The sequence below is a fragment of the Herpailurus yagouaroundi genome, unplaced genomic scaffold (assembly GCF_014898765.1).
Source record: "Herpailurus yagouaroundi ecotype Mexico unplaced genomic scaffold, PumYag 160, whole genome shotgun sequence".
Classification (NCBI taxonomy): Eukaryota; Metazoa; Chordata; class Mammalia; order Carnivora; family Felidae; genus Herpailurus; species Herpailurus yagouaroundi.
In genome coordinates this window covers 38,309,294-38,381,382 of record NW_024412401.1, presented here as the reverse complement: position 1 = coordinate 38,381,382, position 72,089 = coordinate 38,309,294, and the positions used below count along the sequence as shown (strand labels likewise).

General features: G+C 43.9%; 1 protein-coding gene across 1 annotated transcript; it reads left to right on the top strand.

Annotated features, from left to right (window-relative positions):
* The first annotated feature begins 27,612 nt into the window (after positions 1–27,612).
* On the top strand, positions 27,613–45,170 carry TNFSF15 (TNF superfamily member 15). Its single transcript, XM_040482101.1, has 4 exons — positions 27,613–28,471; positions 40,121–40,163; positions 40,885–40,932; positions 44,188–45,170. The coding sequence occupies exons 1-4, from the start codon at positions 28,250–28,252 to the stop codon at positions 44,640–44,642; spliced, it is 768 nt and encodes a 255-aa protein (XP_040338035.1). The 5' UTR covers positions 27,613–28,249; the 3' UTR covers positions 44,643–45,170.
* Positions 45,171–72,089: the final 26,919 nt, after the last annotated feature.

Sequence of the window (72,089 nt, the reverse complement as noted above, 5' to 3'; positions counted from 1 at the left end):
TTTTGATTTGTACTTCCCTGATGAGGAGCGATGTTGAGCATTTAGTCATTGAGTGAATTTTAAAAGACAATGAATATAAAATGCTTAGCATAGAACCTGGCATACAATAGGTGCTCAATAAACGGTACCTGTCAAGTCATGTTTGGGTAAAATTCATTTGTTAGGAGTGGGTGGGTGAGAGGCAGGAAGATGATTACAATATATAGGAAGTTTTGGATAATGGCTTGGAATCTTATAAAATTTGGTGATTAAGAAGACAAGACAGAAGATAGATTAAAGATGACCATCTAAACAGTGAATGTTAGTGTCTTCCAGAAGGAATGTTGGGACTGAGGGAGAAAAAAGGATAAAAGCACTAACGATGACCCAAGATAGCCCAGTTAAAGAGCTAAGCAAGTGAACTTTGGCACTATTCCAAAGGAATGTCAGAACAGGGAGAAGAAAAGGATAAACTTGCTTTTAGACACATTGAGTTTAAAATGATCTTGGTACAGCTGGGGCATGTTCACTAGGAAGTTGAAAACATGAAACTCTCAAGAGATAAGTCACAGTAAGAGAAACTTTGGAAAGGCTTCTATTGTCCACAAAGTGGGGAAAACCTGAACCTCGTGGAGTCCATGGAAAAGGCACTCTTACACACTTGATTTTATTCTGATTTTATTTCCTTCCCTGATCAACTCAAAGCTCCAAGAGAACAGAAGACCTGTGAACAGGAATGCTTAGCACAGAATCTCCAAAGCCAAGCTCTGGGTCAAGCACAGACTAGACTCTCCTGGAACATGTTCTTCTATTTATTTATTTTTTATTTGTGCTTCCTTGGCTTCTTTATTTTTTTTAATATGAAATTTATTGTCAAACTGGTTTCCATACAACACCCAGTGCTCATCCCAACAGGTGCCCTCCTCAATGCCCATCACCAATTTCCCCTTCTATCATGTATGAGACAATGAGAGACCACAGCCAAGTTCAGGTTTGATACTAAGAATTTTATACTCATTGTCTTTTAAATCCATTCAACAACTCTTTGAGCTGTATATCATTATGTTGTCATTACGTTTGCCTGAAAAACCGCAGCTTACATGGAATGAGATGCCCAAGATTTTGTACTTGTTAAGTAATGAACTTGCTGTGGTCAATCTGATTATCTCATCTCATGCACCTTGGAAGCTCTAATCATCTCCTCCCACATCTTTGGTTTGTACAAACTAGGAACATAAATTACTAGTAGAAAACATCTTTCAAAACAGAGTTTTGTTGGTCAGCAGAATTATAGAATGGTAAGACCACCTCTGTTGGGGAAGAGATGGGAGATGCTTGTGGGCAGAGCTTTCAAAGGAGAGGGGGTGGATGCAGTCAAAAGCAATGCAAAAGTCAAGAACTCTGGAGGACAGAAAGGTGTGTGATTCCAACTTGGGAAAACAGCACCATTTACCTGGATTACCAAAACAGGACCTTCTTTGGAGGGCTCTGTCAAAGAGGATCTAGACGCATCCCTGATGGAAGAGAGAAGAAGGCAGCCAGAGTTGGAAGACCAGTTTGGCTCAGACTGCACCTGCTTGTGCAGCCCCTCCCTGCCAGGTTGGGACTCTCATTGCTCACACCTCACCAGCTTTGCAGGGTGCTTTCCTCTGTTTCATTTCCACACTATGAGCCTGCTGTGTCCCAGTGCCCGTGCCACTTTCATCATCCAACTGGAATGAATGCCATCTTCAGGTGTTCTTTTCCAGTAGAATCAATACTCATCTCTTTTTACAAATGGCAAGAGAGAGAGAGAGAAGGCAGCCATGGAAAGTCCAAAATTCAGATAACTGAAAGCCAACCACATTTGAACAAGCCTATGGTCAGACAGGCTTTTCAAGACATTTCTACCACCATCATGATAGAGGGAATAAATAACTCTACCTGGCCTAAGAAAATCACACTACATAGATCAAAATGACTGAACCTCTTCTACCTGCCAAAAGAGTCTATTGTCTATTTCCAAGGCAAAGTACGGCTTCAGGAAATATCCCCCCTTAGGCAACCTGAGTGTGGCTATAGTAAAGCATTCAGAATGGCCTGACCTTTCCCTTGAGGAAGAAAAAAGAAAAATCCCCAACTACTAGCCCTTGTGATTGGCTGGTCTATAGCAGAGGTGACTGCCAAAAATAGGGATTTAAACCACAAACCAAAATAGGAAACCACAATTTGAGGGAACCATGTACATACCTCTCTCCTAATCCTCTTGCCCCGGAAGGGGAAACTATCTAACAATCTGTGGACAGGGTCCAGGACTACTTTTCCTTCTTTGCAGCAATAATGAGTTTGACAGTTGGTGACCAACCTTGTTTTGCAAGAAGGAAGAGGAAATTCTTGCTAACCTCAGAGGCAGAGAATGCCAGGCCTGGGCAAGGCCTGATGATGCAGGAGAATGCATGATTATCACCCAGTTTTCTGAGTGTAATAACCTCAGAGTATGCTCTGAGGATGCACTGGAAAGGCGCCATCTCACTGTCTCACCAGGCCTAACGTTGATCCCTTGCTGGTCCATAAGCTCCTCAAAAGCAGGGATTTTACCTGTCTTGTCCACAGGCCTTGATCTGCAGCTTTTGCCAATTTCCATTGCATAAATATTCTCCCTATGGTCAATTTCAAGCTGCCAATGTGATGTCACTGAACACAGAGTAAGAGACAAGCAATAACACATCATTACATGGTATTTTCACCATTCCGATACAATAGCTGTAAATAATCTCAATATAATAGATATAAATAGTAAGGAAATTATAGTAATAGCAAAAAGTAATAAAATAATTAAAATATGATGTCTTGGAGCACCTGGGTGGCTTAGTCAGTTTAGCATCCAACTTCAGCTCAGGTCATGATCTCACAGCTCGTGGGTTTGAGCCCCATGTTGGGCTCTGTGCTGACAGCTCAGAGCCTGGAGCCTGCTTCCGAATCTGTGTCTCCCTCTCTCTCTGCCCCCCCTCATGTGTTCTCTGTCTCTCTCTCTCTCTTTCTCTCTCTCTCTCAAAAGTAAATAAACATTAAAAAAAAAAGATTTGAGGGGCACCTTGGTGGCCCAGCTGGGTAAGTATCTGATTTCGGGTCAGGTCATGATCTCACAGTTGGTGAGTTCAAGCCCCACATCGGGCTCTGTGCTGACCGCTCAGAGCCTGGAGCGTATTTTGGATTCTGTGTCTCCCTCTCTCTTTCTGTCCTTTCCCTGCTCACACTGCCTCTCTTTCTCAAAAAAAGAATAAATATTAAAAAAAAAAAGATTTGATGTTTTGAATATTCCTTGCCTTTGCTTTCATCATAATTCACTTGACTAGAAGTTTATATAATTTCCAATAATGGCTATATTTCACAACCTGCCACAAAATTCTTGAAATTTTAACAAATGAGCTGATATGAGCAGGTTCCAGCACACCGCTGGTTCTAGTTACCTCTGCCCACAGTGTCAGTATCATCAGAATGGAGTGGGGCAATGCAGTATGCTTGGACATTAAAAGACTCCAATGTCTTAGAATTCAAGAAAACTTTCAGGAAGATAAATTCTCCTTTGAACTTCTCTAAAAACACCTCCAGGAGAAAAAAAAAAAAAAAAAAAAAAAAACACCTCCAGGAGAAAGTAACCCTCCTTGGGGATGCTTCAACTAGGAGATCATTCAGTTCCCCACATTCCACACAAGTCAGCATACAGGCATACCAGACGCCTAACTTGTGAAGTTGGAATGATGGCATGACGTTTGGAGAAAAGAGCACAAACCATCACCTGTCTCTGATACCACATGACTGTGTGGCTTTGAGCAAGTGACTTCATCTCCCATAGCCTTTTTTTCATCATCTGCAGAATGGGGACAACACCTACCTGTATGTGTGGTTGGGAGGTTGATGAGATCACATTTTCCCACTGGCTTTGTGAACTGCGAAGCATCATAAAAATGTAAGGCATTGCTTCTATGTGGGGGATGATAGAGAAACCTACAGTCAGAAAGAGATAGGTGGGGAAGAAAGGAGGAAGGAGGTATTCAGTTTCTAAGAGGACAATGGAAGAAACCAGGAAGAAGAGGTTTGGAGTAGGAGGAGGTTAAGGGAAGTGGGCGAAGAGGGCAGTGAGCAGCCCATTGCATTTGTAGGCATTGCCTCAATGTCCAGCCCTCTAGCCACACTGCAGCCAGCTCTTCCTTATTTCTTAACACTTCCTGTGTTCATCCTAGGACAAGGGCTTTACACCATCCCCACCACCAAGAATAGATTCTGACTTTCTCAGCCTACACCCTATACTCTTTTGCCTGTAGGGACTCCTAGTCACAACAGAACCATCTCAACTGCACTGTTGGTGTTAGAATTATCTGGCACCCAGAGCTCTGTTTTGAAAAAAAATCCTTTTTGAATTCAACTATCTTTCTGTCTCTGTCTGGCATGGAGCCTGAAATACTGCCAAGCCTCAAATGAGAAAAAAAATGAAAATCAATTTTAATCAAAACAATGATTTGCCTCTGTAATACCTGCATTAATCAGGCTTTTTAAATTTTTATTTATTTATTTATTTATTTATTTGTTTGTTTGTTTAGTGCAAGGATTCTTATGAAGCTCTCTTTCAAAAGCCACCTTCTCTGGCTAAGAAGGGATAGAAATGGAACAGATGGGATAATGTTCAGTGCTGAGATTTTGTAGCAATGGGGCAGGCTATTGAGGAAGTGAATGTCTTCTCTTTACAAGAAAGACCCAGAAGAGACTGAACAATCTGTTGCAGGGGTGTCAAAAGCCCCCAAAACATTGGCTTCTCAAGGTTCTTCCAACCTTGAGACTGTCTTGCCACCATTCACGTACACCCTTCCTCAGGTCCCAGCCTTCAGACTTAATAGCAGAGTAATTTCACCCTTTGACAAGGCTGTTGTTAACACTCCCCCCTGCACCCAACACACCCAGACAATAAAGTTATAGGGAGTCCATAAAATGGTATTCCTCACGAGGCCACTAATTTCCCAGAGTGTCCCCAAATCTCAGCCATAGTTACACTCCATAATAATCTTTGAGACCATCATAGAAACTTGGGTTCGGAAATATTTAACTTTATAGATGGGAGAATCTGAGGCCCTGAGGATCACCTCTTAGTGTTATTTGTATCTGTCCCTCTATCCTATCTTGCTGGCCCCTGCCTTAATCATCTCTTAGATGGATAAATGCACTAAGCTACCACTGGAGACCCTACTACCAGCCTCTCTCACCTCCAATTCATCCCCTGCACAGCACTGGAATGATTGTTCTGGAATGCAAATGTGACCATGTTTTTCCTCTGCCTATAATTTTTCCATGGCTTATCACTGTCCGCAGATATAAAAGTCTTGGTAAACTTGGTTTACTGAGCCTTTGGGATATGTGCCTTCCCTTCCTCCCTGCTTTCTTCTCCATACAGCCTATGCTAGAGCTGTGCAAATCACAATTCGTTGTCCAAAGACAACATGCTACCTCATGCCTCCATGCTTTGTGCAAGTTATTCTCTCCTTTGAGAACAGTGCCACCTGACCCAAATCACTCCTACTCTACCCAGTAAAAAACCTCTTCTCTTAATGCCCATTTCAAACACCACGTCCCCTTGAATACCTTCCCAGAGCCACTAGAGCAGATTCAAACCCCTCCCCTTTTGCACTCCCCTAGAATCTGGTGTACCCTCCAACTCAGCAACCATCACACTCATCTTCATTTTACCTGTCTTCTTCTCCCAGAGCTGTGGGGGCTGAGTTAAATTCATCACTATGCCCCAGGAACATGAAACAATGCATAGATCTTTTAGAAACGACTTGTCCAAGGTCACACAACTAGAAGAGGTCAAGTGTGAACCAGCTCCTAATAAACTAATTTCCTTGCTTGCTTTCTCTCAGTCCCTCAGACCTGATTTTTTGTTGTACCTTTCCTCATTTTCCTTTCCACCCTTTTGTGAACACCCTAAAAAGAGCTGACCTGAAAACCCTGAATTTTTGCCTTTAAGCTTTACTGATTAGGTCATCCAAAGCAGCACAGCTAACATCCATGATGCTCTCCCTGTCTCTCCATCTGGTTGTCAGCTATGATCCAAAACCAAACATATCTGGAGATTTTCCCATAGAGAGATTTCAAAAAATGAAATGATGATGAAAGCTTTTTTTTTTCCAAAATACTTTCATATTCATTCTTGAACTCAACCTTCTTCACATCCACTCATCCCACTTCATTTTACAGATGAGCCAGCAATTCAGAGAGGATGGGGAAGTTGCCCAGAGTTGCACAGTTGGTCATAAGCAAGACTGCACATGGCTTCAGGGTCCAGCACCAGTCCACAAAGTTCTTGTCCATTCTCTAAGAATAGTGAATTCATTAATTTATTCTTTCATTCATTTGTTGAGTCCCTACCATAAACAGGGCACTATCCTAGGCACTGAGGAGACAGCAGTGACAAAACAAAGTCTCTGCCCTCATAAGGCTTCCATTCTAGTTCTTAGTCTTACTTTTTATGAATCCATTCTGAATCACAGGAAAGATTTAGTTTTCAAAGAAGCCAAGAGCACAATGAGTTTATAATCAGGAAACCAAAAGAGAACTTGACTCCAACTATTGTTTTAGGTCACACAATATACCTTGGTGCTTTATAAGTCAAGACTCTGATTCCCAAGGAGAATTTCTCCAAGGGAGACAGTTAGGAGGATGACCTAACTGGTTTGGCACAACTTTGGGGTAAAAAGAGACAGAACCCGGCTGTACAACTCCATGTAGTAAAAGTCAAGGTATGCAATGTAAAAATAACCAAGACTCTTCTTCCTCCCAAGCCACACAGCCTGATTTAGGAATGCACTATATTTCACCCCCAAAGAATCCAAATATGAATGGGTTACTGTGCAGGTGCTTATTCCCCTTGAATGTTTTAGTCCTTCTTATTCTCTGATTGTTTCAGCTCATGCCAACCACTGAGGGGCAAGAGAACAGGGCTAGATTCAGTTGTAAGGAACCACACCAAGTCAGTCTTGGTAAACCGAAAGCTATGGTTGTACCAGGTTAAAGAAAATCTTATACTAGATGATGTAAAATACTGCTGAGCCCGTGTGTCAAAATGGGAAGTCCTTCCCTTTCCCACGGCCTCAGTTTCTCTTGCTGAGACTAGGTGGATATCAGTCCAAGTGGGCTCTGTGGACTCTGATAAGTTAAATATTCCTGGACTCCACATTCACTTATTCAATAGGCATTTGTTATACACTGGCTATCACTTGTCGCTGTGACTGAAGCAGACCCAATCCTTACCTACACAGGCTGACTCTTACACATTTCTCTTCAAAACACACATTTCTCTCTTATGCATTTGTTCATTCTTCCTGTACCTTAATGCATCAACTGTTTACTAGTCCCTTCTGTACAAAATCCCAGTGTACTGGGAATTCAAAACTGTCTTTTGACAGAGTCTTTTATGAGGACTCTTTCCAAGATGCTCAGAGTAACAGGAGAATATATGCACACACCCAGCTCAACAGAACCAGGGTAAAAAGTGACAAGTGTCTCACAAAGATACAGTGAAAATGTCGTGAGAGACCATATCAGAGGAGAGCAACTTATGGTTCCACCACGATTTAGCAAACATCTACTTAGCCCAAACTCAGAAGTGCTAAGTGCTTTTATAAACATGGCCTGTTTGGGTCTTTACAAACAACTACATTGCTGTACCCAGGTTACTGATAAGGACACTGAGGCTCAGAGAACTTGGGCTCTGCCCAAGACCAGAGAGCTACTAAGTGCTGGGATTCACACCCAGGTCTGTCTGCCTCCATCAACCCTGCTTTTTTGCCCGTGAAGTTTTCCATTTTACCACCAGGTGCTTAGTAGGGCCTATAGTTTGGGCATTACATTGATCTCTTACAGATAAGGAATGAAAAGGAAATTGTCTTCTAGTCTCATCAGTTCAGTATGAAAAAAAATGTGATTCTGACCTAGCCAATTTTTTTCACACTTGCAGGCATGGTTTTGGAGAGACAAAATTCAAATCAGATGAAGATAAGTTTGTGCCAAGTGGAGGGACAAGGACTCAGAGGGTCCAGGAAACTAATTCTCAGGGGTGCAAAAGGAAGAGAGGCTGGCTGGGTGCTTTGGGAGCAGGCCATGCACAGCTTTAATTAGATCTCACTGAAATTTGGCTGAAGACTAATCTCAAGTCCCTGAGGCCATATTGGGCAACAAGGAAGAGGGATGAATACAAGTCTGAATTAGGAATCCACCAGGGATAAATCACGAATTGACTCCAGTATCCTCAAGGCTGACTTGAATTCAGATGGTCCTCAAGGCACCAACCTCCAGGACAAGAAGAGATCTACTCATTAAGATGAAAATTTGGTTTATTTTAGTCTCAAAAGGTGAAAAGCATGCCACGGGTATGACTCTCACCTGAGAGTTTCTGAAGCTCATCCTTGGCTTGGAGTAACAGAGGGGTGAGCAGGGCCAAGGGAGCAAGAGCTCTGCCAAGTCAAGAATGCAAATCTTGACACTGCCTTTCTTCACTCTCAAGCCCCACAGAGTCCTTCGTCTCTCTGTGCCTCGATTTCTTTGGTGAAAATAGAGGGGAAATAATATTGACCTCCTTCACATGGTTTTTACAAAATTAAGTGAAATTATGTATGCAAACTGACCTAGCAGATTGCCAACACCCCGTTAGCACTTAGTAAATCGTAGTTGACATTCAGCTAGCTAGAGCAACTTGTACAAAGGGGGAGACTGAGCAACTATTAGATACTCAGGGAGCACTGGGTGCTGCGCAAACATTATTTTGTTTAATCCTCACTATGGTTCTTCTAAGGAGGTATTAACATCCTAATTTAGCATCCTGAGAAACTGAAGTTTAGGGAGGTTATGTTATGCCTAATCTTTTTTTTTTTCCAGTGTCAGTTTTATCATACATAATCTGGAGCCCAATTGCCTTGGGTTCAACTCCTAGCTCCACTACCTTACCCTTTGTTACTTAATGTAACTGAATGTAACTGAAACTCAGTTTTCTCTTATAAACTGTAAACCTTTCTTCCCATAGTTGTGTTAAGAATGAATGAGATAGCATATGTAACATGACCATCCCCCAGTGACCATTCAGAAATGATGTTATCCTGGTGCTAAATTTGCATAGATATGAAGTGGTAGGGCTAGAATTTGAACCTATGTCCAAAGCCCAGGTTCTTTCCTCTAAATCACATGATGGGAAACAACCCCAGTGTGCAACTCTGTACACAATGATAGACTACATGACCTCCAAAGGTGGGGAATTTCCCAAAAGAATCTAGCTGCTCCAAAAGGCTTTCTAAACCTACCTCAGTGCTTCAAATTCCTACCGTTAGTTTCATTTCATTGAGGTCAAGCTCAGTTAAAAGCCAAATATTTCCCTTGAGAGATAAAGTAAGCACATTAGTTGTTGCTAACGTGTTATGGACCTACATTTGCATTACATGGCTATCACCAGGCTGAAAGCAGGATATAGGAAGTAGAAACCCAAAGATGTACATTTCAACAAAATAGAAACATCGGGAAAAGCCTATGATAAAGACTTCCACCAAGGGTTGAACAGACATGGAGGTAGGATCCTAGAGTGAGGCAGCACAGAGCAGGAGAAAGAATACCAGACTCCTCATGAAGAGACTTGGGTTATAACTGAAACCAATAAATAAGCTCTGGAGATATACTATACAGCGTAGTGCCTATAGCTAATGACACTGTGCTGTATACCTAAAATATGCTAAGAGGGTAGATCTTATGTTAAGTGTTCTTAGCATTATTATTACAATGATGATTATACTTATAATAATAAAGGGGACGAAGGAAACTTTGGGAAGTGATGGACATTTTTATGGCCTTCATGGTAGTGGTGGTTTCACAGGTGTATGCTCAAGCCCTCACTCATTGAGCTGATACATGAATATGTACAGTTTTTTACATGTCAATCATATCTCAATAAACCAGTTTTTAAAAGGAAAGAAAGAAACTTGGGTCAATAAAGTCTTTTACTCTAACCAACTGGGTGATCTTAGCTAAGTCTGTTCCCTCTTCCAGACCTTAGTTTCCTCCTCTGTAACAAAGCACTCAGATCAAATATTTCTATGCACTTTCCCGCTCTGGCAGTCTAAGCTGCTAGAGAGCAGCCAAGAGGTGGCTGAATGAGTTATGTCCTCCTTGGGGCATCTTGAGAAGCTCCAAGGAGAGAGCTGAGTTGGCCTGTAGAGACAAGTCTCCCTGAGCAAGCAGGGGCCTGAATCTCATTGCCTGACTGTAGATGCCAGGTTATCAATCCCCATCCCAAGGCCTGAGCTCACCCCATTTTCTGGACCACTCCTAAGACCAAAACTGAACTTAGAAGTATCCAAAACATTTTGGACTTGCATTATTCAATGACTTTGGATGAGAATAGAGGTCAAAGTGATTCCCCAAACTCAAACATCCTCAACTTGATTTCATAGAGAACTTATAAAAAAACATCTTCTGTCAATGGCAGTCCTGGAAATGAACTTCAAATCCTCACTTCATCCAGTGATTTCTGGCTTTACCAGATGGATGCCAATTCTAATTCTTCTGAAGAAGTAGTTCTCCACCTAGGCCAATTTTGTCCCCACAGGGGACATCTGGCAAAGTCTGGAGACATTTTTGGTTGTCCCAGTTGAGGTGAGAGGACCACTATTGGCATCAAGTGAGTAGAAAGAAGCAGGAAGGCTTCCAAACACCCACAATGCACAGGGCAATTCCCCACAACAAAGATTCATCTGGCCCAAAATGTCAATAATGCCACGATTGAGAAATCCTGCTCTAAAGCATACAAAAACTAATCTGGCTTTTCAAATTACATAATCAGGGAGGCTCCTTAATAAATTCTCCTAAATGCCTAAGCTAAAAGTGATGTGCAGGTCATATGGCTCCTAGGTCTTTGGCTCTCTCCACCCAACATTTATATCACAAACAGCAACATAGGCTTCTTTGTCAGGTACAAAGATGGTCTCTTCTCTGTCTTAATGTCACAGATAAAGTTACCTTGAGTCACATTTCCACTGAATTGGATAATATTTCTATTGAATTCCTAGAGATTCAAGATGGAAAGAGGAGCCCCGGGGCCAGTTTCAGGACTGGTCATAGACTGTTCATATGTCAGTTTCTCTAACTCACTGCCTCAATTTCTTTACTGTTTCTCACTCCTACTCTAATTTATGCAACATGGTGGATCACTCATTTATGCTACAAATATATATTGTAACAAGGTCCACACTAGACACTGGAGATTGCAGAAAAGGGTGCACCTGCTACCCTAAAAAAAGTCACATTGTGGTGGGAGAGGCAGACCTGTTCACAGATGGTCACAGCCTTAGTGGGGAAGCCCCAGAAGGTGCTTGACTAGGGTTAGGAATGAGAGAAGACTTCCAGTGGAGAATGAGCCCTAATCCAAGGCTTTCTGGAGTTATCTAGACCAAAGCAAAAGTGGCAGTGTTCTAGACTAGGTGAAAACATATTCAGATGGCCAAGAGAAGGGAGAGCATGGTGAGTGCCTTCCAGAAGTTCTAAGTGGTTCAGTATGGCTGAAAGTGAGAAAAATAAAGGAAGAGAGGCCCAAGGTGAGAATGAAGAGAAGATGAAGCCCAGATAAGAAATGCTCCATTGCCAGTTAAGGAACTGGGCTTTCTCCAGGAAACAAGGAGGTAGAGACCTGGTCAGATGTACACCTGGCAAGGATCATTCTGGCTGCACTGTCTAGATGGATTGTGAAGGCAAGAGTGGAAGCAGAGAGCATCTTTCAGCATCCAGGGGAGAAGTATGGTGGCCTGGCCCAGGGAAAGATAGAAAGGAGAAGAAATATAAGCAAATGCATGGCAAGTGTAATGTATGGTGCCTGGTTACTGCTTAGCCACAGGAAGTGAGAAGGTAGAAGAAGTCAAGAATGACTCCCAAAGACCTGGCTTAGGAGACAGGGGTCACTGAGAAAAGGGACACAATTTGGAACAGATTGGGGGCAACATGACTGTTTTCATTCTGGTTATATTGACCATGGATTTTCCTACAAACCACTCTCTCTGCTGGTCTGAACCTTATTAGAAAGTCGTAGACACCCAGGACAGGGTGGGACAGGGATGAGGTGATACGATACACTATGGCATGAGGTTTTCATATGCCCCAGGAGCACTAAGGCTATGGGGAAGGAATGAAAGAAATGTCAACAGTGTTCTTGACTGTTGTCCAGTGCATTATTTGGCTGGAGAAGGACCAGGTATACTAGGTATCTCTCTGCCTCATTTTGTCCTCTAACAATTTACAAAGTTCATCTTTACCCTCAATTTAATAATGCGGAAATGATGGTCAAGAGGAGATGGTGACCAGTTCATCAATGTAGAGTTAGTATTCCATACAGGCTCACCTGTTTCCAAGTCCTGCATTCTTATTGAATAAACCATATTGCTTACTCTTCAATAGATCAATAGATCACTCTTGTATGTATAAACTTTTAAGGTGGTGAAACATCACAGGGTCTGATGGTGGGAAAACATGGGTTCGAATCCCAGCTCCATCATTTCTTAGTAGCTCAAAAGCCTCCTTTGCAAAGCAGAAGGTATTAATAACCATTTCAACAAGGATATCAGGAGGACTCAATAAGATTCGGACATGGAACTCTCTTAGCACTGTGGCTGGCATTATTTTTTTTTCAATATATGAAATTTATTGTAAAATTGGTTTCCATACAACACCCAGTGCTCATCCCAAAAGGTGCCCTCCTCAGTACCCATCACCCACCCTCCCCGCCCTCCCACCCCCCATCAACCCTCAGTTTGTTCTCAGTTTTTAAGAGTCTCTTATGCTTTGGCTCTCTCCCACTCTAACCTCTTTTTTTTTTTTTCTTCCCCTCCCCCATGGGTTTCTGTTAAGTTTCTCAGGATCCACATAAGAGTGAACACATATGGTATCTGTCTTTCTCTGTATGGCTTATTTCACTTAGCATCACACTCTCCAGTTCCATCCACGTTGCTACAAAGGGCCATATTTCATTCTTTCTCATTGCCATGTAGTACTCCATTGTGTATATAAACCACAATTTCTTTACCCATTCATCAGTTGATGGACATTTAGGCTCTTTCCATAATTTGGCTATTGTTGAGAGTGTGAGCAGCATTATTATGTTTAAGCACTCTTAAGTCAAAGGTTCTCAGCTAGGGCAATTTTGCTGCCCCACCCCCAGGACATCTGGCAATGTCTGTAAGCATTTTAGGTTGTCCAAACTTGGGGGAGAGGTGCTGCTAGCATCTAGTGGGTACAGGTCAGGGCTACTCCTACACATTCTACAAGGCACAGGATAAGGAAGAATTACCTGCCTATAATGCCAATAATGCTAAGGTTGAGAAATCCTGCTGTAATGTAATACAAATTGTCTAAACTGGGGTAGGATGAAATACATTAGATTTTAAATGATGGAATCTAATTTATGCACCTCACAGAAGAAAAAATGGAAACCGGAAGGGGAATGGAACTAAAGTCCTGAAGAGGGATTGGATAGAGAAGCAGAAGGCACTGGAGATCGAGAGCTGAGTATCTAGAAGCTTCACTATGAGAATGCTTTCATACCTTTCCTTCCATCCCATTTTGGGAGCGTGTCTGGGACAATTGCTTTCTGACCTCTTCAAAAGAAGAAAGGGTGGTCTAGTGAGGCCTTGGTTGAGAGTATCCTGGCTCAGTCAACCTGGTGGCCACACCCCAATCCAGCAGTGTCTGGCCCAATTAAAGGGAGAAAAAGTGCCCAGCACTTTGTGAGCCTTAGGTCATTTACTCTGCACAACACATGGTCCTATTGTTATCATCTCGTTATGGCTGAGGAGGACACAGAGGCTTAAGGAGGCAACCTGGTTTGGCCAAGGATACACAACTGAGGGATGCTATGGGGACTGACAGCTGGGCAGTGAGGCTCCCAGGTCCACACTGACACATCTCTCAAACTGTCACCAGTGAGACCCCAGCCTAGGCCTCCACACCCACCATCTCCTCTATATTTATGGGAAGCAGAGCTAGCTTCTTCCAAATACATGATTTGAGTGTCACTAAAATCACTCACTCAACCAGAATCACCAGAAAGCACATCTCACTGGAATAGCGTCCTCTTTTGATACCCAGACAAGATCCATGGATGTGGATGGGTTCTCAGACTACTTTGTTTTTTTATTGGAGATCAGAGAGGGGGTGAAAAGAGCCTAAGATCACACAGCAAGGTTGTGGCTGGTCTCCTGACTTCTGCCTATTTCACATTTGGAAACAGAAAAGCAAAAGGAAAAACACCAACTCTGGATGTTGCCTTCTCAGGAGTGGGCAGAGGCCTAACCTCTGGGCAGTTTCCTTCTGAGACAAAGACATTTGCATGAAGTAATTCCCCAAAAGACCTTGGAAAACAAATTTTCTTGTCTCCTTCCTCTGCCAGCTGAAGCAAATGAGACTTTGGATTGTTAAAATAGCAACTTAAAAGGGGTAAGTAAAACTGCAGAATGAAAAAGAAAAAGCTTGCAGATTCCAAGCCCAAACATCAGTTTCAATTCTGCAAATTTTCAAACCAGAACCTAAAGATCCACTTTCCTTTTTAAAGAAGGAAGGGACACTTACTGGTTCCCCAATGTCCCTTTCATAGCAGGCATCTCTCAGTGAGAATGATTCATTCATTTATTTATCCATAGTTCCCTTCATCCCCAAAGACATTTTGAGGCAACAAACAAAAATACAATAATATGGGAGGGTCGGGGGAGGAAGGGATCAAAGTCATGGGTATATGAGAGTCAAACAGGAAGATGACCCAGGGAACGTCAGTAAGCAGCAATGAACAGTTATAATGAGCTTCCTAGTAGCCAAGCCAAAAATGAAAATCGATCCATTACCAGACTCACAATGCCCAAGAGAAAAATGATATTAGTTGTTCAGGAGAAAAAAAAAAACAGATTTTTCCTAACATGATGAAAAAATAGTTTTATTGTTTCAGACTCTGAAATTTGGGGAGGCTGTCTGGTGCAGCAACCAGCATTAATTACTGACAAATCCCCATCCCACCACCACCACCCCCAGCCACCCATGACCCTTTTCAAGCATTCATTTAAGTGTTGAATGAAGGAATGAGCACCACCTCCGTGTCGGGCTCTATGATTCCCAGGTGATGTCCTGTAATCTTCCTATTAGTTTGGGATGTCACACCATTTATTCCTTAGACACGTTTCTCGACCTTGGTCATACTGACATTTGAGACCGGACAATTCTTACAGGGAGCTGTCCTGTGCATTGTAGGATGTGTAGCAACCTCTCTGGCCTCTACCCACAAGATGCCTAATTAGCACCACCAACCCCGGTTGTGACAACCAAAACTGCCTCCAGCTGTTGCCAAGTGTCCCCCAGTTTGAGAATCACTACCTTAGACCCTATGATCTAAAAGGACAAATTCCATATCCCTCTCTCCCAGCAATCCCTACCCCCCAACACACACACACAACACACATCCAAGAGACAGTGGAGAAATAGGGACAGGGTAGCCTCAATCAACACACCTGCTTAGAAAGAAGGGGGCACACTCAGGATCTGTGTGGCAGAAGTCTGTGAAGGCAGACTTCAGGAAGGCTCCTGCTCTGGGTGAGGGACAGTGAGTCTCCTCTCAGGGCAGCTCATGCTTGTCCATTGTTATGACCCCTGCATCCACTCTTTTGGAGCCATGACCTTCCTTGGACATATATAAAGTGCGTGTTTGATATTATGCACTTCCCTTGGGAATAGTTTCCTTAGACTACTTTCTATTCATGGAACGTTGGTATGCCAAGAGTTGTTTTGAGCCTCTAAGATTCCCTAGACCAGACTCATGGTGTCTTTGACATTGTATTTCACTCAATAACATAACAGGTTTCTAATCTATTTGTAGTGACTATGGCCAAAATTCTTTTTAAGATATAGTTCTTAGGGTTGCCTGGGTGGCTCAGTCAGTTAAGCGTCCAGCTTTGGATCAGGTCATGATTCTCATGGTTCGTGAGTTTGAGCCCCATATCGGGCTCTGTGCTGTCAGCCCAGAGCCTGGATCCTGCTTCAGATTCTGTGTTTCCCTCTTTCTGCACCTCCTCTCTCGCTCTCTCTCAAAAATAAACATTAAAAAAAAAGATTAAAAACTTTAAAAAAATTTAGTTCTTAAATATTTTTCCTTGATTTTTCACCTCTTTACTTTTCAATCTCTTAAGCTAATGACACCTAACGAGAGACTATATGGAAAAATCAGTGAAGAGGCTGCTTTTATCATCTGATCTGTACCCTGAGTCATTTTTCCAACTGATAGGGTCTACTAGGCTTTTGCCACTTAAATCCTTTGTGAATCCTATCCCTTATTGTGTGGTCTTTAAAACAGTATGCTATTTCAAATTCAAAGCCTCACATCTATGGACTATCTCTATTCTTCTTCATGTCTGCTCACCATCCACCTAACAATTTCCTGAGCTCATCTCACTCCTGTAATGCCTTGCCAAATGCAGTCATGCTATTTGAATACACCATTCTCCTATTTTCCCACCTCTTGCCAGTGGGATAGTGAGTTCCATGAGGACAGGGTATACCTTTCAGGCCGTCCCAGGCAGAGACTTTGCAAATATCTTGCCACTGCATGCCCCGGCCTCCATCTTTTCAGTGCCAGGTTTAGTTTCCCATTACTTGTTCCCTGAACACTCAGCTAACGTCATATATTTGATGTTTTGGTTTGGAGTACTTCTTGTCCTGATATCTGCATCAAAATAACTAACAGCAGCTACCAAAACCGACAAATCCTAAAATTTCAGTAGATCAGCACCATCAAGGTTTATTTCTCGCTTATTCAAGTCCAATGAAAATAGCCTTCCCTTTTCCCTTTTGGAGCTACAGAAGAGCTGATTGCTTCTAGATCTCAAGCAATAAAAGACACGATTTTTAAAAGGCATTGGGGGATAAAGACCCAGTAAAACCCTGGTCGAAAGACCAAATTGAAAATGTGTTTCCTCTCCCTCTCTCTTTTTTGTGGCGTTTGCAAACTTGGTGAACACATGTTTTATGTGGTGGAGCTGTGAGATGGAGAAGGACCATTCGTGGGTACAATTACCTGGTGCCCCCAGGAGCATCACCTCCCTCAACTTCCTTTCCAGTACTGACTCTCAAACATCCAAAGGTGTATCAATAAACTTGGGAGCCTCCACAAACAAGGGACTAGCTTAGTGAGAGAACTGGAGACAGCAGTGTGTGAGAAACCAGTTCTGGGAGACTGTGTCACTGTTCACAAATATTTGCCGCCCCTTCTTGGGTATAGAGTTCCCTTCCCCACCTCTGGACATAAGGCTCTGGCCAGTGCAACATGACTGAAGGTGACACATGTTACTTCTGGTAGAAGCTTCCAAGACCAGTACATGGAGACTCGCACTCTCTTTCTTCAACCACCACGATCAGCCATGTTTTACACAGAGGCTGCTTGCTCAGCCTGGGTCCCGGGGTGAATGGAAATCAGAGTAGTGGTCCCAAACTGCAGTAAATATACAGAGTGAGTGAGTGACAAAGAGTCTGTCTTTGGCCAAAATCTACTCAGGCTTCTGTGAATTCTCTTCTGAACTAGGCTCAGCAAGCTTTGGTGTTCTTTTCTACACTATCCCGTCTTAGTAAGGAACCTGCCAAGTCAGTGTAACCAGAATCCTGCACTCTCCATATCTGATCACTCTTGACATCCAGTCAGGCTCTTTATCCTCCAACATCTCCCAGGTCACATCTGCTCACCCTGGCCTGTCTTCTGTAAGAATCCTGTTGGTTCAGTCTAGCCAGAATCCCCTTTATTCCTGATATTTCTTCTTGGTAATTTTCCATCCACTGATCCCCACCCTGCTCCTCAGCTATAGATTTTTCCACTTGCCCATGTTGTCCTCAGAGCCAATGTAATGTCTGTGAGGCCCCACCAAAGTGGTCCCTACATCCACAGACTGAATAAAGTCTGCCTTCCTGTTCTTTAGCAAGTGTCCTGAATAATTTTCCCTTAAACAGTTAGAATATTATTTTTTTCCCCTTAATGTAAGAACTAAACTTTGGTTCCTGAGAGCCCCTGAGATCCTGGGATCATCTGTTACTGGGAAAGAACTTAGCCTGTGTTGCCACTAATGCCTGTGAAGGAACCACAGATGATTGCAAAGAAGAGAGAACACAGTGGGAACACAGTCATTGTCATCAACCACCCGAAGCCCTGAGTGGAAAAGCAGCACTAGATTTGCTCATGTGTCACTCCCAAACCGGAAGTCACAGGGACGTAGCTCAGCCCAAGGAAGAATGTTCTGAGGGTCTGTATTGAGCAGTTGGTCATTGGCTGTAACTGCAGAGGTGCAAGTGGGGGTCTGAGAGGGGAGAGGATGGGATGATGGCTGAGATGCTGTGATTACAGAGAAAGTCCATACTGTAGGTGAACTTTCACCCCAGGATTTCCATCTGTTAGGAAAACACAGAAACTTAGGACCTGCCAGCACCTCAGCCAAGCCAAAGAACAAATCTTCCCAAGGAGGCCCACAGGGCCCATATGTAGTTCTTCTCAGGGGTTTCATATATATTTTCTCCATTAGACACAGACATCCATTGGGTGTTTGTGTCATTGCCCTCCTTCCTCTCTCTGTGTCTCTGATTTTCTCTCACTGTCCTGGTTTCCATGAGCCCCTGGATCTCCAGGATGTTCTCTCTCTGTATTTCTGTGTCTTTGTGTTTTTCCTTTACCTTTGTGTATTTCTGCCTCCGTTTCTGTCTCTGTATGTCTATATATCTCTTTTCCCCTTTGCCAGCCTCCTCTCTTTCCCTCCTCTGCATGCATTGCCTCCATCAAGGTACCCCTCAGATGTTTTTTTGATGACAAACAGCCCCCTTGAAACCAGTCCTCACCACAGCTGGTACTAAAAGCATCTACCTGCTCAGCCATATCTTTAGTCTCTGATTCTTTATTACCACTTCCTTCTCATCTCTACAGTGGAGCTCCTCCCCTAACCAGACATTACTCATCTCCAGCCTCAAGGTCTCCAGCTGAAACTTTGTGCTCAACTTCTTCCTTCTAAATTCCAAAATCTTCATCTCTGGCCCTGGTTCCGGGACAGTGCCTTGCCCTCCTTCTCTGTCTGAGCCCTCTGTCCAGCTCCATAAACATTCCCCATAAACATTCATGACAAGGGTGTGTCCACTATGAACTTTATTGGGTACAAAGGGTGGAAGTTTAAAGACTCCAAATAGAATGTCCCTGGCCAAGGACACCCACCCTGGCCTAAGGAGCTGCCCAGCCCTCTGCCTCTCCCTCATTCCTGCTCCTCCCAAACCAAGTCCTCTGGATGCTTTTGAGGCCTCCTGCCTCATGGCTTGGCTCTTGCCCTGACCTCTACTGGCCACACCCTCTATGCACGGCAGCGTGACAGGATGGCAGAGGAAACGAGTACAGGCTCAGGAATGTGGGAGTCTGGGTTCAACTTCAGATCCAGCTCTACTACTCACTTTTTTGGGTAGTTTGTGTCACCCACCCCCCACCAGATGTCTATTTCTTACTCTTAGGAATTGGAGTCATAAATGCCTACCTGCCACAGTTACATAAGAATCAAGTAAGAGCATCTATAGAAAGCTCCTGATGCAGAGCTGGAATAGAGATGGTGACCATGTAACATTTATTCCATTCTCTCTTCATCCAGACCCCAGGCCCCTCCTCGTCTTCCAGTCTGACCTGCAGCTAATAGGCACAGGGACAGCAATACTGATCACTTGCCACCAGTCTACTCTGATAGGTCAACAGACATGCCATTGGTTGCTATTTACTTTGAATATCCCCACCCCTCCACCACCATCCTTCCCACTCTCCCCCTCCCTTCTCCATCCATGAAGCCCACTCAGACCCCAAATGTAAGCACCCCCTTGTCTCTGGGCTCACCACCCCCGCCAACAGTGATAATCTGTCTCCACTTTGAGTCTCACTCACTGGGCACTGACAACAAGGTGTAAAGCATAGTTCTGCCCCAAACATTTATTTAGCATCTGCTCTATGCCCTGAATTTGAGAGATCTGGCAATGAAAACAACATAGTCTCCACACTTGAGGTGTTCACAGGATAGTGGGCGGGAGAGCTATACAAATAAATCACGACAATGCAATGTGATAAGACTTCAGTAATTGAGGTGTGGGCTGGACATACTGAGACGAGAGAGCTCTACATTTGCCTGGGGCTGCTACTTCATAGCTTAGCCCTCTACTTTATTTTAAGAACCACTTGACTCAATTCAGCACTAAGAGCCAATAGTGTTTATGTTGAGAGGTATTGACTACAACCATGGACAAAATAATAGAGGTCTTCAATCTCTGATCTGGGTCACATCTGTCTCTCCAGTTTCTGGTTGAGTCTGGGCCACAGAGTAGGTACCTGAGGAATGAGGGGATGCCCACACTCACACCCAGGCCTCCCAACCTAGCAGCATTCTTGGTTGAAACTGAGTAATAATGTGAAGGCCAGAGAAGGGAGACAGAGGAAAAAGAAACAGCCTGGTTGTTTGGCCAAACTTCTCGGGCTCCATTTTGCTTGCTCTGAACCTGCAAGCACTGGCTGGTTACTGCCTGGTATAACCTTTCTGCTTTTGCACTCCCTTGTTTCACTCCTGGACCTTGGCTAACCCTCTGTCCATCGGAGCACTCCTCCAAGCTGCAGTGTGCCATTGATCCAGAGACAGGCCTCTCCCTATATTCTTACCATAACCAAAAGATCAACAAGTATACAAACATAACTCCAGGGCCTTTTTAAGGGAACGCTTTATGAGCTCTAACAGTGGGGCCTGGTTCAAGACCTTATTTACGTGGCAACAACAGCTGCCTGGACCAGAATCAAGAACTAAGAAAAAATAAATAAAAACTTCCTTCTGTGAAGCCAAAACAGATACCAAGGAATCTATGTACTAACACTCACCCACATGATTCACGAGAACGTTTTGTCAGGACCACACAAAGCCCCCGCTGACTCTTATTTCTTGTCTGGTTTCATATCTCAGGTCAGAACTGGAACTGTCATAATCCCTGCATTCTGTCACACTGTCATTGTGTCCCATGCTTGGACTGCTTTTTATTTATTCGGTTGGTTATAACATTATAAGTATTATAAGTATATAACATTATAAGTATGGATCCATGACATAAAATGAAAGCCAGGATCTTGAGGGGTATCATACAACACCCCTAGAAACCCCTCACAACCACCCTAAACTGCCCAGGGTATCCATCATCCTGAGTCCAGTGTTTATCATTGCTTTACTCCCCTTTGTCATTAGTTGTATCTGTATGTATTTGTGTGTATGCACATGCAAAGGCACATGCATGCATGACTTTTAACTTTGTATAACCTTTGCTGTATATAACTCTTTTCCACTTTATACTATTTTGCTAAGACTCATCCTTTTTGAGGCATATTGTATTTTTCCTTCATTTGGCCGACTGCACAATGCTGACTTTATTCACCACCTTCCCTGGCGAAAGGAATCTGGTGTGCATGAAAGGCATCTGATGTAGGAGCCATGTTGCTCTTTGTGATGCAATGGCTACAGAGGACCCAGACTCAAACTTAGTGATGTTCACAGTAGAAACCGGAATTCTCCAGACAAGGTTAAATCTGCTTTCACACCCCACTAAATAATGTGGACGATGTTGTTGTTTTGGGGAAATACCCAATCCTGGCAGAGATGGAGTGATAGGTGGTCCCACCTCTACAGAGGCAAAGCCTCAACTGTGTTCTTATCCTCTGTCCTAGAGATGCTCCTCCCGGGACTCCATGCAAGACCCAAAATATAACAACAACAACAACAACAACAACAACAACAACAAAAGAACTATGTTTTATTTATAAATTAATAAGAAACAATCCAAATGCACTTGAAGTGGGAGTTGTTCAAATGAACTATAGTACTTCCATTTGAGAGAAGGTCTATGCAGCCCTGAACAATTTTCTTTCTGGAATGCTGCTCTTCAGTGAGATGCACAAAAATCAAAATATAAAGTAATGTCTTGCTTAAAAGCTAGAAAGAAAAGAAATAAAAGCATAACAAAATTAATTTGGAAAAAAAATCCTCTTGTTAAAGGTCCAGTTTCGAGACAGTTTAGACCAGGGGTCAGAAAACTACGGCCCACAGTCTAAATCCAGCCAGCCCTGCTTTCGTATGGCCTGCACACTAAGAATGGTTTCCTATTTTGGGGCACCTGGGTGGCTCAGTCAGTTGAGCATCCAACCTTGCCTCAGGTCATGATCTCACAGTTCGGGCTCTGTGCTGACAGCTCAGAGCCTGGAGCCTGCTTTAGATTCTGTCTCCCTCTCTCTGACCCTCCCCCACTCATTCTCTCTCTCTCTCTCTCTCTGTCAAGAATAAATAAACATTAAAAGGAAAAAAAAGAATGGTTTCCTATTTTCAAATGGTTGTATAAACATCTATATGATATAAACATCTATATGATAACTTCAATTTTGCTCTTCGGTTCATAAATTCTAAATTAATCACCATCTGACCCTTTAGAGAAAAGGTCTGCCAACCCCCAGTTTAGGAAGTGTGGATGATTGTTTTCCTCCCTTTTTTCTCTTTTGTTCCTAGAGCCAAAATATGTTACTTTTATAATCAGAAAAAAAAAAAACTGTTTTATAGCTGTAAATTATATTAGAAAGGTTTCCATTCAAAACAGTTGCATTTTTTTTAGGTTGTCCCTTAGAAGGCTGTGTGTCAGTCACTGAAAATTTCTTTCATCAAAGAGCTCATCTCCCAAGAGAACCAGAAAGGGGAGGCCATGCCACCATCGACATCATGGGTGTTGCATAAGTCAAAACATGCTTACATGTCAAGAAGTAATCCCCCCAAAAAATAACCATTTTTCCCAATTTGGGAAGCGACAGGGAAAACGTCTGCCTCCCCATCCAGCTGCCCATGCTAATTATTCACTGCACATCCTGGTAAAGTTGCTATGGCTCGGTCTGGAAAGAGGGTTACTCTACAAACAAGGGAACAACCAGTGACAAAGAGAAGAGGCAGAGAAGCATCGAAACCTTAAAACAACACCAGAAGCATCCTCGGCAATCACGAAGTTCAGCTCCGTGGTCCCATCCCATTTCACAGATGGGAAGAATGAGGCATGAAGCTAGAAATGATTTATAGTCATTTTCCTCTCAGTGAGACCAAGAGCTGTAAAAGACACCAGCTCTAACAATCTCTCTAGTAATTGAATTTCCTCTAAAGTATCCCCAATAAGTGGTTGTTCAGGTCCCGTGTGCACTCATGGGACAGACAGCTCCCACTTTTAGAAACATGTGTGATTAGTCATGGAATAGCATTGATATAGTCATTAGGTTGAGTTGAAATATCCCTCTCAGTATCTTTTGCTCATTGGCCTGTTTCAACTCGGCATACTGCACAGTCCAAAATCCAAAAAGTTCTAAAAATGTGAAAGCTGTTATAATGCACTTGGCAACAAAAGCTGAATTGGAAGGGCGTGTGTGTGTGTGTGTGTGTGTGTGTGTGTGTGTGTGTTGTCCTTACCTATTCCACTCAGCATGAGTGTACTGGGCTACAGAAATGTTTCTGTTTGATTATAGGACACTGTTTCAAACCCCACTGAGAATGTTATGTAATATAAGGCATGTGGAGGGTATTATTCAGGTGAACCATATGAAATTATTATTATTGTAGGTCAAAGCTGTCAGATAATGGTGATTTCATATCGCTAAACTTAATGCTTTTCCAAAACCTGGCACCAAAGATTTTAAATTAAGAAATTAAGGACCTGTAATCAAGAGGAATCTCCAATATAGAGTAATATGTCAGAGTTGCTCTGTCAAGAAAGATTCTCAAATTAATTTTCCACCCAAGCCTCTGACTGGGACCTCAGACTTATCATCCACTGCCTTCTCATAATTTCACCTTTGCTTGGTTGTCTAAAAGTCACCTTAAATGGTGCACATCTTGATCTGAGCTCTCAAGCTTCCTTTCCTGTCTCCACTAATAGCATCTCAATTCTTCCAATGCTCCAACCAAGAACCTTGGACCCAGACTTTTCTCTTTCTCTCTCACCCTACATCCAACTGGGTGAGAAGTTATGTCCTCCCTACTTCAAAATACTTATGGAACCCATGATTTCTTGTTACCCTCTCTGTCACCACCTTTTCCAATCCACCATCTTGCTTCGCCTGGATTATTGCAATAGTTTCCAAACTGGTCTCCCTGATTCCACCCTTCCTTTGGGCTATTCTTGACACAGCAGCCAGGAAGATTTTTATGAAATGAAATCCTGCCACTCCTCTGCCCTACATATCCCAGAGCTTCCCCACCACACTGAATGAGAGCCAACTCCTACCCATGCTCAGAGCCCCGCATGGCCAGCCTCCTCTGATACTGCTCTGACCTCATTGCCCCTGGTCTCCTCCTCACTCACAACTCCAGTCTTCCTGGCCACACTGATGCTCCTGACACACAGCTTTTTCAAGGCCAGGAGCATGGGTTTTTCTCGCCACCCTACATTAAACTGTAACTAAAGTAACTGCCTATCTCCCTTTCTGTTTTGTTTTGTTTTGTTTTTTTTCCTAAAGCTCCAAGAGCATCTAATACGCTTAACTCATTTCTTTTATTTACTGGCCATCTCACTCCACTAGAACATAAGCTCCATGACAACAGGGATTGTTCTCTGTTCTTGTTACTGCTTTATTCCCAGTACCAAGAACACTATCTTGCACGTAGCTGGCACTCAAGTGCAATAGCTCATTATTTATCTAAAAGTGATTTACCTTCTGCCTTGGAATCCACTGAGAGAGAATCAAGAAGGAAATGATAAGTAATTTCAGCATCCAAAACAGATGTCTGTATCACCAAACAGGCTTCAGAAGGCAAATGAGTTCGACATTGTTAGCCGTCAGGGAAATGCAAAGTAAAACCACAGTGAGATATCGCCAGACACCTACAAGAATGGCTAAGAGGAGAAATAGTGATAACACCGAATGCTGGAGAGAGAATGCAGAGAAGGTTGTTGGTTCTTTCACACATTGCTGGTGGAAAGCAAAATGATACCAACACTCTAGAAAAGAGGGTTCCTTACAAAATGAAACAAGTGCCTACCGTTATGACCCAGCAATTTCACTCTGGGCATTTATACCAGAAATGAAATTAAGCCATGTTCACACAAAAACCTGTATACCAATATTCATATCAGCTTTGTTAATAAATAAGTCAATCCTGGAAATAACCCAAAATTCCTTCAGTGGGTGACTGGCTAAACAAACCATGCTACATTCGTACCATGGAATACCACACAGCCATCAAAAGAAATGAACCATTGATCATGCAATGATTTGGATGGGCCTCAAGGAAATGGTGCTGAGCGGGAAAAAAAAAAAAAAAGCCAATCTCAGAAGTATACAGACCACACAATTCCATTTATATAATATTTGTGAAAGAACATGATTACTGAGTTGGAGGGCAGAGGTTAAAAGAGGAGGGTAGTAGCAGAGGCTATACATTGTAGCATGGGGGATCCTAGAGACAGAGCTTTTCTATGCCTTGACTGTGGTGACTGTCACACACATCTGCACATATGGCACACTACACAGAAACTAAATAAGTCTACACAAATGAATAAAAACACATATCTACACATAAAAAACTGGTAAAGCCTGAATATCAATGTCAACGTCAATTTCTTGGTAGTGATGTTATGCTCTCGTTATGCAAGATGTTGCCTTTGGGGAAAACTGAGTCCAGGGCATGCAGGATCTCTCTGTTTTGTTTCTTGCAACTACATGTAAATCTACATCTACAACAGCCTCAAACAAATGTCCATAGGTCCAGGCCCTAACACTCTTATTCTCTTCTTATAGGACATTCCCTGGGCACAAACTCAGAATCCATTGAATCTTACTTTAAACAGAAGTATCACAAGCTTACTTACCAGGTTTTGTAGATAGCCAGGTACATTAAAATGAGGTGGGTCTGCTAGAGTTCTCAAGGTCACACAACTGAGGTTTAAAACCCACACCTCCAAAAAAAAAAAAATAAATAAAAATAAAACCCACACCTCCAGATCCCCAGTCTGGTGTTTTTAATCTTCCTCATCTTTTGAGGCCTTTTGATCTTGTGGGTGAGAGTACATACTTCTTCCTGTGAACCCATACATTTAACACTTTTAAGACCCTGGTTTGATTAAGCATACCAAGCTTCTAAAAAAGGAATACAAGAATAAGAACATATTTGTAAACTCTTTCAAGATGATCCAGTATTAAGGGTGATTGTGTGTTCAAAAGTTACAATGGCAAAGATCTAGGTTAGTCTCAAGGTGTCTTACCAGGTTTGTTAAGCCAAGAATAGGTAACCAAGAGACATAAAAGTCATCCTTTGCTGGGATTCTTTGGAAATGTGTTAGATGTTTATTTCAATAGATGTCAGTTATGACCAGTATTACATTAGGAGCTACAGTCATAGGGAAGGGATGTGAGTAACTTGGCATCTGCCCTCCTACATCTGATGATTTAATGGGGACAATGGAAAAGTAGTCCGCCATAGTTTACTATGAAATATTCTATGATAAGAGAAGAACAGGAAGCTATAAAAACATAGATGAGCATCTCACCCAATCTCAGAGGCCACAGATGCAGAAAAGTTTTTAATACAAAGTGTGAAATAGGGGAGCATGGTGATACCATAGGACAGGATTGGAGGCCGTCACAGTGGAGGGACTAGCATGTGCAACAGTTCACTAATCCATAATGCGTTTGGGAGAACTGCAGCTTGGGAAAAGAGTAAGAGTTGAGGCTGGACACTGGTGAGGGGTGGTGGTGGGCAGGGACCAGATCATGGAACGCTTTTGCAAGTAGCCCACAAGGATCACGATGTGAAATAGCACAAGTAGCAACTGAATGGAGGTGCTAGTCAGGCTAGTTTCCACCACTTGCCACAGGACATCCTTAAGCTTTCCTATTTCTATTACCCATCTTTCTGCAGAGTCCTCTGCTCTTCTCCTACATCATGTTCCCTAAGCTTCAAGGCCTAGTTCCTACACCAGCTCTTTCTCCAGGAAGCTTCCCCAACCCCTAACTGGAAGGATGGCCTTTTTCTGGGCACACTGGGTGTGGGTGTCTGTGTACGTGCACAATACAGCAGCGCGTGCAGTGTAGCGCAATGATTACGACACTCTGGAGCCAGCCTACCTGAGTCGAGATCCTATGCTTCCATTTCCTTATCTGTCAAGTGGTAATCATAACATTACTACGTCAAAAGGTTATCTCAGGATTGAATAATTCCATTGATACCTTTAACTCCCCTAGAACAGTGACAGGCACAAAGGAAATGTTTAATAAATGTTAGCCTTTATTACATGTTGTGGGCCCTCTACACACCCAACTGCGGGCAAGGCCTATCACTTGTGTTCAATCAACTTGGAACTAATCAGAGAAGAGAGAAGTCAATGTCCTCTTTTCGTGAGCAGTCACCTTTATGACCTCACACTCTTTGCTTAGACAACTGGTCTACTCAGGCAAGGTATGCACTTTCCTTTCACAGATGGTTGTGTGGTAGAGGCAAGAACCCCAAACAGTGATTTTGAGGAACTAAACCATCATCCTAGCTCCTCTGTCCTAATCCCTGGATGACCTAAAGCAAGTGCCTTTCACTTTCCAGAACTTTGGTTTTTCCGGCTGTGCAAGAAAAATGAGCTCCTATGAAGCTCAAAACTGCAGAGGGCTTGGCAGCATTTTGCACAGCAGTGATGCAAACACGATTTCTATTTCCCAGTCTGCAAGCCACACCACACATCTCCCAGGCCTTCACTTTCACTTCCAGAAGCGGCACACTCCCCAGACTGGCATGGCTGGAAGGTCTCCAGCGCTGGGAACAGCTATATTTTAATTCGCCCCGCCCACTGTCTTGATGGATTCTTTTTCTCCTCCTCCAGGGACTTTCCTCACTTCCTTCTGTAAACGAAGGAAGAAGCACATGAGCACACTGTATATAAATATGCTTGGGAAAGCTTTCTTCTTCTTCTTCTTCTTCTTCTTCTTCTTCTTTTTTTTTCTTAAACCAGATTTGGTTTCTGTTGTAGGCGGTGCATTCCCTAGCCAGGCGGGGCCCAGTGTGTTGTGGAAGGGGGAGGGGAGAGGCCGGGGGTGGAGTAGGCAGTGATTAATGCACCCACTGTGAGAGCCTGTCTTCTATTTAATGGGGGGTCTCTCTGCCCAGGGGGAGTCAGAGCTGTCTCCAGGACCAGCGGGAGCATGGCAGAGAATCTGGGGCTGGGCTTCAGGGAAACAGCCAGCGTGGAAATGCTGCCGGAGGAAGGCAGCTGCACCCCCAAGGCCAGAGCCAGGTTAGCAGCCAAGAGCAGAGCAAGCTGGGCTCTCACTTGCTGCCTGCTGTCACTCCCCATCCTGGCAGGACTCACCACCTACCTGCTTGTGGGCCAGCTCCGGGCCAGAGGAGACGCCTGTGTGTTCCAGGTAAGCAGTCTCTCCCCTGAGCCCTGAGCCAGGGGCCCACTGACCTGCTGCAGGCACCTGGCAGCCGCTGCAGCTGTGGACAGACTCCTTTGACCCACCAAGCTCCCTGCTTCCCCATGCTAAGGAAACACCATGGGAAGGGCAGAGAGGTCCAATCTGGTGTTTATCCCCAATGATTCCAGGAGATGAATTGTCCTCTTTATGTTTATATGGGAACAACCTCCAATAACATAGTTTTAGATAATTACAATCATAGTGTACTATGACTATTTGGGAATATTCCTTTTCTTAAAAAAAAAAAAAAAAAAAAAAAAACCTCCTTAAATTATATAACTAACATATGTCATTGAAGAAAGTTAGAAAACACAGATAAGGAAAAGATGATAATTATCATTACCCATAACCACATCGAAGTGACCACTATTGATATTTTGGGGTATAGAATTCTGTATTTTGTAACAAGATGAGATTATTTTGAGTCTCCAAATATGTTATGATTTTATTTATTGTTAGTAAATTCACAGCAGTATGATGATATAGATGATTGCATTATGTTCCTGTATATGATATGTCTGTGCTATAATCTAACCAACCCCCTTTCCTGGGTTTAGAAATATTCTTTTTCAATGCTCCAGAAAGAACCTCTTGCCTTGTTGTCTATCTCTCACACCTTGCTGGGGGCTCAGGGTAGAGGAGCTTAGTCAAAAAATGAATGTAAGAGGTAGGGAGAACATTGGTGCCAAGTGGGGTGGGTACAGGTCTCAAGGGGAAACTTACAACTCTGGACTAGGAACATCAAAAACCTTAAAGACCAAAGAAAATGTCATTCAAATAATACCCTTTTATAAAAAAAAAAAATACTCCTGCAAATCTGTCATGACTGATTTCATTTCAGTCAAAGGTATTATATGCCAGAGAAGAAAACAGGCTTTTTAATTGATTTAACTGGAAGTCTGTCTTCTAAGCAATGCTGGCTGGCTTCACAGCAGGAACACCAGGAGAGACCAAGCCATGGCTAATATGTAACTCTCACCACCCCTCAGAGTCAGCAAACAGATCTTGATTCAGGCAGCAGGGTCCACAGCCACATGTCATCATTCAGAAAACATAGAAATACGCAGATAACCTGGAAATGGTGTTCATGTTAGAGAAGAAATTCAAGGCATGGGAAGTCAGGCTGTGACCCCTAAGCCACCTAACCCCCTAAGCTTCCTATGGAGCCAAACCAGAGCATCTCGTCAGTGTTCTGGGATTCTGTCCTTCCTTAGCCAGAAAGAGACAGTTGTCCTGGAATGAGACAGTTGTTCTGGAATGAGGCATTGAGAGACCTCCAAAAACCTGAACTCTGCTGGGATCTGTAAGGAAACAGTGCCTCTGCCTAAAATGATGTCTTGAGATCCCCTATTTCGGCAGATGCCAAAGAACACTTTTGTTGACCTAGAAGACCATCGGGCTCTGGAAGCACCTTGGGGTTAGCAACCGTGGGAAGCCGGTCACCAGCCCTTGGTGGCGGAATGCCACGGTCCACAGGGCTGGTAACTTGCTCCATCAGGAAGAGAGCTTGGGATACGAGCTGTCACTACACAGGGAAGCCCACGAGAGAAGGCATGAGTGCCTGCCCTATCATAGGTACTCAAGAAAGAAAAGGCTAATATTGCATTCTGTGATGCTTAAACCAATCTCCCTGGAGAGCAGACATGCAGAGACGGTTAGCGCTGTGGTTTGGCCAGGCTATCCAACTTCTTGGTGCGTCAGAAGAAGAGAAAGGGAAACAGGGGAGAGGCTGGGGCACATGTAGCAATCAGAGTCTTGAAAAGAAACACCCGGCCCATTCAAACAAGAGAGTTTGAAGAAGAATGCTTAAAGGGTTTGGAAAGGTTCAAAGAAGAGTCTCGTTGCCGAAATGCAGAAGAGCTGGAAGCATAGTGAGGTTAGCAACAGCGGGAGGCTGGTCATCACCTCTTGGCCTGAAAGAGCAAAGGGAGGGAGCAGTTTTAGGGGGACCCAGGGAGAATGAAAACATAGGAGAGGGCTGGCTGGAGGCGCTGAGGGCTAAGTGGAGCCTGCCTGCTTGCCAGACAGCAGGGAGGGAACAGGAAAAAGGGCAGGAGAACTGGTCACTCTCTGCTCCCTGCTTCTCATCCCACTGGCCAGATTGGAAATCAGGCTCAAAAGAGCCAGGAAGCAAGAGCGCCCAGAAGACAGCCTCCCAGGACACAGGGCAGGTCCAAGAAGGGCAAAGAGTGGATCCTACTGGGTTAATGGAGAATAACCAGTTCAGAAAACATGGAAAATAGGATTCAGGAGGGAAAACTAGGTCACCAGGGAGAGCTTGAGTGGGCAGAACTATGTCATGGCTCGTAGACGTCGGAGTTTGAATTCCAGCTCACCCACCTCTGGCTGGGTAAGAACAGGAATGTGGTTTCGTTTCTTTGAACTTATTTCCTTTTCTACCAAAAGAGGATTCACATGTCAACCCTCTGGCAGCTCTGCTAAGATGAGTGCGGGAATGTAGGGAGACCCACACACCGTTACTGTGATTGCCATCCTCACACTATGCCAGACACCCAGCTGCTACTAGCAACTGGTGTAGGAAATAGCAGCAAAGACAGTTACCAAAACTGGTAAAATATACGTATTTTAAACTGGACTCTCCCTTCAGGGGTTATGTAAGGAAAGCTTCAAGGTGACAAAATCCTTACCCCAGGTAGGTTTGCAGAGCAGAGATCAAAATCAGATTTGAAAAGATTTATAACCACCTGTAGGGGAAGTGTCCATAAATATGGCATCAGTTGTATACATCCTGGCACCTCCATGCAGGGAAAATCTGCAGTGGCCACTGTTTTTAAAAAAAATGAAACATCTCAGGGCACCTGGCTGACTCAGTCGGTTGAGCCTCTGACTCAGGCCATGGTCTCAAGGTTCGTGGGTTCGAGCCCCGTGTCGGGCTCTGTATTGACAACCCAAAGCCTGGAGCCTGCTTTGGATTCTGGATCTCCCTCTCTCTCTGCCCCTCCCGCCCCCCTCAAAAATAAATACACCTTAAAAAAAAATTAAAAAAACAAAATGAGACATCTCTAGATGTAAGGATGGAGAATTTCTCCAAGATATATCATTAATTGGGAGGAAAAAAAAGGTACCTAATGGTACATAGAATGGGGGACGTTCATTTTCAGGAAATATATGTATTCATATCTATGAATGTTTTTGTAAATGTATAGAACCTCTCAGGAAAAGGACAAGAGATTGGTAGCTCTGCCCACATCTAGCTTGGGGAACTGGGTGGTGGGGCAAGAGAGAAGCATTTTTAAACTTATACCCTTTTTGTACAAAATGTATATGTTACATGTAAAACAAAACCCAGAGAGATAGTAAAATGTTTTAGGGTCGTGAGACTCCTGGAAGATGCCAGGTATCTGGGAAAAACTCAGTTTAAATTCTTGCCTAGATACTTCTTAGCCATGTTACCTAACCTCCCTAGGCCTCAGGCTCTTTATGTGTGACATGGGATACTTAGAAATAAAGTATTTAAGGTGTCTGGCAGGAGGTGGGAGATTAGCAATTGGTAGCAATTATTATTATTATGACCAGGGAACTTCCTGTTCATGGAAATTACATCAGACAGGGCAACTTCTCCTCCCGCTCTGGAATCACCAGGCCAGAGAGTGGGTTTTGACCCTGGAGGAACTTTCTTGTTCTCTGACGTTTTGTGAGCTATCTCCCTGCCTCCTCCACCCTGGCCTTGCACCCACAACCCACACTCCAATCCGTTCTTTGTCAGCTGCCCTGGACCACAGCCCGGGCTTTCTTGGGGCCCTTAGTGGCCTCGATTGCCCTCAGGCTGGGTCTGTGAGCCCCCATGCTGGCCCACAGGGGCCCTGAGACCAGGCTTCCATCTTCCCCAGCCACTGCTCTGACACATACAGGGTCTGTACTCCAGCCATGGCAGAATGTACCATGCTGGCTCAGCCCCAGCCCAGCGCACGGTGGGCACACAGAACTGTGCGAAAAATTGTCAGGGATGTCATTAGCAGCATTGCTTCTTTGGACTGAACCCCGGCCCTATCTCTGTCCTTCCCCTCCAGGTCCTCTTCTGGAATCCCCACACACTCTCCCTACTTTCTTCTTGCTTCCTTACAACCTCCCTTCCACCCCTTTCTGAAAACCCCTGCAAGACTCCTAGCCTTTGTTCCCTGCTCGCCTCTCCCCCCCCCCCCCCCCCCCCCCCCCCCCCCAACGCCTGCCCCTGAGACACACCCCAGCCCTGGTCTCCATCCAGACCCACAGGACCCCACAGTGATGCCGACTGAGGCCTCAGAGTTGCACAGGTTTGAGGGAATGCCGTGGCTCCACCACATTACATCTGTGACCCTCTAATAACTGATCATGTACCAAACACCATTCTAAGCTTCTTCAAACCTAAGGCTCTGAGAACAGTAAATGAGATCATGCCTATCAAGCCCTTAGCCTGGGGTCTGGCATGTATCCATGTATGATACATTTGCTATTATTACTAGATGCATCATCTCAGTTAGTCCTTGAAACCGCACAACAAGGAAAGAAAGTGCTACTGTTATCTCCATTTTAGAGACGATGAAACTGAGGCCTAGAAAATCTAAGCCACGTGACCATTGGGATTCAGATTCACCATATACGTTCCTTCTAAGCACTACGCTCTTCTGCCTGTGGTGTAAACGCAGCAAATCATTCACTTCGTGGCATGGTCAGGAGGATTTGACAAGGATTCCCTAAAAAGTACCTGTCACATAGTAAATGCTCAACAAATGCCAATCCCCTCCTTCCTCTGGGGGCTTCTAGCTGTACCTGGCACACAGAAGGCACTCACAAAGGGTTAGCTGGGTAGAGAGAGAGGAAAGGATGCACGAGGTCCCCAGCCTCCCTAAGTCATCCACTCCCTGTCTATAATGTGGGGAGGCAAACACACTTGTTTTATAGCTCTGAAGTGAGAATTCAGCAAGAGGATGTTGGGAAGCTATTGCCTGATGTTCAACAGACACAATGCCCCTGCTCTCTCCACCTTGAGGGTGAGCCTTCTGTCTCACTCGGGCTGCTTCCTCGTTGGAAATGAGGGCAGTAATGACAATCCCTTTTCAGTGTTGTCTAGAGAAAACAAACAGATGGTTGAGATAAAAGTGCTTTGGAAATTGCAACACACAGAGCATTCAGTGGCCCTGCCTCTCCTGTGGCCTCAGCAAGTCCTGGCAAACCTGGAAGAGAAGCCCAACTCACGCCCAAGGTCAGGCTGTCGGTGTCAGGCAGAGAGACCACAGAAAAGGAGGGGGAACCAGCCACGGTGCGAACCCCAAATAGACACAGCAGCCCCGGAACTGGTGACTCCAGGATCCATTTGTTGACCTGTTGAAATAAACACACACATCACTCCGTGCCCAGCACTGTGAGCTCCTGTGTCCACACCTGACAGACCACACACTGTCCAGCTGTAACAGGTCATCTCCAAGCCGGGTCTCCTTAATGAGGCCCAGCCACCCATGGCAGTAACAAGCGTGGGTTTTGAAACATGGGAGAAGTACCTTCCTTTCCCTCAAGCCCTTTGCACAGGAAGAGACAGAAATCCAGAAGACAGTTGTAGATGGAGGAGAGGAAGCCTCTTCTGCTGGGAGAAGGAGGAGGCCTTCCAGAGGTCCTAAAGGGTTCAAATCTGCCACTGGTCGTAAAGAGACACAAGGCTAGCTTCTGTGTATCACTGAAGCGATAAAACCAAAAGGAAGTTATGCAGAACCAATAAGATGTACCACAAACTTTAACTGAGCCCAAAGAAAGAAGGAAGATGAATTGGATATCCACTTTATGTGTGTGGTCTTTCTTAGGCATCACGATGCTTCTGGGAGGAAAGAATTATTGCCTGCCTTCATGGATGGGGACACTGGGTCTCACTGAGGTTAGGTGACATACCAAAATCAGACCGCTAGGAAACACTAGAGCTGAGATTTCCACATTTGCTTGGCTGCACACACCACATTCTTAGCTGTGAGCCACTCTGAATGTTGTGTGTAAAGCCCTGACCAGTGTGCCTTGGAGGATAATGAATTGAAATAGCCTTGGAATGAAACACTCTCCAGGTTGGATTTATTCCCGTGCAAGTACAGAGAGAAACAAAAGCAAAAGACAAGGAGACAACTGTCTGTGTATTTCTCCTAGAAGTCCTGGGAGGATGCTATGGGTCATAGAACGTTTATGTGTTTTTGCAATTGAGGCATTTATGACGGCAAGCAATGGATATCTCTTCCTGTTTATGAGTATACAAGACAGTCAGTATGGGACATAGGAGAAAGGCTAAATGGGTCATTAGTTAAAACACACTCAAGGGATTTTTCTGGGGAAATACCAGTAAGAGAGTCTCAAAGACCATCTATCTTCAGGTTTGATTGTCCATGGTGTATACTCAGCTAATGTTTAGGGGGCTCCTGATACATGCCAGGGTCTGCACTTGGTCTACAAGTTCAGATCCCAGACCCTCCATTTACTCTTTGACGTTTGGCTTACAAAGGCTATAAAAAGGTAATGCCGGGGCAACTGGGTGGCTCAGTCAGTTCAGTGTCTGACTTTGGCTCAGGTCATGATCTCATGGTCCGTGAGTTCAAGCCCCGCGTCAGGCTCTGTGCTGACAGCTCAGAACCTGGAGCCTGCTTCAGATTCTGTGTCTCCCTCTCTCTCTGACCCTCCCCCATTCATGCTCTGTCTCTCTCTGTCTCAAAAATAAAAATAGGGGCGCCTGGCTGGCGCAGTCGGTTAAGCGTCCGACTTCAGCCAGGTCACGATCTCGCAGTCCGTGAGTTCGAGCCCCGCGTCAGGCTCTGGGCTGATGGCTCAGAGCCTGGAGCCTGTTTCCGATTCTGTGTCTCCCTCTCTCTCTGCCCCTCCCCCATTCATGCTCTGTCTCTCTCTGTCCCAAAAATAAATAAACGTTGAAAAAAAAAATTTTTTTTAATAAATAAATAAAAAATAAAAATAAACGTTAAAAAATTTAAAAAAAAAAAAAAAAGATAATGCCCTGGGGTGCCTGGGTGGCTCAGTCGGTTGAGCATCCAACTTCAGCCCAGGTCATGATCTTACAGTTTGTGAGTTCGAGCTCTGCATTGGGCTCTGCACTGACAGCTCAGAGCCTGGAGCCTGCTTCAGATTCTGTGTCTCCCTCTCTCTCTGCCCCTCCCCTACTTGCACTCTATCTCTCCCTCAAAAATAAATAAACATTTTTTAAAAATCTTTCAAGAAAGGTAATGCCCTTCTTTGAGAATAACTGGAGCGGTAGACAAGAAACACACATAAACACCAATACAGGACCTCACACCCCAGAGCACCCAACTAGATAGTAGTCTTCCTCCATCCTTCTTTCTTCCCTGGTTGGAGTATTAGAGTAATTCCAAATATGCTTATAGCAATAGGTCATGGTTATTTTGTGTCAGGGATTCAGCATACAAAGAAAAAAAAAGTGAGAGAAAGAAAATCAAATGAGGAGGAAAATCCCCTGACCTATAGGAACTAAGGGGTTAAAAGTGCCAGCTTGCTTTGCTTGGGCTCATAAATGCTGGTGGCCACAGGAACCCCACATTCCACTAATACGAATCCCCATGGGCAGACACATTTGCCTTTTCTGCCTCTGACTCCTGGCCAAAACTCACAACCATCAACAAACATTTCTGGAGCCATGACTATGCTGCCAGCAGAGCCTGGGATGAAAACCTTTGGAGGCTCCAGTACTAAAAGATGATGGCCATCCAACTCTTGAATTGTTTTTTATTTAAACAAAAACTCAAAACGTGGCATGTGTTCTAAAATAAAAAAGGTCTCTTTCTTAGCTTTTTGGATTGCAAAACTTAGGCTAAAGTCACTGAAGCTAAACCTTGCTTCATCTCTTGGCTCTATTTTCTTCCTATCTTTCTGACATCTGAGCAACAGCATATTTTGCCCTTTGGATAATCCAGCGGAAGTGCCAGGTACTGTCTGAGGCACCAGGAATCTGGTGGTAAGCGAGAGATAGATGGAGCGAGTCATTGCCCACAGGCAGCTTGAATTGCTCTAGAGAGCAAAAAGCAATTAGCACACAAATAACAATATCGCTTCAGGAAGTGATAAATGCTTAGGAAGAGAAAGCAATGGGGTCTTGGTTCTCAGCCAGTGGTTTGAGAAGGCATTTATGAGAGAATAAATCACATTTCCCAGGGATGCTCTTGGACTCTGTGACTATTCAGATTTGGAAGATAATGCTGCACCCCTCAGGAGCTAATGTCTCCTTGGTGCCCCCAGAGTAACCCAGAAGCAATGGAGATGAATTGGGCCGGAGGACACTTGGGAATTGTATTGGCCTGGGATCTGGCATGGAACCAGCTCAGATGCACAAACCTTTTCCCAAATAAGCTACTAGTTCTTTGTCTCAAATCTTCTCTTCATTCATTCCTGCTTCCCATCACAAAAAGCTTTCTCCCATGATAGAGTCACTCTTAAGAGAAGCAGCAACGGAAGGCTTTAGGTGCTGTTCTTGGAAAGAGAGTCCCAGCTGATGTTCTTGGGGACTCTTGGACTGTTGAGGTCTTCAACATCTGCCAACCAGCACTGTCACAGGCTCCAGATGTATAGCGGATTCCAGGCCACTGAAACCCATACACGTCCAACCATATATGAGAATAAACATGTGCCTAGGTTATAGAAATCCAGCAGAGCCCGTAAGGAAATGTGTTCACATCACAGATACAGACTAATGGCAGCGAGACTCTGAGCCAAAAGGAATGTTCCAATCTCTTGGCGGAGCGTCTGCTTAGACAAAAATAGGCAGATGTTCAAGGAGATTTCTCAGCAGAGAACTAAATGAAGCAGAAGACCAGCCAGGGCAGTATCATTTTGTACACAAGAGGATGCGACCGCACTCTCCCCAGTTCTCTTTGAGTTCACCTTCAGTTTTCTGCCTCGTCAGAGACGGATTCTTTACCAGCTCTGACAACAGCAAATAAGGAAACAGGCTACAGAATGAGCTCCTTTCTAGGCTGCTTCTCTGCTCCCCCACCCTAGCCCATCGAAGTTATTATGTTGGACAAGTAGTCACATCAATTGGGTTTAGGTCTTCCAAAGCTACTCTACTCACACCCCTATGCTAAATGTATACAATGGGTTCATTTGGCAGCAAAACTCCTTGTAGTTTCCCAGCTGCTCCCATGCTCTGCTGGGCCTCCTTACTCTCCCACAAGCTGTTGGCCTCTTCTGGAATAGCAATTACTTTTTATCACCTGGCTAATACCTGTGGGACCTGTAAGACTCATTTCAGAGGTAATTTCCCCTGATTCCCCCACTCCTGGACCAGGTTCCTGTTTTCTGAACTCTGTGCTTCCCCTAGTCTCACAGTGCACAGAACTGCTGTACTTATCCATCCACCTCACCAGAGAGGGAGCTTGTCCGGAAGTGGGAAGGTACAATTGCCTAGGGCTAGGGATTCTGGAATTGATTGGCCTGGTTTAAAATCCTATGTCTCCACTTTCCAGATGTGGGACATTGAACAAGTTACTTAAGCCCCATTTTCAAATAAGGACATGAATAACATCTACCTTAGGAGACTTTGCAAAGCGGAAGGAGATAATGTGTGTGAAGGGCTAAGCATAGGTCAGTGCCACTAGTCACTCAACAGATGGTGGCTACACTTACTGCATTTCTCAGGCCCTTTGAGTCATTCACTGTGGTTGCCTCTCATGGCTGGAGCACAGAGGACTTGGAGAGGAGTAAAGAGCAGGTAACAAGAATGGGGTGGTCAACTGGAACTTTGAATGCCAAGTATTTGCGCCTATGTCTTAAAGACCATGGGGAGCCACTGAAGATGTATGAACAGAATAGTGTCTCAATACAATGATGCTTTAGAAAGAGCACTCTGAGAGCAAGCAAGGAGGTGATTTCAAGAAGAGGAGAACCAAGATGCAAAAGGACCAGCTAAGAGGCTCACGGGAGAATCCAGGAGAACAGCATGCTAAGGCCTGGAAGGGAGGCATAAATGAGAAAAGCTTCAAAATAGAAGTGGCAGCTTGGGTTTACAGAAGAAGAAAGCAGTGAGTTTCAAGCCTGGTAATAGGGGAAGCAGTCATGGTGCCATTAACAGAATTAGGAAGCAGACAATGGAGAAACAATAGATTCAGTCATTCAAAGACAGGATCTCTGTCCTCAAGAAGCCTTCCAGGGGACGTTAGATAGTATGGCTTAGGAATAAAAAGAGCCTGGAAGTCTGGGCTCTAATGAGGTCACTGTTATCACAGACCTGCTCAAAGACCTGTTCAGCAATGACACAGCTACACCCACATGACCACATACACATGTGCAAATAGCACCATGCCACGGACACATGTAGACACACAAAACACATCTGTTCCTACCCTCCCCCACTGCTGGAGCTGTCTTCTGTTACACCCACACGGACGCACAATTCTTCATTCACAAGTACAATCTCACACACGCACAGATTCTAAGACGTAAAACTGGTTACATGAAGCTCTCTGTCTGTGGGGACTATGTAGCTATAAAAACCCAATCAGAAGACTCTGAGGTGAGTCAATACCATATCAGAAAAGGTTTTCTGGAAACTAAAATGTAAGGACTAAGCCAAGGACTTAGTTTGTTTTGCTCCTGAGCTTTACGTTCACACACATGAGTGGTGATTCCTTCATTTTCCATGTGTTCTTTGCCCTGACTCCTGCATTTTCTGTTTTGATCCTCATCTCAAACCTGGGAGTTATCTGAGGCTAGGGATGTTATTATTCCCATTTTACAAATGAGGACACCAGAGCTCAGAGAGGAAAGATCATATTGTTTGAGATCATATTGTTAATCAGTGTTGACAGCAGGATTCAAATTCGGGTCTGTCTGGCTCCAAAGCAGTTACTCTTTCACTCCCATGTGGTATCTGAAATGGCTGGCAAACTACGATTGCAAGGATGCAAATTTCTTCATGTATTGCATGGAAAAGGGGGGCTTATGGGAAGGATAATAGAGCCCTTATTTCTTTTTCTAGATCATTTTTAAAATTAGTTCCAATTTGGGGGGCGCCTGTGTGGTTCAGTTGGTTAAGCGTCCAATGCTCGATTTCAGCTCAGGTCATGATCTCACAGTTCATGATTTCAAGCCCCATATCGGCCTTGCTTGACAGTAAGGAGCCTGCTTGGGATTCTCCTTCTCTCCCTCTCTCTCTACCTTTAGCCCACTCATTCTCTCTCTTTCTCTCTCTCTCTCAAAATAAAAAAAATAAGCTTTAAAAATTTTAAAAATAGTTCCAGTTTTTAAATCGTGGTGGAAAAAGAAAATAAAACAAGTGCCACCATTTGTTCAAATGATATAAGCCAAGACAGATGTCACAGTGTCCTAGAATAGAACAGGGAAAGCTCTCAGGACATAACTTCAAAGTTGAGCTTCCAACACAAGCGTAGGAGAAAGAAGGTCCTCAGACTGCTAGAGGACGAAAGGGAGGTGTTGGGCACAAGATTCCCCTCAATCAAGTATTCTCGTTGCTGCATCCCTTATTCCAGAGTGCCCAGGCTAGGTGGCAGCAGCATCTCAACCATGCCCTTGCTATGGGCAGCTGTGGGGTTGGGAGACAAAAGGATTACAGGTGGTCTGAATCATATCTTTCTTTCCCAATAGACTCCAAAAGGGCGAGAGTTTGGACCTTCACATCAGCGAGCTTGTAAGTGTGTTCATATCTGATGCCTTTTCTTGTGGGGAACGGGGCATTATCTAGTAGTTTTGGTATGTAGGAGGTTCAGAGGGATGCAAACCTAGAGAAGTGAGGTTCCTCCCCGGTCATTAAAAAGACAAAATGGTGCTGGGGCCAAGTCCATGGCCTTTGGAGGTGATGGCCTCTGCCTCAGTTTACTCATCTGTAAGAATGGTTAAAATGGTAGCTACCTTGTTGGGTTGGTGTGGATTAAATCAGTAAATTCCTACAAAAGCATTAGAACAATGTCCCACCTGCTCCCTATCCCATTTGTTAGGCCATCGATCAATGGATATGGTTAAAGGGGACCTTGCATAAGGTCAGCTTGCTCCCCCTAAAGCAGTAGCAGGGAGGGAAGGGCAATGTGAGTTTACTGAACATAGACCATGTGTCAGGAATCATGCTGAGCACTCTCCATTTGTGATAGGAATTGATGAGCCCATCTTAGAAGTGAGACAAACAGAGTGTTGGACAGGTTAGAAAATTGCCCAAAGTTATGAGCCAAGCTTCATTGGTGTTCGAGACTCTTTGTCCTGAGGCCTCTCTGTCCCTGGAGAAACAAAAACAATCTACAGTGGGCCAAGCTGAGGGAGAGGAATTTTTCTCTCTGGTGGCAGGCACCATGCAACTCCAAAATACTGTCTTCCCTCCAGCCACCCTGTGACAAAGCATCTTTCTCCTTTCCTTACAGATACATCTCCCGGAGCTGGTGGGGATAAGCCAAGGGCACACCTGACAGGTATTTTTCTCCCTGGTGTGTTTTCCAGGAGACCATGCATGGAACATGGGCCCAAGATTTCTTTCAGAGAATTTGCCAAAAGTCATTCTAGGAGCTTCAAACCCAACACCACACACCTTGGTAACAGACCTCTCTCAGTTGAGGGGTTTCAGATGTCTTCCTCCCTTAAGAGGTCCAAAGGCCCATGACCCTTGGGCATTTTCTTCCAGATTCTATCAGCCCTCTTCCCTTCTGTTCTGTCTCTCTCTTTCATTCACATCCTCAGTCATTCAGAAATGGCTTCCCTCAGAGATTCACCTAATTTTGAATCTGGTCGAAGATGAAAGATCCCCTGAGTTGTTCAACTTATCTAGTCCATCTGTACCCTATTCAGGATGAAGTGATTGGACATTTACATTCAAGGTAGACATTTCCAAAGAATTTTTGTTGATGTGAAGAGATTAAGAGCATCCTCATGATATCGCCAATATCAGTTTCCCAAGCCTAGTGTCAAAATTGCTGGCATCTGATGCCTGCCGTTGCATATACCTCAAAGACTCCAGAGAAAAGAGCAAGACCATGCACAAATATGTGTTAAAACCCCATTGAAAAATTAGAGAGTTAAAAGCAAACATACTCTCCTGACCTATAAGAAAATTTGCAACCCACAGGGGGATATCCCTGTGGCCCAAGACATGTATCTTACTGTTTGACCAAGAGGAAAGTGTTTGTGGTGTGTTCTAAGTGAGGGGTAGGACCAGAGAAATACCAAGTCACCAATTACTTACCACTTGCCTTTAAGAATGGGACAGATTGAAAAAACTGAGCAGGATTTTCCTAAGAGCAGAGTGTGGACATATCACACCCCTCTTCCTACTGAATGGGGGACCTGGGGTGGGGGGGCGGGGAGAGGTAACTAGGTTCTACTGAGCTCCTAATGTGTACCAGGCACTGTGGTAGGCATTTTACATCCATGATCTCATTTAATCTTCATTTCAGCCCAATGAGGGGGGACACTGAGGCTCTGACAAGTAAAGTCACTTGTCCCAAGTCACATGCATGACTAGGAAGAGCTGAGATTCGAGTTTGACTCTCAGACCTGCACTGTCTCCATCACAACGTACTTCCTCCCCTAACTCCCACTTGCTGCAAAGTTGACATAGCTAATTGCATACCACTTTAACAAAACTTGCTTTGTCTACAGACTAAACGATTTTTGTCTCTGCATTGCCTGAGAGGATTTATTTAATCTGTTGCATCATCCACATTGGGAATGGAGATGATCAGAAGCAAGTAATAAAAATGCCTTTCACAGAGTTTGCACAGAAGTAACAGAGCTCTCCAGGGGCCATTTAGTGCGGGCGCCAGAGAGATCACATGTGTCCTGAACATGTGTCACTGTGCAAAATAAACCATAGGCCAGTCAGCATCAGAAAAGGGGATTTAGAAACATCCAGGAACCAAGTTTTTAGTCAGCCACCAGGTGTGAAGGTTGCTAATTATTTCCTTAATCATAACCTATCCCTAAGCTGTGGCAGATAGCACATATTGGTGATTGCCAAGGACTTCCAAAGAAGTCATAGGAAATTAAATCCTGTCTTTATTTTCCTAAAAAGTATTCATTTTACTGCAGATTATTTTTATTTGAAATCAATGACTTTGTCCTAACTCATTTTTTTCCTGCTCTACCCATACTTCATAAAAGCTTTCATTATTTATGTCCAAGTATATCATGTATACTTGTAAATAATGCAAACATAAGACCATGCAAAAATATATAAGATGGAATAAACTTATTTTTTAATCTGCCAAAATGGAAGATACTAATTTATTTGAGGAAAGAAAATAAGTAACTGTTGAGTACTTGCCATATCCAGCCATCAGGAGAAAAACGTCCATGTCTCTTTTGTTCACTTGATCTTCCAAACATGGCAATGAAGGGGCTTTATCTCCAGTTCACAGACAGAAAGTCAAGACTCAGAGAGAAGGGACCTACATCACTGATGAATAACTTCACATGCCATAGAGCCAGAACTGGAACTGACCTCCGTGGCCCAAAGTCCCAGCCCCTTCCACTCCACCAGTCGATTATGCCGGCTTATATTTTGGCCTTGTTGGTGTCAGAGAAGCATTTCCAAATGTCCTGGATCTCTCCTTCCAATATGTGCCTTGCATGTTGATTTTTTACTAAACACTGCCTGTGTTTCATGTAACCTTGGACCATGTCATTGCAGGGGAGCTATACGGAACATCTGACTCTCTGAAATACCCTCTCTGTCGGACAGTATGTCTGAAACAAAAGGCTAATCAATGCGAAAGCAGTTTAGAGCATATTGCTAAAAACTAGGTATTTTATACACACTGTTCTTTTTTTATCCTTTCCATGGGTGTTTTTTGTCCTTTTTTTTTTCTTTTTCTTTTTTCTTTTTTTCTTTTTAAGGAAAGAGATGTCAAGTGAAAAACCAATCCTTAGTAAGGAGAGAGTTTGTGCCAAAAGATATTGCAGGATGGGAGAAGGGAGAAGGAAAATCAGTTGCAATAGAGAGAATGCTCTGCCCATAAGGCCTGCAAGTGTCTCAGGGGTTAAGCTAAAAGGGGTTTTCTTTTACAGAAAGGAGTAAACAAAGGTAGAACCAACCAGGTGTAAGGAAGTGGGATGAAGGTTGGCGTGTGTCATGTTTTACCCTGAGGGCAGCCTATTCTCAGGAGAGACTGTATGCTGGCCCAGGCTGAGTGCAGGGCCAAAGCTCAGGGGCCTGGAGGAAGGAGAGAAGCTTAACCAAAGTTTGGTTAACAAGCAGTATATTCCAATGGATCAGTGGGGACAAAACAGTTCAGCTAATCATTTGTGAGGCAGAGAGTGAGGATTTGGAGGATCTGGAGTCTGGTCTTATCAGAGATACGTAAAGGGGACAACCCACCAGTTTTATCTAAGCCATTTGGAGAAGTGGTTCTTTGCAAGGAGGCTGTTTTCCAAAACACAAAAGAGTGAGATTTCTTAACCTTCACTGTTTTCCAGGATCGCAGGGCTCAGGTAAAGTTCTACATTATCAGGAAAGAAAATTTGGGTGCAGAGAGGCAAAGTAATGTGTCCCTAAGATGCTCCTCTCTGAACAAAAGTATGTCCACTTACATCTCCACCACTCGTTCCTCCTCAAGGAGCTTGTTAGTCATTGGTTTTATTCAATCACTACACTCTGTAAATAATAGGAGGCTCTTTTTGGCAAAGTCCACAAGTTCTGACACAAGCAAATTAAACCTCTTTTGTCTCTGCAGTTGTGAGACAAACTCCCACACAGCCCTTGAAAAATCAGTTCCCGGCTCTGCATTGGGAACATGAACTTGGCTTGGCCTTCATCAAGAACCGGATGAACTATACAAATAAATTCCTGGTGATCCCAGAGTCTGGAGACTACTTTGTTTACTCCCAGGTCACATTCCGAGGGACCACATCTGAGTGTGGTGAAATCCGTCAAGGGAGCCGACTGAACAAGCCAGACTCCATCATCGTAGTAATCACCAAGGTAACAGACAGCTACCCAGAGCCGACCCAGCTCCTAATGGGGACCAAGTCAGTGTGTGAAGTAGGCAGCAACTGGTTCCAGCCCATCTACCTAGGGGCCATGTTCTCCCTACAGGAAGGGGACAAGCTGATGGTGAACGTCAGTGACATCTCTTTGGTGGATTACACAAAAGAAGATAAAACTTTCTTTGGAGCCTTCTTACTATAGGGGCAAGGCAGACATCCTTGGGTGAAGGTCCTCTGCCTCCTAGTTCCTAATTTTCCTCCCTTATATGTAATTATAACAAGGGGTTTTTTGGAGCATTCCACAGAAACAGTGTTTTAGCTATGAAATCTGAAGCCCGAAATTTCATACTTTATATGCCTAACTGATAAAAATCTTAACCAGAAAAAGGCAGAATACAACAGACATTTGATCTTGGTTGCTTGGAAAAGTGGTGAGTTTCTAAACATTGGAACACCGATCACCAAATGAATAGAGATCTACTGAGAACATTTCCACTCCTTCATACTACACGTTTGTCCCCAGTGGGTCCGACGATTGTGCAATATGATTATGAAATATTTGCTTCAATTCAGTTCAGGAACCATGAACAAAATCCAAAGCCCTAGAAAATATAAATCCTAGAAGCAAAATCCTTCAACGGTTTGCCCAAATATATACTTTAATGCCTTATCTTAAAAAAAAAAAAATGAAAAAGGTTGGTATTTCTCATGAACGTTCTCAAAAAAAAAACAAAAAAAACCCCACACAACTGTTTTCGTGCCATCTATGGCAAATGAGAAAAGCAACCTCTCCTTTTATTATGCACATGGGCATCAAACAAGCAAATATGAGTTCCACATGCATATCAAATACACAACAATAGCATTTATTTAGCACAGTTTTCTTGAGCACCTTTCATGTTCTGGGCACTCCCTTGACCCAGAAGATACTATGAAGAACAAGACAGACTCTATTCAAAACTTGAATGACACCAGTACACAGCTCTTGGTCAAATACCACTCAACGTACTCCAAGGAGTAATCCAAGGCCTGACACTGGTACATAAAGTTTCTGGAGCTCTCCTGACTATGTAAGATATCCAGCTGATTAGGTCACTTGGGAAACTTGAAGACAGATTTCTCACCAACTAGACCAACTATGCAACAAGTGTGATGGACACCAAGAGACAGTAGACTTATTCTCTGGGTCTCAAAATCCCGATCACCAAATCTAGACAAGTTCACTTAGATCTGCTTTGAGGTTTGATTCACAATTTGATAGGTGGAGTGTTATATGGTGTTTTTCTCTTTGAATATTCAAGGGATTTAAATATGGGATTAGCTAATCAGCCCAGCCCAGGCTGGAGGAGGAGGGTGGACACTAAGAAAGTCCCTCCTGCACCACAGTGAGCTCCTACCCTCAAATCTGTAGGATTTCCCTGCACTAATATGCCAAGAGTAGGAGAAACCTTTCTGCTCTCTTAGCCTCAATCAACTTGTCTGTTAAGCAGGCATCTACCAGTTGGTCTCCCATGATCAGATGAGCTCGTGGAGATGAAACACACGAACCGCGATCATTCTGTGAAGTCTGAGTATGACACGGGGAGCCACATCCAGCACCTTGGCTCCTGGAATAAATGCTGCCTATTGTAAGAGACCTCATGAATGGGTATAAAAGCAAACCTGGCACCAAAATCACTCTTACCCTTGTTGCCAGGAAACTACAGAGGCACCAAGGTGTGTGATGGGGTTTCTAAGCAGGATGATTGGTGTAACAGTACTTGATCAATATTGGTCGAGTTATAATTAAATAAACATTGATTTCTGGTTTCTCAGTTGGGAGACTGAGGCTCTAAAGGCTTCAGTTTCCCACAACTGCCAGCACAGAACCTAAGGCAGCAGAGGGAAGGGTGTGGTCATCTCCACCTGATTCAAAAGAGACTTCGTAAAGGAAGTGAAGCCTGAACCAGTCTTAAAAGAGAGTGGGCGGGGACAACAGATGGCCTCAGGGAAAGGGCATCTCAGATGGAGGAATTACCCTTTACTTAAAGCAGAAAGGAAAGGTTTCTCAGTAACTACAAAACCAGCTTGATAAGACAAAGCTCCTTCAACCTACTCCTAGAAAAATGTTAGCTGGCAGATTGGGATAATGATATCAATAACTCTAGTCTGGCTCCAGGATCAGAACTCATACCCCATGGAGAAAATACAATGCCCTGTCTACATTTGCATGAGTCCCCAAGCAATGTGGGGTGCAGGAGAGGATTTGCATGGAAAATTTTTGCATGGATTTGCATGGCCAGAATGGCCAGCTCACCTTCTTCTTCACTAAAAAGAACCCTTGTTACCCAGGCTCTTCAGACCTGCCCACAGTGCCTTAGGGGATCTGGTGGATGTGGAAGTTCATCCAAGAAGTAGAAGTTTCCTACTATTCAAAAAGACTTGACCACTTTGGGTCAAAATCCCTGCCACGTATCTATTTTTGCGCCTGTCATAAGCTTGTTTGTCGAAGAGTGTACCATGCTGATGTTTTCACTGCTCAATTTGTTAAATCCCTGTATTTTGTACCATTCAGAAAGGCCCAGCCGACCATTTCTAGGCATGAGAATGAGGCGAGAGAATGCATAAGAACATGTGATGGTCTCCTGAAAAGGGTAAATGCGATGCATTCAGAGATTTGCAAGGGAAGAAGGAACATGCTTACGTGCTTTAGAAAATAGTTAATTTAGGAGGAAAATGCTTTGCTGGTTCAATGTGTCTCAAAAGGCTGAATTCAAATCAATTCCACATTTACTGAGTGCCTACTCGCCCTGGGGACACAAAGAAATTATTTTAGTCCCAGACGTGTTCATTCTAACTGCTCAGCACCTCCATTGTCTTTCATTTATATTGGCAGTATTAGCTAATTAATTAGCTAACTTTAGGCACGTGGATATTTTCTCATTAGGAAAATGGGTGCCATCTGATGAAGGATGATCACTAACAAAATGATTTGCATTTACACTAAGTGTTTGTTTTTTAATAGCTTCTCAAAGAGAGTGTTCTGTTAATAAAAGAGGACACAATGAAGATACCATTTCCTCTGCTAGAATCCATCATTTAGGCCACAAGTGGAGAGAGGTTATCATCTGCCAGGCTTGAGTTTGGCCATCAACACCTTTGAAAATATTAGAACTTATGGATGAGGCAGAGGTGCTTTGAAAACCCTGTATGCTTCAGAAAATATAGGATCTATGCTCAGAATGCACAGGATCCCTAGCATTTTGACCCTAGCATGGTTTAGATCTATTTAGCAGAACGGCATTGCTTAAGCTACTAAAATTCCTAAGTGTTTTGACTAAGGTACAGTAGGACTTTCACATCCTGAAAAGTGTCTGGTTCAGTTCAATAACAGGGCATACCAGGGCCCTTGGCTCCATTTCAATTTAAGCTACGTCAACCCCAGAGGAAGTTCCACCTCCATGCTCGTCAGTAACCCCTCTGGATTATAAAAGATTAACTAGCTCAGTGTGCACGAGGCGTGTCCTTTGCCAATATTCTCTTGCAGGGTATTTTCCCCAGTCCTTTCCCAATCGTGTTCCCATGATTGCGACACTGGGGATTAATTCTTCAGGACAGGATTGTTTGTTATACTCTGCACCTGGCAAAACACATGCAGTAGTTTCTTGCCTCAAGATGCCTTGCTCTCCTAGGGCTTAGAGTCCTGAAATTGTTTTGCCATGTTTAGCAGAATTTATTTTTTTAAGCGTGTGCCACTATCCTGGATATTAACAGCTATTGCATCATTTTGGCAGCTGATCCTGGGGAGGATTCAGTGGACTGACTGTTAACCCCTGAATCCTTTTGCTCTAATGGTGAAAGAGAGTGTGGATCAGAGCAGTCACATCTCTGTCGTGCCCCACTCTGAGAACCATATTTAGAGCTACCCAAGCTCTGAGGTGAATTTGCCCCCCACCCCTTCCATCGCCCCATTTTAAGAAGAAAATATCATACCAACCCAGACAGAAGTTACTTGTTCAGGGTAACACAATGAGTTCATGGCAGATCTAGAGCTAGGTACTGTCTTCCTGAATCATAATTCTGGGCTCATCCAGTTACCCTCTGCTCTTAGCAGATAGTGTTTTAATAACTGGAAGAGAAACTGTTGGAAGACGGGAGAAGTGTTACCAAATAACCATGGGTGAGGTGGGGGACTTCTTCCATGTCTCCTTAGAGGAAAGAGCTAGGACTAAGAAGTTGCAGTTTACAGGGTCATCATTTCTGGCTGGATACCCAAAGAAACTTTCTACCATAAAAATAGAATGGCCCCAAAGAGTGATTTCTCAGGCCCTGGATACATTCAAGCAAGGGGCTTATCTCAAGGGTTTTGTAGAAGCCTTTCCATCATTGAGGTGGGAGGAAGGATGGAACCAAAGGATGGAACCAAAGGATGTCTCAGGTCTTTTCCGAATCTATGATTATGTGGCCATTTGTATTTTTTTTGAACGTGGCCATTTTTAAACTGACTTCTGTGTGTTCTATTGGATCCTTAAGAACTTGGCAAGCCATGTCAAGAGTTCAGAGGCTCCCAGCCTACAACTGGCTGCAATTTCCCACTTGTTCAGAGAGTGCCCAACACCAAGTGACTGTTTGATCTTGACCAATAGAGAATGCCATGGCATTGTAGAGCCAAGGGAATCTGCACAGTTTATCTACTCCAAGTTACATCATTTTAATAATGAAGAAATCCAGGCTCAGGAAGGTGACATAAATGGCCCAATGTCAGACGGTAACTGGTAGCAGTGCTGAGCTAGAAGTCATAGCTCCTGACACCCAGCCCACAGCCTTTTCATTTCATCCATGAATCAGTTGTGTTGTGTTGTGTTGTGTTGTGTTGTGTTTTGCTTTGCTTTGTTTTGTTTTGAGCATTCGTCACTTGACAGTACTCATCTAAATACTGGAGAGTAAGGCAAGAGAGAACATGACAGTCAAGTCCCACTCACCTGTCGCAAGCCTTCAGGAGGAAGGAAAAACACGATGTGGGGCCAATAAAGCACCTGACCTTAAACAAATGACTTTATTCCCAAAGTCATTGAAACATGTAACTTCCCCCACTTTTGTTCCAGGGGTATACAGATTGAACAGATGTAGGTATTTATGTGGTTTTACTGATAAACCCCATGCACTTTCACTGACTTTATGTTTTATGTTAAAACGTCACAATCCCAAGGTAAAGTGCATATTGTATGTTGTTGGACACGTACTTAACTGGTAAGCATCTTGTGTCTCCGGGCACTACTGTGCAAATTCTAATCACTGTGAATGATGTGTTGTATGTGTTAATGTATTTAATAGATGTAACTTAATAAATTGGCATTGAAAGCTGCGGAATCTTAATAATTAGATCAATCCTTTTGTTAACCTGTTCGTTTAATTCTCTTGCTAGATTAAGATCTAAGGATAACCTCTTGAGATCTTTAAAAATCATCTAGTGCTCTGTGTACTTGAATGCAAAATGGCAACTGATTTTTTGCAAGTTATGATGAATCTACAAAAACGGTGAAGTCCCCAAAATGTGCCACTCTGGCTAAATGAGGGGAAGGGAGACAAGGAGGGGATCTACTGAGCTTCTTAGAAGACTCTGTGGTTTAGTGGCATACCCATCAATCCTGAGAAAGAGAAAGAGAAGCCAGAGAGACCTATGTTAGTGCTTGACAGAGCTAGAATTTGGACCCAGGACTCTCTGACACGGTACCCCACTGCCTCTTACAAAAATATAAATCGGCAAGAATCGAAAGGGTTCAACTCAGCCATCTCTCTCCATTTTCCAGAGCGTTAGCTGGACTCATCAATATCAGGCTGGGGCCATATTAAATCGCCCTTTCTGTGGGTCAAAAATGGTCACACAGAAATATCTTGTTTCCCGCTAATAGTTGCGTGTAAAATCAGACATGGATTAAGGGAGGATAAGGCTCTCCTCCAAAACTTCAGTCTCAAAATTCCCCTCCCAGGGGGAACCCTGTGGCTGTACGGGTGCCCTTCTGCACCCTTCTCACATTCAGTGGGCACTCACTCCTGGGAGTGAGGAGGACAAAACATTTTTTACACTTAAAGAGAGAAATGAATTATTGGCCCTAACCTTATTAAAAACCAAATAGCTACAAAATTCATACTGGCAGTTCTCCAGATGAGAAAAGTCATCTAATCTAAGCTTACCAAAGACAACATTTTCAATCAGGTCTCAAAAGGACTCTCCATCTCTAGGAACTTGGGAGCAAAAAGATAAAACTAACCGGTTGCTACATATTGTGACTACTATCCATGTTTACACTGCTCACACTCACCCCCACATACGTACAGTAACAACAACAACAACAATAATAATAATAACAAAAACAATGCCCAAGGGTAGAATTGTAGGAAACAGTGCATCCAGAGTCAACAGACCTGTGTTCCAGGCCCACGTCTGCCACCTGGCAAGTTCCAAGGCCTTGGGCCAATGAACCACTTTATTTCCATGGGTCTCAGTTTCTTCCTCTGAGAATCCTGAGCAGAGGTGGACGCAGGGAGCTAAAATCCCTTCCATAAGCGGTTTACAAACAGGTCTCAATAATTCTGTGCTTATAATGCCTGACTCTCCAACAAGCTTCCCTTTTTCGGGAGATAAGAGAGTTTCTCCAAAAGAAAGCAAAATTCCCCTCATACCTTAAGCTACAAAACTCTCCAGCTGGCATGCAGGGACTTTTCACCCCGTCAGTGCAAGACACAGAAAAGTAACTACACTTGAAATGTAAGGTCTGGAGGGGTGCCTGGGTGGCTCAGTCGGTTAAGCAGCTGACTTCGGCTCAGGTCATGATCTCTTGGTCCGTGAGTTCAAGCCCCGAGTCGGGCTCTGTGCTGACAGCTCAGAGCCTGGAGCCTGCTTCGGATTCTGTGTCTCCCTCTCTCTGACCCTCCCCCATTCATGCTCTGTCTCTCTCTGTCTCAAAAATAAATAAACGTTAAAGAAAAAAAAATTTTTTTTTAAAGAAATGTAAGTGTTGAAAAAAAAAAAAAGAAAGAAATGTAAGGTCTGGAGTTGGTGAATACTGTTCTATGTTGATAACAATCTCCATCCCCACATTGCTCACCAGATCCCCCTGACTCATAATTGGGCTTGGGGGGGCACACTCACCATCACATATCACCCAGACTTCAACACCAGTCTTGGGATAGCCATTTCCTGTGCTCTTACCTCCTTCCAGAAACTTGAGCTCAACTTCATATGGTTCCCTTACCTCAAAATACGATGGGATTGCACTATCAGACCATTTTACAGATGAGAGAAATGAGGCCTGAGAGATGAAGTCCACTTATTCATAATTACTGAGCTAAGCCAGCATTTGAACCCAGGCAGGATAAAAGTGTTCAATGCCCTACGTTTATTGTTAGCTAACATTTATTGGGCATTCAGAGTCCTGAATGCCTCACCTGCAGCATCTCATTCAGTCCTCTAACAGAGCCTGGTTCCCTAACCTCAAGTCAGTAAAACTCATCTTCTCCCACAGATGTTGGCACTACCAGGAATGGACTTCCAAACCCTCAAAAGATGACTCAGTCTTCCAGGTGATACAATGAGCATAGATTGAAGGACTGCTTTTACTCCAGGAGAGATCCAAGGTTGTGGTCCCTTCTGGAATGCCAGGTGTCACTTGATGTGCTATTTCTCTGACGGGCCACTTTCCTATCAACCCAACCTTACCGAAGCAGAGGTGCCCTAACTCTAGCTGCAACACAGGCCTCAAGTCAGCCACCCCCCCGACCCCATCAGCTCCCAACTACAGGATCACTTGGGCTCCTTCTCCACTGGACCCAGGTCCTTTGAAATGTTGCCACCCACCCAGGATGACCTCTGGGGCCCCATTTTGCCTTTGTCTATATTCTCTACTCTGCTTTTGTCAACCACAAAAAGATTGGAGCACCTACCCTGAGTCAAGCACTGTGCTAAGCACGTTGCAAACACAATTTCCCTTCACCGTCACAGAACCCTGAAGAGTGGATACAGTATCATCAAGGCTGTTCTCCAGGTGAGGAATCGGAGGCTCAGGAAGGTACAGTGACTTGCCAGAGCCACACAGCCAGAGTGATAAATCTGGAGCTTCTCATTCACTGTTTTGGCCTGTGTCTCTGCCTCCTGCTCACTGTATGGGCTTAGGCAAGTCGTCTAACTTCTTTGGACCTCAGAGAGAATCTCTAAGTTTACTTCCAGACCTAAGATTCTCGGATCCCAGCTAAGCAATGCCAGAGTTGTCATCATCCCCATACTACAGATGAGTAACATCAAGTCTCACCTTTTAGGGAGACATCCTACCAAGAGCCCTCTCCTCTCTGTGCTGTGCATTTATCCCAGGCGGCCATGATGCACCATTATCAAAGCCTTTCCCAGTGAGCCCTGCCTGGAGTTGCCCCGAACAAAGCTGCTTGACTGGCTCCATGTTTACGTCATGCTTTTCAGAGCAATGATTTTCAATTTTGACTGCACATTTGTGGGTGTAGGAAATGGAGACAGATTTAAATGCCCTGATGCCCCAAGTCGTACTCTAGGCTAATTAAATCAGAATCCTCAACAGTGGGAGACAAGCAACCATATATTTTTTAAATGTTTATTATTTATTTTTGAGACAGAGAGAGATGAACAGAGTATGAGCGAGGGAGGGGCAAAGACAGAGGGAGACACAGAATCCGAGGCAGGCTTCAGGCTCTGAGCTGTCAGAACAGAGCCCAACATGGGGCTCGAACTCACAAACCGTGAGATCATGACCTAAGCCGAAGTCAGACACTTAACCAACTAACCACCCAGTTGCCCCGCAACCTATTTTTTTTTAACTCCCAAATAGTTGCAATGTACAGCCAGACTTGAGAGCCAGAATTTTCAAAGCACTGGCATATGAAGCAAAAAGCAAGACCCTGAAGCTAGAGCGATTTAGGTGTTACATTCTCCATTCCACTATGCTCAGCTGTGAGACCTCAGCAGAGCTAGTCTAACTGAGCCTTACTGTCCTCATCTGCAAAATGGAGATAATAGTGAACCATCCCAGCTAGTGCCCTTATGAGGGTAAATGAGATAATGCCCGTGAAGATGCATGAGCCCTGGTCAGTGCTCGATAAATGGCCACTGTCATTCTGTCAGAAAGTGACCTGAAATTTCTGTTCTCTATTTCTTCCCTTCCACATTTAAGGAAACCAAACCAAATTATAGAAATTATAAGATTGTAATAAAATAGGGTAGAGTAAATGATGGGCTGGAGGCTTGGTTAATTCGTGCAACAATTGATATTTAATATCCCTTCTGGGAGCTGGCAGTGAAAAAGACATGACTATTGGGCACATCAAGCTTCCACACCATGGAGAGGAAACTGTGAGGAGATACAATGAAGAAAGCAACAAATAAAAACACATTTTGGTAAGTGCTCCTAAAGGAAACAAACGAGGTGTGAAGACAAAAAACAAGGGGGCTCACATTCCATATGGGTGATTCCTTGTGTTTGGTTTAGTTAACATTTGGACCTGGGACCCCACGGCACAATCGCAGACTGATAGCAAGTGTGACTCACTCAGTGGGGACTGCTAATTACTTCAGGGGCAAAGAACAAGATGTCTGAGCACTAGCCACCTGCCAGCTGTCCCAGAGCCAATCTCAAATGAGTTGTACCTTGGACTCCTCTGGCGTGGTTGGTGACAACTACCCCAACAATCCCTTGCACTCCATGCTCTCAGATGGGAAACATTTCTTCTGCAGCCACCATGTGGGGACCCAGAATCCCTGTTAGTGCTCCCTGCTTTTTTTCAGGAATGACACCTACCTAGACTTTGCTTCCCTCTGTGCTAGGGAACTCTCCCAGTTTTCACCCCTGAGCTGGGGAAAACAATCTGACACTGTTGGGAAAAAATCACTGGTATGTGTCCCTTCTCTCAAGAGTTCCATGGGGAGGAGAAGAAGATGTGGGTGACAACACCCATTTTACAGATAAGTAAACTGAGGGTCAGGGAGGAGACCATCATACCCAAGGAATCATCAGAATAAAGGGAGCCAGGTCAGATCTACCTCAGTACTGTGGATTCCCTCTACAGGATGCAGTCCATGTGCAAAAGGTCAGAGAAACCCAACTTTATACAGCAAAAGTAAATCCCTGTAAGTGCTTGTGGATTTGATGTAAGCAGAAACAGAAGAATAAGGGCCCGATGCACAGGAATGTTCTCATGTCTCCAGGACATTCTTCCTGTCCACCAACACTTCAGAGGCATTGCCATCTTCTACCAAGTCCTCCAAGGCAGGACCTGGGGCCATCTTAGACTGGCCACACTCCCTTACCCCTGACAATAAATCACTTACAAAGGCTGATTCCATCCTTTCTTCTTTATTTCAGTAACCTCCTCACTGGTCTCCCTGTCCCAATTGAAGCCCACTCCAGTCCAGCCACCACATAGCAGCCCAAGTGGTCTTTCTATGATAAATTGGATCACATAGCTCTCCTGCTTTAAAACGCTCTAGTGCTTAGCATAATACCCTCCAGTTCCATCCACGTTGTTGCAAATGGCAGGATTTCATTCTTTCTCATCGCCAAGTAGCATTCCATTGTATATATAAACCACATCTTCTTCACCTATTCATCAGTTGACAGACAATTGGGCTCTTTCCATAATTTGGCTATTGTTGATAGCACTGCTATAACATTGGGGTACATGTGCCCCTATGAATCAACACTCCTGTATCCCTTGGGTAAATTCCTAGCAGTGCTATTGCTGGGTTATAGGGCAGTTCTATTTTTAATTTTTTGAGGAACCTCCGCACTGTTTTCCAAAGAGACTGCAGCCAGTTTGCATGCCCACCAACAGTGTAAGAGGGTTCCCGTTTCTCCACATCCTCACCAACATCTATTGTTTCCTGAGTTGTTAATGTTTTCACTCATATGTGGAACTTGAGAAACTTAACAGAAGACCATGGGGGAAGGGAGGGGAAAAAATAGTTTCAAACAGAGAGAGAGGCAAACCCATAAGAGACTCTTAAATACAGAGAAGAAACTGAGGGTTGAATGGGGTGGGGGGGGGGGGGTGGAGAGGGGAAAATGGGTGATGGGCATTGAGGAGGGCACTTGTTGGGATGAGCACTGGGTGTTGTATGTAAGGATGAATCATGGGAATCTACCCCCAAAACCAAGAGCACACTCTATACAATGTATGTTAGCTAACTTGACAATAAATTATATTAAAATAATAAAATAAAAAATAAAATGCTCTAGCAGCTTCCTATCCACTTCATGGGAAAATCCAAACTCCTGAACTTGGCACCCAAAGCCCTTCTTGATTCAGCCTCTACCAGTCTCTCTGCTTCAGCTGGTGTCCTCTTCCCCTACGTTGTAGGCAGTGGTATGCTGATAGATGTTTAATAACCAGCACACCAAAATAAAGCCCTAATGCGTACCATTTGCTGGCATCCAGGGTGTAGATATTTTCACCATGATCAATTTCAAACAGCTGATGTATTGCCATTGAGTGGGGAGTCAGGAAGAGACACATACTGGCATATCATTATATCAGATTTGCACCCCACAGATACAGTAGAAATAAGTAACCTCAAGAGGCTAGATGAGAGTAAAATGTAGTGCCATTTAAGAAGTGACAAGTTTTTTTAATTTTTTTATTTAAAAAATTCTTTTAATATTTATTTTTGAGAGAGACACAGACAGCATGAGCAGAGAAGGAGCAGAGAGAGAGGGAGAGAAAATCCCAAGCAGGCTCCTCATTATGGGCACGGAGTCTGATGCTGGGCTCCATCCACAAACTTCAAGATCATGACCTGAGCCGAAATCAAGAGTCAGGCGCTTAACCAACTGAGCCACCCAGGCGCCCCCATAATAATTTAATTTTTAATCATGGCTGTGTTTAGTGACTGACTCCCAAAATTCCTGAAAAGTTAATCCAGCTCTTGCAAACTGGTACACACTGGTTTCCACACCACTGGTCAAAGTGCTGCTTTTTCTCATTTCTTGGTCCACTTTTCAGTCTGGGTAGAGTGCCTGCCTTGCCCCCTATCTCAGGAGGAAGACTCAGCTCAAACATTACTTGCTCTGTGGAGCCTTCCCTGGATGACCCATGCAGGGGTTTCCTCAGATGCCTCCCCCGCCCCACTCCCATCACATCTCATTGTTTTTCTGTCTTTCTCCCCATTAGATGGTGTCTTATTCCCTCTTTGGAACAGCATCAAGTAGAGCTACATTTGTGGAGCAGACTTACATGTAGTCTCTCCCCGTTAGCATGTGCCTTCCAATTTCCAAAGGGAGATGACTTATTGTTTTAATATTATCTGTTATTCTTAACTTTATCATATCTTATTCACTATTGTTATCAATTTTTATTATTATTCTTTATTTCCCATCATAAATTATTAGAGGATTTGTCTAATCCTGTCTATTCCTGAGGATCTTGCCCAGAATGAAAACAAGCTTTATGTGGGGGCAGGAAGTAGGTTGGGAAAGGTGGGGATGGGGGGATCATTTCCAACTGAAATTCACGAAATAAATTTTTATCATTTATGTTTTGGCAGAAATATAAGTTCAGATGTCACCCTCGTCTCCATTCTAGACCAATGTTCCCCAGCAAGAAGAAAGGAGAGAAAGTCAGGACAAGAGGAAGCTAGACCAACCAAGCAGCTCATCCTGGAACTTGTCCAGAACGAACTGAGAGAGAGAATTTGAGCACAGCCATAGCAGGCTCAGGTGGCTGCTTTCCATTTATTCAATTTTTATTCAATTCTTAACATAATACCCATCCAGAATTATTACCTCCACTTCACAGCTGAAGAAACCAAGGCTTCAGGCACCTGAGTGGCTCAGTTGGTTAAGCAACAGACCTTGATCTCAGCTCAAGTCATGATCTCAGCTCAAGTCATGATCTCACAGTTTGTGAGTTCGACCCCTGCATCAGTCTCCACGCTGATAGTGCAGAGCCTGCTTGGGATTCTCTCTCCCCTCTCTCTCTCTCTCTGCCCCTACCACCCACCCCCCCACACACACACACAATAAATAAGTAAACTTTAAGACAAAAAACAAACAAACAAAACCTGAGGCTTGAAGAGGTGACTCTTCTAAAGTCTTAGAGGTCGTGAGCTTGGGAACCAAGATTTGAACTGAGAGTGGGCTGATTGCAAAAACCATGTTCTACAGCTTTTTGTGATTCAATCACACCTTGGAAGTGGTTTTTATTAAGTGCTCTTCATCACTATAACAAAACATACTGCTCCTTTCTACCCTGTCTTCTCTAAGGAAGGGAGGGAGGGAGGGAAGAAGGAAGGAAGGAAGGAAGGAAAAGAAAAAAAAAGAGGGGATCAGGGAAGGAGTGAAGGAAGGAAGGGACTGAAGGACAGAAAGAAGAGAGGAAGGAAGGGAGAGAGGGAAGAAGGGAAGGAACATTTACCATTATTGAGAACTTACCCTGAGGCAGGTACCACACTAGGAGTTTCACCCTTGTTAACTCATTAACCTTACCTAGAAGATAGGTATTATTACTCCCATTTTATACATGAGGAAACTGAGGCCTAGAGAGCTTAAGAAAATTGACCAGGCCTGCATGTCTCATAAGCAGAATTCAGCTTCCAGAGGCTTTCTTCCCTCCATGCCCCACCATTCTGACCTGACACAATCTCCCAACCCTACTTCTGCCTGCGGCCACTCCCAGGAAATAGCTTCAATAGAAATCAAGATCTCAGCATAAGCTTAAAAGAATGTAAATCAATAGACAGTTGCTCCAGAAGGACTAGGCTTAGCATTAGGACTATTCCAGAAGACAGAAAAGTAGCCCATGGTTGCATCAGATACTCTAAGCAGTGTTCCGTGGCTTTGTGAAATGAAGAAGGAAGCTAGGAAGAGAGTACTGAAAAACACTGGACATTTCCCTGTGCTTCCCCGCTAGTCCCCTAAAGTGAATCCTGAAAGGTTAAATGTGGTTTCATTGCAAGTGTGGGTGTCAATTTCATAAAGGAGAGAAGAAGTCAACCATAGGGAACTTAAGCCTTCTTTCCACAAAGGTATGTTGCATGAATCCTGGGCCCCAATGCAGAACCACGGAGGAAAAATGAAGCCCCACACAGTACAGCCTAGTAAAGTCCAGACCAAAAAGCCAGAGACACAGGTCCTATATGTCGCTCTACCACATGCTCCAGCCAGGTCACAGAACAAAAATCACTGTGCATTCATTCAACTAACAGCAGCACTTAGTTCTAGGCTCTACTCTGAGCTCTGAGAAAAGGAAGACACTGGGACTTCTACCATGCAGAATAATGACCAATGGACTTAGCTTGTTGTCACAACAGCTACAAAACTGGACAAAATATATGGTGCAGCTGCCTTGGGGCATCGGCCAACAGAAAATGTAGGGCTGTGGCCTTGAAGATAAGGGAAATATGTGATAAGCTACATCCCCCTCAGCTTCCTGTCCATGCAATTTCCAAACGGTGGCCCAGGGAAGTGTAATCCAAAGACATAGCCATTTGACAAGGTAGAGCAAACAGGTGTCAGGCTTTTGGTCTGCTGGGGCAGCTAGAATTTGTGGAGAAAGCTGCAGGAAAAAAGGATGCTATGCAGAGAAGCTACAAGCTGCAGAAGTCTTCATGCAGGTCCCTTTGGTTGGATATTAAACTGTGCATGTGCCGAAGCATTGCAGAAGGAGTCACCAGGGGATCCAAAAACTGAATGAGGATCACAGAGGTCACACACTACTGGGCTCACACGGGGTTCTGAGCAGCCAGAGTACAAACAGATGACTGGAAGCCCAGGCAATCGGTTGAGACCCCAGTAAGCCATTTCTAGGAGTAGGCTATACCACATTCCATGAGTCTCATCCTAACAAGCCCTTAGAACAAGCCTTGACCAGGGGCACATGGGTGGCTCAGTCAGTTAAGTGTCTGACTCTTCTTGGTTTTGGCTCAGGTCATGATCTCACAGTACGTGAGTCTCAGCCCCACAACAGGCTCTGTGCTGACAACATGGAGCCTGCTTGGGATTCTCTCTCTCCCTCTCACTCTACCCCTCCCCCCCCCACTCTCTATCTTTCAACCTCGAAACAAATAAATATTTTTAAAAATGAAAAGAAAAGCAGATTTAAAGAACAAGTCTTGATGAAATCAAGCCTGCCAGGAAAAAAAGAAACCCAACATAACAACAAAACTCAACACCTTTCAAAGGAAGACAATGAAAATCCAGGCTCTCAACAACATAGTATCCACATATCCAGCATATTAGAAAAAATTACTAGACATGGACAAAAATCAGGAAAAATGTGACATAAATCAGAAAGAGAAATAAATCAGTAGAAACATACCCAGAGATGGCAGAACTGTTGGAATCAGGAGGCAATGTCTTTAAAATAGGTATTATAGATATGTTCACAATTTTTTTAAGAGAAAGAGCACGAGCAGGGGAGGGGGACAGAGGGAGAGGGAGAGAGAGAAAGAGGGAGAAAATCTTAAGCAGGCTCCACACCCAGCACAGATCCCAATGCAGAACTTGATCCCACAACCCTGAGATCATGACCTGAACCAAAATCAAGAGTTGGGTGCCAGCCCCCCTATGTTCACAATTTTAAATGAAAACAGTGGGGGGTGCCTGGGTGGCTCAGATGGTTGAGCATCTAACTTTAGCTCAGGTCATGATCTCACAGTTCATGAGTTTGAGCCCCACGTCGGGCTCTGTGCTGACAGTTCTGATCCTGTGTCTCCCTGTCTCTCTGCCCCTCCCACACACACACTCTCTCTCTGCCTCTCAAAAATAAAGAAAACTAATTTTAAAAAAAATTTTAAAGTACTGATGAACTCAAAGTCAGGCCAATAAAAATGATCCACACTAAGGCATATAGAGAAAATAAAACACTGAAGCAGGACCTCAGTGACCTAGGGAACAAATCCCGAGGCCCAATATATGTCTCAGTAGAGTCCCAGAAAGAGAGAAAAAAGGATTTGAAGCAGAAAAAATACTTAGAGAAATAACAGCCAAAACTTTCCCAAGTTGATTTAAAAAAAAAAAAAACCAACGGACCCAAGAATTCCAATAAGACACAAACAGGATACTTTTTTCTAAAAGAAACTAGTTAAGAAGAAAAAAATGAACAAAGGCTTATCATATTCAAGTGAACAAAGAAAAGAAAAATCTTAAAAGCAGTCAGAGAAAAAAGACACATGACATTCAGGCAAACAATGACAGTTGCACACAGCTGCTCAACAAAAACAAGACAATAGAATAAAGCCTTCAAACTACTGAAGGAAAAATAGATCAACACACAATTCTTTGTTGAGTGAAACTCTCAGAAACAAAGGCAAAGTAGAGATGAGACAGCAGCACGGAAGACAGGAGACCAGTGCAGTAGCCTAGGCTTGTTGAGGGGATGAAATAAATCCTGACTCTCCAGCCAATCCCCTGAAATCTTGGGGAGTAAGAGAGAGGATGGCGATTTTACCGACCACCCCATCTAAAGGGCACTTTCTTCTTGTTACTCATCCAGAAATAGCTTTTTGCCTACCAAAAAGTTTTGAAAACTTTTTCTGTGAAAAAAAAAGTTCCTTTGGGGATCTTAACAAAAGATGGACAAAAAGTCATGTTTCTTTGAGGGGAGGGTGATGAACGGAGACAGAATGCACGGGAAACTTCCCATCACTCAGTGTTCCACCTCCTGATGGTACGGAGAAAATCTGGACAGGGTTTTCATGGAAACAGTAAAGTAAATGTGATACTGTCTCCGTGATCAGAAAGTGTTGTGTGAGCTAAGTAAATAGGATTCCCTGTTTAAAATGCCCCAGAGAATTTCAGAAGGGGAATTTCCCTGTGATTGACAACATACATCAACAAAAGGACCAATAGACTTGATGCCATTTTAGGAGGCCAATGCGTTCGGTTCATTCATTCCCCCAGCGTTTGGGGAGAGCTTACCTTGTGCCAGGCCATGTTCTCTCTGCATGACACTATACCCATTAGGAACATAAGCAGGGTCTCTGCTCTCAAGAAGCTGACATTCTAGTGGGGTGGGGGTGGAGGATTTCTTAAAAACGTGATTCAGGGCAATGTACGTGCTACGTATGGGCAATAGGAGCAGTGGAGAGAGTGATGGGGATGGGGACTGAACCCCTAAACAGGGAGATGATGATGACGATTCTAAAATAAATGGGGAAAAAATGTATCAGGTGGAAAGGATGTTGACTGTAAAGATTTTAACTGTACCTCTAAGAGTCATCAGATCTCCCCAACCGAAGTAGTAGAGAATTTGGGGCCCAGCAATAATCCCCCAGGTGGACTGGGGGGGGCTCTTAATTAATTCTATAGCTAATAAAGCACTAGTGGAAGAATTTTCAAATCCTAACACTCAGACTCTGGATGCCTGGAACAAGGTGGTCTGGATTCCTTAGTTTGGCAATCCTAGTAGTCAGGCACCAGCAGACCCCACAGAAGATACAGTAGAGGGGCGCCTGGGTGGCTCTGTTGGTTAAGCATCCGACTCTCCGTTTTGGCTCAGGTCATGATCTCACAGTTCATGGGTTCAAGCCCCACGTTGGGCTCTGTGCTGCAGGTACAGAACCTGCTTGGGATTCTCTCTCTCTCCCTCTCTCTCTGCCCCTCCCCCACTCATTCTCTCTCTCTCTCTCTCTCTCTCTCTCAAATAAATAAATAAAACTTAAAAAAGAAAAAAAGATACCATAGGCCCATAGACCACAGTTACCAACAGCAGACCTTCAGGGCAGCAATATACTAACAACATACTAACAACGTACTTAACAAGTCAGCAATTAAGGCAGCCAGCCTGCATCCATATGCAATCGCTCCAGTTCAGCAGCCACATGTAGAAACTAAGACTGAATGAAAGGAAACTGGATCCCATATTGCCATGAGATGGCCTATTGAGACCCGCCCTCTTCTCACCCACATTTTTATCAGTAGTTACTCAAAGTCAGACAATATATTACCTCCGTCGTGAAGCAAATTTCCCTGATCGTTCTTCGTAGAGCCCCACATCTCCTTTGTTTCCTTCATAGTGCCTTGTGTGGCCTATTTTTATGTGTTTATTTTTTTTTAATATTGACTTATTTTTGAGAGTGAGAGACACACACAGAGTGAGTGGGGGAGGGGCAGAGAGAGAGGTAGACACAGAAACTGAAGCAGGCTCTAGACTCTGAGCTGTCAGCACAGAGCCTGACCCGGGGCTCAAACTCACAAACGGTGAGGTGGTGACCTGAGCCAAAGTTGGACGGTTAACTGGCTAAGCCACCCAGGCACCCCTATTTTTATGTGTTTATAAGGCAACAGCCACATCTGCCTTTCAGGGCTGAAGCCCCACACACCTAGCACAGTACTTGGAAGGTAGTGGCTGTATAATGAAAATGTATTGAACGAAGGAATTCAACTGGGAAATCACTCATTTAAAGGAAGAAATTTAGGGGCGCCTGGGTGGCGCAGTCGGTTAAGCGTCCGACTTCAGCCAGGTCACGATCTCGCGGTCCAGGAGTTCGAGCCCCGCGTCAGGCTCTGGCTGATGGCTCAGAGCCTGGAGCCTGTTTCTGATTCTGTGTCTCCCTCTCTCTCTGCCCCTCCCCCGTTCATGCTCTGTCTCTCTCTGTCCCAAAAATAAATAAAAACGTTGAAAAAAAAATTAAAAAAAAAAAGGAAGAAATTTAGACTTAAACATCCTTAAATAGTTGTTGCACTGAGTAGTCTTATAGTGTTTAATTATAGAGAGTCAGAGACTTTAAATTTTAAGTTGAAATTGAAGTATAAAAACATAAACATTCTACAAAGGATATTAATTCTATTCCTGAGGCATACTAAATATTGCAGCTTAGACATCATCATAAAAAAAGTCCTCAAAGCCAGAATACATCTACATTTACTCCTTAATAGAGAGTTCCCCATATGCTGAATTTTAAGCACACACAAATTTTATTTTGGTAATCTTAAGAATTCAAATTTTCGGGGCGCCTGGGTGGCGCAGTCGGTTAAGCGTCCGACTTCAGCCAGGTCACGATCTCACCGTCCGTGAGTTCGAGCCCCGCGTCAGGCTCTGGGCTGATGGCTTGGAGCCTGGAGCCTGTTTCCGATTCTGTGTCTCCCTCTCTTTCTGACCCTCCCGCATTCATGCTCTGTCTCTCTCGTCCCAAAAATAAATAAACGTTGAAAAAAAAAAATTAAAAAAAAAAAAAAAAAAGAATTCAAATTTTCATCTAACTGAATAACTCCAGTTGGGTGATAGCTATAGAAAAGAGCTAACCTGAGAGCAGGGAATATAATGTTTTGAGATGAAAGCAAACCTCAGCTTTTGCAAAGCCTTGGTTAAGATGAACAGAACAGAGAGGGTGTTGGTAGAGAACACAGAACACAGACAATGCATAGAGAACACAAGAGACCCAGGAAAAAAGAACTGCAGATTTTCTTGACATTTGTAAGCATTCAGATAAAGCACCAATACATATGCACACACATACAACACACACATACACCCACACACAGGAGCCTCTTGAGAGATGCGTTATCTCATAAGCTAGATTTGCAAAATTTACAAGCATTCCAAAACCAAAATCTCCAAAAATGAGGGTCTTTGAGGGTTTCCCTGTAAAGAAAAATCTCCATGTCTAGTCCATTAGAAAAGCAAAGAAGTAATCATCTTCCCAAATGAAGCCTCATTGTGATGGTAAATCTTAGAAACTGTTTAACAAAGAATAAACCTTAGGAGACAGTGTTCAACTACTGGGGTTGTGTCCTCCACTGTGCTCCTGACCTGCTGTGGGCAAGCCACGTAGGGTTTTGAAGTTCCCACCAGCAGTAGGACCACAGGCCTCGCCCTCTCCGTTAGCAGAATGAGGATGAGGATAATTATACCTCCTCATTCGTGAATATTAAATGAGACCCCGTGTATAAACTGCTTAGCGCGCTCTCCATTCTCTGCGGAATGTTATCTATAACTACCACTTTTACCTCAGACTTCTATTTCCATGGGCTGAACACTATCTAATGTCCTCATGCCCTTCTCCCCATTTCTACAAAAAATATTCAAGAAGGAAAAGCCAGAATCCTCTTGGGGGACATCAGCTCACAAGTGGTTTGAGTCAGCTGTTAGGGGCAGGCCTGCGGACGTTGGGGTTTTTTTGTTTGGTTTGTTTTGTTCTGTTTTTCTGCTAATGTGAGCACATTTCTCTCTTGTGTAGTCTGCCATTTGGACTGACATTTGGACCATCGAAGCAAGTTAATTTAAATGTTACTACAAGGGTGAACCAAGAATCCTGGGGAGAGTGAGATAAGCTTCTCCAGCCTAAAACACTGGCTTCGGGAAATCAGTATTAACCCCTCAGCTCCTGCAACGACGTGAGACTCAGAAAAGGTGTTTGTAATTGTGTCATGATGTAGCAGGATTCTCGCACAGAGAGTCGTGACACGGAGGCTTTTCTTTCCAGGAAGCAACTTTATTCGTGCCAGCTCGGCTCACTTAGGTTTGCACTCGAAGAACTGACCCCCAAATGCCACATGGTGTAGTTTTTTTTATATATTTTCTACTTCTTTGCCTCCCATATATGGTAACACACAAACATGCAGTCTGATTAAATGATCTCATGTGACAAGGTCGCGAGGGATGTTGTCATGTACGTCTATAGTCAGGTTGCCTTGAGATTTTTTTTTTCCTTAGGGAGGTGACCCTACCACAATGGTGTTGGTCCCCAGCCCTCCACCTACTCCTATTCCGGCCTCAGGCCCACGACACACATACATTCACACACAACTCACCCCCATGCACACACAGACATACACACACATTGTCACACAACATGGCCCCATGTGTGCCTATATATACATTCACACACACGCACACACACACTTACCCCCACATGTACACACACCCCATGCTTGAACACACACACATATTCACCCCTCCATGTGTGTATACACTTTCATACACATACATTCAACACCCTGTGCTGTGTGCGCACACACACACAGAGACTTCGGGTCCCTTTGCTCTTCCTGACAGAGGACCAATCCCACACACCAGTGGCCTCGCATTTGGAGAAGGACCAGAAAAACCCCCACCTAGCCAGTCTTGTTGCATTTGCCCTTGCTTTGGGGGCTCAAAGTATGCTTGGGGTGGTCCCCATCGAGTGGAAAAATAAAACAAATTCGAAAGTCAGATCTAAGGGTTATTGTCCTCAATCACAGCAATTCTGATGTAATAGAGCCCAGTCAGAATGGAGGGGTACAGCACTTCTTCCACCCAGAGCCCTTTGTACCACATTCCCAGAACATCCACTCACTTTGAACCACTCAAAGCTCTCTCTAAAGCTCTTTGACAACCCAGTGCCTTTGCATGGGATGTTCCAAGAATCTGGAAAGCCTTTTCTCATCTCCAGCCCCCTGCTCTCCCTCAGTCTACTCTGGCTCACTCCTATTCATTGTTTGGGACTCCGATGACATGGCCCCTCATCCAGGAAGCCTTCTCTGACTCTACACATGCCAGCTGGGTTAGCTTCTCCCTCTTCGCTCCCTAGCAGAGATTAGCTCACCCAGAGCACTTACCTGCTCTGCTGTGTCATTTGCACTGGCCTCTCCTCCTGGACTGTGAGCTCTGTGAAAGAATGGCTTGTGTTTGCTTCATCTCGGAGTCCCAGGGTCTGTCACATGGCGGGAACCCACTGCCTGTTTCTGTGCATGTACATCTTGTTACTCACAAAAGTAAACAGGAAATGAGGAGCTACTGGTGCATGGCCACCTTCTGGCAGACTTTGTTCTGATGTGTCTGGACTGAAAAACATGAGGATCTCAGGACTAGAGACCCAGAGACACTGAGTAACACTACTTGAAGACATCCCTTTTAAGTCCCTTTTTGATGTCTAGTACCTGAAATTCATTTAATAAATAGTTATGTAGTGAGGAAATGAATGAATTTGGTGAACAATACTGCCGGGGAATGAAGAACCCTGCAGATAAAGGTATCCAGGGTTCCAGTTTTATGTAGGTCATGGATTCACTGTTTGAACCTGGGCAAGTCCCATCCCTTGCCTGAGCCTGAACCTTCCATCCACACAATTAAAAGATTAGACCAGAACGCTGGTTCTCCAACTAAGTTTCATGGAGACCTGGGTGGCCAATGAGCACTTTCTTGGAGCACTGAGCACTTCTGTGGAGCAGGAAGGGACGCTGCACTACCTAGATGAGGGGTTCCCTGCCTCTGCCTCCATTGGAACACCTCACTTTGACTTCTATTGACATCTGACTGATATTTTGACATTCTAATATTTGATACAGAACATGGTTATATTCCAGGGTGGGAGGGCGTAGTCTGAAAACAATTAGATTAGATTCTTTCATTCAATAAACATTTATTGAACCTGTCATTATGCTAGGCACTGGAGAGATAAGCAGGACGCATGGCAAAATCCCAGCCCTCATGGGGTTTATGTCCTTGGACAGGAAGACAGATAATTAAGAAATAATTAAAAAAATTTTTTTTTCAGATAATGATATGTAATGTGATAAAGGATAATCTTGGGGACTGGTTTGTATTGGGTGGTCAGGTAGGTCTTTTTGAGAAGGTTACATCTGAGAAGGGACCTGAATGAAGGGAAGGAGCCAGCCATGAACGGATCTGGGGGAAGAGCATTCCAAGCAGAGGGAACAACAGATGCAAATGCCCTGAGTAGGGAAGAAGCTTAACATCTTCCAGGGATCACAGTGAGGACAGCGTGGCTGGACCCAAAGCTGAAGGGTAAAAGACGGAGAACAGTGGGGAAGGAGGGGGAGATGGTCAGGGATGACCTGGAGAAGGTTTCAAAGGCCACATCAAGAAGTTGAGGGCAGATGAGCCTGGAGGGCCAGATCTTTGGAAGTAACCTAAAAGGAGCAAGAAGCCCAGCCTGGTGGAATATGTCTAGAATTTTCCATGTAGACTGGAATAAAGCCAAGGCTCTAAAAGGAGCAAAATTTAAAAATCAAGGAAAGTATCCCTTGACAAGTGTTTTTGAAACATTCATTTATTTAGCTCACAAGAGAAGGTTCTCACCTTTAGCAATGACAGTTTCGGGAACCAAGGGAAGATGCTCTTTACCTGGGGCAGATTCGGGAAGAAGCTTGAAGCCCTATGTCAGGGCCCAGGTGTGGCTTTGGAAGCTTAGTCACTATACTTCCCGCATTGGAAAGGAAGGTTACAGAAGTTACCAAAAGCATGACAGGAGCTAAAAATTTGAAAGGACATTTGGGTGAATATACTAATTTCCCTTGTAGATGATGAAAACATCTCAGCCCTCACAGGAAATGAAATCTGCAAGGTATGGGGATTGGAAATTCTATAGTCATTCACCAATATCAATTTAGGCCATCGGAAAAAAAAAAAAAAAAAAAAAAACAAGGGAGGCTTTTTTTTCCCCCTGAGTTGATTATTGCTAAGGTATGTATGAGAGGTCTTGAATCCAAGATGCAATGAACTAGTGATGGAGGCCTCCATGTAAGAGGAGGGAGACACTCAGTCCCACCCATTTCTGCCACAATTCTCTTCTGACATGGAGACTCAGCCAAATACTTTCAGGCCATGACCTTGGACTTTATCTCTTTCACACGTGCTTCCTACAAGGTACAAATAGTGTAGAAAGCACTAGCCCAGTGCCCAAGATTCAATAGGTGCTCAACAAAAAAATGATGGCAGCACCCTAGCAGCAGACCCGAAACTTCCAACAGGGGCCAACATCCCAATTTTGGAAAGTCTGGTAAATCAGAATCTCTAGAGTCAGGCCTGGATAGGTATTCCTTTAAATCTTTCTGTGTGGTGTCATTCAGAATCTACGGGGGAATAGATGGACACAGCAAGCCAAACATGAATAATCCCATTCTCTCACTTGAAACACTCCAATGGTTTCCCATTGCAGTTAGAGTCAAATCCCCACTGTGGAGATTTGTGGACGTGGTCTACCAGGTCCTACATAATAGGACCCCTCCTTCCTTGACCACTGTTCCTACCCACCCCATCCCCTCAGGGATACCCAGGGACTTTGCACTGGCTGTCCTCATGCACACAATGTTTTCCCCAGAATTTTGTGTGGCTTACCCCTTCCCATCAGTTAGTCTTAGCTCAAATGTCACCTTCTTGGAGAGGCCTTCCTTACCCCATAGAAAGCTCGATCCCCACCCTGCAACGGCTACTCTATCCTACTTTCCATGCACACCATGTAGCACTATCCAGAATCATATTTGTTTGTTTTTATTGTCTATCTATCTCAACCCCCACTAGGATGTAAGTTCCTTGAGAGCAGAGACCCTGCGTATGTTGCCAATGCATACAGAACACGGCATGGCACAAGCTAAGCACTCAACAAATACTGATTGAATAAATGAACTGAGTGCATTGACCTCCTAAAATGATGTTAAATCCATAGGTGCTTTCTGTTGATAGGTTGCGAATCTAAGGAAATTCCCTTGCTGAAACTCACTGGGTTATTTTAACAAAGGATTGGAAATCCTAATTACTCAGTTCATGCAATGTTTAATGAAGCTGCTTTCAGTTTATTCTATTAAAAACCTTTCTTTCTCTAGACCTTGCTGATTTAATAGCCTTAAACTCTGAGAAGAGAAAGTGGGGAAGCACCTCAATAGCATTCTTTTTAGCCAAAGCAGCTTTATTTAATTCTATGGGTACACATTTCTCATGACTGTATTTCTCATGATTGTATTTATGGCGCAAGGTGATGAATTCCCAGCTCCTAAAACTTCAAAGCAATAATTATACTGAGGGCCTCAGGTCCTCTCCAAGACATATTGCATATGCATATTGCATAATGCAAATTCAACAATTTGCTGAAGTATGAAGACAGTGTATATATAGAGCTGTGGTTTCAACATGTTAACAGCAGAGCCGTTTGCTTAAATGAAATGTGAGATGCTTTGAAAATGAGACAGTCAGTGGGCAAGACCCCAGGCCACTATGGCAGTAACCACAGTAGATCATGTGAGGTTCTGCTGGTCATTTCACTAGGTGAACAGGTGTGATGCAGACATCTCAGCCCACATGTCCTTAAAGAATATGAGCTAAAGGTGGCCCCACCATTTTAAGGAATGGGTTATGCGTTATCCATGCAACGTACCCAGCAATTTGAGGATGATGTCACTCAGCTGAAGGTACAGCAGCCCACTTAGAGATAAAAGTGGCTGTGAGTGAATGTTGAGAGCCATGCCTTCCAAAGCCTCTCTAGAGCCTTTCAGAGCTGTGCCTTCCAAAGGGGTTTTCACAGGCTACCTTTAAAATCTCACCCTGGTTAGGATGGGATTCCATTAGATGAAAACAGATAAAGCACCTCTGCTCTGATGAAGTTACATGGCAGAAACTCCAAGAGCCTTCTCCTCCCCAGTGCAGCCTCCTTGACTCTCTTCACCTGTCTAGAGACTGAGTCTAGAGCTATCTGTAAAATGCATGTAAGATGTGGCACTTGCCACTGTGAGGACTGCCAGAGATCTTATGACTAAACAGGCCTAACTTGCAGCCAGAGCTCAATAAAGATGTGTCAGCCTGTTGGGATTGGGCTGAGGGTGGATCTTGAAGGATATGTCAAGACAAAAAGGACAGGCATTTTGATAGTGGGAACAATGTGAACAATACAGGAACAAAGAAAAGAGTTGATATTTAGGGCGGAAGATGACTTCACTGGGGAGAGAGATTGGCCCAGAGCGGGAATGCCAGATAAGACCAAAGCAGCAGGTGAAGCTCGTGTGGCCCTCCTGAGCTGGACTTTATTCTGAGTGTTCAAAAGTCACCGATGCTGGTAGGCAAGATGGTGCTTCTGGGAGACACGTTTTATCCAGTGTGTTTTTTGCCCTGGGGCCTTGCTGGTGTTTCTTACTTTTAATAGCATTTTATTTATTTCTGGCCCAAAGGGAGCAGAACAAAAAAATGAGGAAATGAGAAAGAAGGATCCATGAATATTCATTTCAATTAATATTTGTTGAGTGTCTACTATACAGCAGACATTACTGGGATGTTCAGTGATTAAATAATAATGCCTAGGCATTACATAATTAAATAATAATGTCTGGACATTATTGCCAGAGATACCATCGTGAGCAGGACAGACAAGTTCTGTGGTCTTATGGAAATAACATTCTAATGGGGGAGACTGGTAACAAATCAATTACTTCCTAAAATATGGTGATGGAATCAGGAGTGGTTGGGTGGGCAGAAAGGAACCAACTGCAGTTGATCAGGAGAGGGATGATTCTAGGTACAGAGAATAACTAATGCAAAGGCTTTAAAATGTGATGAGTTTAAAGTGCTCAAGGAACCAACAGAAAGCCAGTGTGGTCTAAGAAGAGGAGGGAGGGGGCAAGCAGTGAAGTAGGAGACGAGGTCAGAGAGGAATATAGGGGCCTGACCATGTAGGGCTCTGAACAACAAGGAAGAGGAGGGCTTTAATCTACAGGCAACCAGAAATCTATTATAGGGGTACTTGGGTGGCTTAGTCAGTTAAGCAACTGACTTCGGCTCAGGTCATGATCTCATGGTTTATTAGTTCGAGTCCCACATCGGGCTCTGTGCTGACAGCTTAGAGCCTGGAGCCTGTTCCAGATTCTGTGTCTCCCTCTCTCTCTGCCCCTCCCTGATTCGTGCTGTGTCTCTCCCTCTCTCAAAAATAAATAAAAAACACCAAAAATTTTTTTAAAAAGAAATCTATTATAAGTAAGCAAGGTAGTAACATAATCCAAGTTGTATTTTCAAAGAGCAATCTGCCTGCAGTTTAGAGAATGGATTGCAGAGGTGCAAAAGCGGGAAAAAACACACCAAACAGGATTCATTTGGATGATCCAAGGCAACAAAATGGGACTATAGTCTATAGATGTGGATCCAAAGAAGTGGGTTATTTGGGACTATGTCTTTCAAATAGATTCCACATGCTTTAATACTGGATTAAATATGGGGATTGAGAAGAGAGAAGAGAGAAGTCAAGGTAACACCTAGTTGTCTGTGTCTGGGCTTTAGCCCTGGTGAATGTTGTTACCATTTACTAAAGTGAAGTCAACCAATGGAGAAATGGCCTTGTGTGGTGAGGATCCAGAGTTATACTTATACTTACACTATGTAAGTTTTGTGATGCCTTTTGAACAACCAGGGGGAGATGTCAGACAAGTAATAAGCATTACAAATCTGCAGTCCCACAGGAAGTCAACCCTAGCTAATATATTTGGGTACCACCAACAAAGAGATTTTTTTTGAAGTACAGTATAGTTGACTACACAAATATTTTTAAAGACATGGGCTGAGTGAGGTTACCTAGAAAGATTGCATAGATACAGATGAAGAAGGATATCCAAGACCATCCTGAGACATCCCAAAATTTAGAGGTGGAATATAAAAGAAAGCAAAGAAAACAGAAGTATCACCAGTGAGCTATAAGAAAATCCAGGAGAATGGGAGGTCAGAGAAGCCAAGAAAAGAGTTTTTCAAGAAGCGATGCTTCTGGAGACCATATAAGGTAAGACCCAAGAAATGACCACTGGATTTGATAACATGAAGACCATTGGTGTGTTTGATAAGCAGTGTTTCAGCATGGTGGTGGGGGTCTGCTTCAGTTACCTATCACTGAGCAACAAGTCACCAAGTACCTAGTGCTTTAAAAGAACAAGTTTTTATTTCCCACAATTCTGTGGATTGACTG

What these genes read in the sequence shown, in the direction of transcription:
- TNFSF15 (XM_040482101.1), top strand. Translation starts at nt 28,250, where the DNA reads ATGGCAGAGAATCTGGGGCTGGGCTTCAGGGAAACAGCCAGCGTGGAA. An exon ending in GAGACGCCTGTGTGTTCCAG is followed by an intron (nt 28,472 to 40,120) that starts GTAAGCAGTCTC and finishes CTTTCCCAATAG; the next exon opens with ACTCCAAAAGGGCGAGAGTT. An exon ending in GCCAAGGGCACACCTGACAG is followed by an intron (nt 40,933 to 44,187) that starts GTATTTTTCTCC and finishes TTGTCTCTGCAG; the next exon opens with TTGTGAGACAAACTCCCACA.